We start from the raw sequence: 72,089 nt of genomic DNA on the forward strand, positions 1-72,089 counted from the left end.
GGTAGTGAGAGAGGGTGTACTCTACCGTGATGAGGGGATGAATCAGGAACCAAGTCGATCGGACAATCATAGGCACGTTGAGGCGGAAAGGTCTCTGCTTCCTTCTTGTCGAAGACATCAGCGAACTGAGAGAAACACGGAGGCAACCCTGCCAATGACTGATGCGGAGAAGGCTGCGGTGGATGGATATGACCCAGACAGTGGATGAGACCCTTGGGACCCCACTGGAGAACCTCTCCAGAGTTCCAATCCGGGACTGGGGCGTGCAAACGGAGCCAAGGCAAACCCAGCAGCACGGGGTTGACGGCCTTGGGCAGAATAAACAGGGAGATGAGCACAGTGTGAAGAACTCCCACTTGAAGTCTCAATGGCTTGGTAACGGAAAAAACGAGATCGGGCAAAGGCAGTCCATCTACCGAGGCAACGATCAATGGCCTTTCCAGGCGGACAGTGGGCAACTGGAGAAGATCCACAAGGTCTTCATGGATGAAATTAGCTGCAGAGCCAGAGTCCAGGTAGGCAGAAACTGGATGGAGCCGCTCGTCAGCAACGATGCAATAAACAGTTTGGAAGAGAGTTCACGATTAAATGCAGTAGCGCCCAAGGTTGTCTCTCCAACCAAACCTAGGTGTTGGGGTTTTTGGTTTCTGTGGACACAGACGCACGACATGGCCAGCGAGGCCGCAATACAGACGGAGACCAGAGGTGCGCCTGCGCTATTTCTCTTGTATAGACAATTTAAGGCGATCCACCTGCATCGGCAACTCGGGTGTGGCCAGGGGTGAACCTAGCCCCTCTGCTGCTTGAGGCGAACTATAAAAAGACGCCCCCCCCAATCTATCCGAGTTTTCTTATTACTAGCTTTACACAACAAACACGCAATATATAAAAAAAATTAAATAGGAAAACATTTGTTGTTTATTTGTTAAAGTGCTGTTTAATGTATAGAAAAGATTTAAAGAATTCTACTTACTGTATTACTTTAGTATCATAGATCAACAACGCAGCATTAACACTGAAAATGGTTTAGCACATCTTCTATGCCCCCTTTTTATTACCTAATTGACTTATGATTTTTAACTGAGTTCAGTGGCCCGGCGTGGACGGCCAGATACAGTGACATCATCGTGCCGGGCAGTTGACGTCATCAGCGTGCTCCCGATCTCTTGTAGGCCTCAGGCCTAAATCAAGCTGTGGCCTACAAGAGCAAATGGAGGAGCAGGGGTTTCTATTGTGGCAAATTTAAGTTTTTTAACATTTTATACTGCTAACTTTTTTTTGGTAGGTTCCGCTGGACCGTTTGGACTATATCGTAGATTTATTGGACTACTTCAATGATCTACTTTAAAAAAAAAAAAAAAAAAATTGTGAAAGAGGATTGCATGGGGGAGTTTTGATTTCAATAAAAAAAAATTCTTATGTCTGTTTTTTTTAAATACTTTATTATGGCCTTAATAATGGCTGCTGTCTGATTGACAGCGTTCAATTACTAAGGCTGGGGCTTAGCATTAGCCAGTAACAAGGCTATCACTAACCCCTATTATTACCCCGATTCCCACTGCCGCCAGGGATACCGGGAAGAGTCGAGTACGATTCAGTACCTGGCCATCTAAAATGACGGTTAGGCCACAGGCTGGTATTATCAGGCTGGGAAGGGCCAAAAAACGTGGCCCTTCCCACCCTGGTGATGCTAGGCTGCAGCTGCTTTATTGTATCTAGCTAGTTAGGAAAAATAGGGGGAACCCCACGTCATTTTTTTAAAATAAATTGAAAAAAAAATTATGTGAGATCCCCTCCATTTTTCATAACCAGCCAGATGCAATAAAGCAGCAGCAGCCTAGCATCACCAGGGTCTGAAGGGCCATGGTTTTTGGCCCTTCCTAGCCTGATAGTACCAGCCTGTGGCCACCCCAGTACCCTTCACTTCAGGTGGTCGGGTACTGGATCGTACCCAGCTCTTCCCGATACTCCTGGTGGTGGTCAGTAGCGGGGTAATAATAGGGGGTTAGTGCTAGCCTTTTTACTGGCTAACACTAAGCCCCTTCTTAGTAATGGACGCTCTTAATCAGACAGCTGCCATACTAAGGCGGTAATGAAGTATTCAAAAACAGAGACATAAACAATACGTTCTATTGTAATAACTCTTCCACACAATCCACTTTAACCATTTTATTGAAAAAAAGCTTAAAGTGTAGCTAGATGTTCGACAAACTTCTGACATGTCATAGTGACATGTCAGAAGTTTGGATTGGTGGGGGTCCGAGCACGGAGATCGCTAGAACGAAGCAGCTGAAGCACTCGTGTGAACGCTCAGCCGCTTCGTGTGTGTACGGGCTCATAGACTTTGTATTGAGTCCATACACCGATACATTTATTTCCGGAAATAGCCGAACAGACACAAAGCAGCTGAGCGCTCATACGAGCTGCTTCGTTTTAGCGATCGGTTGGGGTCTCAGTGCTCGGTCCCCCACCAATGAAAACTTCTGACATGTCAGTATGACATGATAAAGTTCAGTTACAGTTTTAAGGCTATGTACACCTTTAAAAACGTGTTTTATATATATATATATATATATATATATATATATATATGAAGATATCAATCAATGTGATTGGTGCAAGTTTTAATTACTTTTTATTTAAAATTATTTGTACTTTTTGAGATACAGCTGCTTTGTATCCTGTATGCAGAGCAGCTGTATCTAGTGCTGAGACCTGAATTCATTAGGTCACCTATTATCGATCACATCTAAGTTATGAACTTAGATGTGATCGGTAACAGATCGATCCTGCCCCTACTAATTTAACTTTTACTGACAGCAGAGTGTTCTATAGGGGGGAATAATCCCCCCCATAGAGCCCTCACTAGTTAATATACTGAAAGGTTAGGGGGGTCTGAGCATCCGACTGACTGCTCTAAAGGGGGGGCAGAATACTCAGACCGTCCCTCCCCTGCATCCCCCTATCCTTCCATTATAGTAATGTGAGGGCTCTATGGGGTGGATTATTCACCCACCCTCATAGAGCCCTTGGCTGTCAGTAAAATGCCCAGACCTCCCTTGCTGTATACTCCCGGGTCCCGATCCCCCAGCTACGGCCGACCAACACCTTTTAAATAAGTGAAGGCAGGAGCGTGAGCGCTGTAAGTGACACTCAGTTTTTAATACAGGCCACCGCTCACCGCTCACCTCGTGCATCGTGCATCTCGTCACTCCTCTTCTTGAGGAGAGAGCACTCGACTGCTCCTTCTGCAGACCTGCTCCTCTCTGGCGGTGCGTGCTGTGTACAGCGTCAGAGAGGAGGAGTGTTCTTACAGATGGGCACCATCATGCGGCACGTCAGGTAAGTAAAATAAGGCATGTTCCCTCCCCCCGGTCCAGTCCTTCCCTGGTTCAAAATGCCGCCCAGGGGCATAACTAGGAAAGACTGGGCCCCATAGCAGGCAGACAAAACTCTTGACTGGGGCCCCGCCCAGGTGCCACAAGCAGCCCCCCTTATAGATAGTGCCCCCTGTAGAATGTGCCACACAGCCCCCCTGTAGACAGTGCTATACAGCCCCGCCTATAAACAGTGTCACACCCCACTTGTAGATAGTGCCATACAGCCCCCCTATAGATATCGCCATAAAACCCCACTGGTATATAGCGATATACAACTCCCACTATATATATAGTGCCACACAGCCCCCTCCCTTGTATATAGTGCTGCACAGCCCCCCCTTAGTTGATAGTGCCACACACAAACCCCTGTAGTTTGCGCCACACACAGCCCCCTGTAGATAGAGCCACAGCCCTCCACCTTGTAAATAGTGCCACACAGCTCCCCCATGTGTACAGTGCCAAACAGCTCCCCTTTTATATAGTGCCACGCAGCCCCCCTTTGTATATAGTGCCACAAGGCAATGGCACATTCGAGAAAGTTGTATCAGCCAGGGGATGTCAATCAAACATGGAAAGGTGGGTTTGGAGGCAGGACTATGTAACTCGTCAGGATAGCGGTACTGCCCCATGACCCTTTAATGAGTAAAGCTCTGACATATATACAGCACCAGAACTAAGTTCATATGTATATATACAGCACTAGATCCAAGCTCATACATAAATACAACACCAGAACCAAGCTCAGTACATATATATACAGCACTAGAACAAACCTAAGTACATATATAAAACACCAGAACCAAGCTTAGTACATATATAAAACACCAGAACAAAGCTCAGTACATATATAAAACACCAGAACCAAGCTCAGTACATAAATGCAGCACTAGAACAAAACTCATACATATACAGAGCACCAGAACAAAGCTCAGTACATATATGCAGCACCAGAATAAATACAGCTCAATTTAGTGCAGCCCCTGCCGTATAGGTTTGTACGGCGTAAAACTACAGATGCTGTTTCACAAAAAAATACCACCCATCATCTCGCTGTAGATCATACAGTGACTACAGTGCTGATTAGAGGCAAAAAAAACATTTACATTAAATGACTGACTGGTGACGTCTCAGATTCTAGTTCTTTTCTTCTCCCTCCGGTCCATGATGACTTCTCCCGGCCATGACCCATTTCTGCAGTTTTCTGCTCAGATGTCTTCAGCTTCTCACTTTTAAAACATTTCTGCACCTATAAACGAAGTTAAAATTCTCAAAACCTCTAAATATAATAGCGTCGTACACTGTGTCTCTAATTATAATAGTACCATACACTGTGTCTGTAGATAGTACCTCACATATAGCTCCCCCTGTATATAGTGTCCCACATATAGCTCCCCCTGTATATAGTGCCCCACATCCTTACGTATAGTTCCCCCTGTAGATAGTGCCCCACATCCGCATATATAGACCCCCCTGTAGATAGTGCCCCACTTCCCCACATATAGACACCCCCTGTATATAGTGCCCCACATCCACACATATAGACCCCTCTGTAGATAGTGCCCCACATATAGACCCCCCTGTATATAGTGGCCCACATCCACACATATATACCCCCTGTGCATAGTCCACCACATCCCCATATAGACCCCCCCTGTATATAGTGGGCCAGATCCCCATATAGATCCCCCTGTATATAGTGTCCCACATATAGACCCTAACTCCCCCTGTATACAGTGGCCCACATCCCCACATATAGATGACACCCCCCCTGTAGATAGAGCCCCCACTGTAAATAATGCCACTCACGGTTTTAGTAGAGAAAAAAAATAAAACTTTACATACTCACATGATCCCTTCTGGTGGCAATGCAGATCTGCTCTCTTCTGAGCAGGTCTGCTGGAGCTGAACGACGCATCGTTCAAAGGCGCTGGTTGGCGGTGCAGTATGACTTGCCCCGTCAACCAGAGCCTTTTAAGCACGTAAGCGGTGCGATGAGGTCATCGCGACGCTAGCGCTGTTGAAAGGCGCTGATTGGCGGGGCAAGTCATTTTACCCCGCCAATCAGCATCATTGTAAGGAACATGCCCGGCCATTCAGCACTAATGCATGTATTTGTACCTGCGTGCTTTAGACGCAAGTACAATTACTGCAAGACGGGGTGGCTGTCGCTAGCACCGGGGCCCCCTCCGGTGCTAGCAACATCCCCGGGCATCAGGGGGCCCGTGTCGCCCGGCCCAACAATGTTAGAGGCTCGGAGGTGCTGGCCCCGTAGTAGCGTCGCTACAGCAGTAGCAGCCATAACGGCTGCTGGCGGCAACATATGGGGGGATGTGTCGGATAGCGGCACGGGCCCCCTCAAGCCACGGGCCCCGTGCAGGAAAAAATTGATATAGCATTGGTTCAGAAATCCCCTGCACGTACTTGCGTCTCCATGGAACCGAGAATGTAATGGCAGCGAGAACCGGGAATCCGAACCGGAACCGCTAGGAGAAGTAGCAGGAGGGTCGTTCGGAGGAGCTTGTATAGAGGAAATGGAAGCAGTTAGCGCCCCTAGCTCCTGCGCCATGGAATCCACTGCTACAAGAAGTTGATCCTGTCTTGTTCGGAGATCCTGCAGGTCCGCCTGCATGGCCTGGGAGGGTGACATGCCCTTAAATTGGCCAGCGGGGTCCATGGCCTGAGCGTACTGTCACGATGCGGGGTGTGGACCCACTGGGCCATACCGCATAGCGGGATGGCAGATGGCCAAACAGGTATAGTACAGAGTCTATAGTCCAGAAAAGGGTACCTGAGGCAGTGTAGACAGTAGCAAGGCAGGCTCGGCTGGGACCAGGCAGCAGGTAGATGTCAGGCGTGGAGTAGTAGAACAGGCGTGGAGATGCAGCACAACACGACAACAGCTCAGCACGGCAGTAGACCAGGGTGGTACAGATAGCACGGGAAACAGGATACAGGATACAGGAACGGGAAACACTGGGAAGCTGGAAGACACTTAGGAGACCATTTGCAAGACAGACTAAGGGAAACAACAACAAAGCTCAGGCGAGGATAAGAAGGGCGGTGACCCTCTTATAGTCCAGGAGTTCATGAGTTGATGATGATGATTTTCCTTTAAGAGCGGGCACAAGCGCGCACGCACCCTACGGGAGACAGGCTCGATACCTGGAAGTGAGTGCCGGCGCCTCACAGGGGGACGACGCAGCACAGCAGCAGGACGTCCATGGTCGCGGTCATCAAGGGGTAAGTTAGAACGACAGACCGTGGCCATAGACGTTACAATAGATCTTTCTATTCCCTAGATAGATAGATAGATAGATAGATAGATAGATAGATAGATAGATAGATAGATAGATAGATAGATAGATAGATAGATAGATAGATAGATAGATAGATAGAAATGTTTAATGTTTTTTTATTACCACTATTACTATTACTATTCTCCCTTTCCTGCCAGAGAGAGAGAAGTCACAGCAGTCCCGGGTGGGGGGGGGGGGGGGGGGCGAGAGGATGGGCCACGAGGGGTTACCATGCACTATATTGTTTACACTGTGCACTCACCACTGTCCTGTATATATATACACACTCACAGACGCACGCACGCACACACACATATATATATATATACACACACACGCATTCACACACACACACACACACACACACATATATATATACACGCACACACGCATGCACGCACACAGTCTATATACGATATGTGCACAGATATATAATATATACACAGACGTACAGATGTGTCTACCCTTACCTGTACTTTCATTTGGTTGAGGATTCTAATTGATCATAAAGCAAATTCAACACAATATCGAGGCATGCTAGCAAAACCCTTAACAGGCTGCAACGCACATCACAACCACTGGGTGGCCACAGATCAGCATACAATTTTGGACCTTCTCAGAAAAAAATGGTTTTCAAGAGAATGGGGCTGTAGGACCCTGCACAGCCGGTGGCCAGGAGGTTCGCTGTGCAAAGAATAGCTTTAAACTGGGACCCAGCGCTGTGGTCCCTTTAATCCCAGGATCGATGGGGATCCCGTCGTTCCTCACTATATGTCATCACTTTAGCAATGGGAATAACCATTTAAAGGGGTTGTCTCATAAAAGGAAACCATGTCTATACGCCCTATTAGAGCACATGGAGATCAAAGAAGGGGTCCCACTGCTCTGAGCCAGTACAGAGTTGTCCTTGTATTAAAAAGGATGACCTTTCATCTAAATGGCTGTCACGTAGTAATACATTTCCTCTGAAGCAGGAAATACATTACAGTGATTCCCCAAAAATAAGCAAATAACAACCTGTTAGAAGGGGTCCGAAGCGGGAATTGGGGTGATCAGCCGATGAGACAGCCCCTTTAATAATATAATGTGTATATGGGTTAACATCTAATCAGCATTAACCTACAGACTAAATTATACACATCATGACATATAAGTTTATATATTGAGCTACTGTATTATTTTCCCTTAATTTTAATTCTGCACTATTTTCACTTTCCAAAAAATAAGTTTGTTTTGTCCAAATGAATCAGCATTGTTCTGTTTAACCACTGCAGAAGACTGCCAGCCTCAGGGCTTTTAAGAAGTATGCGGATTGGAACAAGTGCAGAAATTGTAAAAGTATTAACGTCATCTCATTGCAACTTAAAGAAATCTGCTCCAATGCAAAGTTTAATCAATTCTATATTTTCCTGGATGTCATTTTTTCTATTAGTGGATATACCGGGACATTTCCTCTATACACTGTAAGATACATGGACTCACTAAGAATACTTAAAGTGTGCCTCAAGTATGAACATCATTTACAACTTTTCATGAACTAAAGGGATAAGCCATAAATACCTGATAGATGCGGGCCCCACCTTGGGGACCCTCCCCTATCTGGAGACAGGAATCTGCTGACCTTCGTTCACTGTTTCCCAGCCGCCATATTCTCTGCACACTTTAATAGAGAGGTGAGCGCTGCTTGCTCGGCTCTTTCCGTAACTCCCATAGACTTCAGTGGAGAGGATGGCACTTAGGGTATGTTCACACGCAAATCTAAAATACGTCTGAAATTACGGAGCTGTTTTCAGGCGAAAACAGCTCCTGAATTTCAGAAGTTTTTGCAAGCGCAGGCGTTTTTCGCGGCGTCCATTATGGACGTAATTGGAGCTGTTTTTCAATGGAGGCGAGGAAAAACGGCTCCAATTACGTCCCAAGAAGTGACATGCACTTCTTTGAGGCAGCTGTCTTTCGACAGCGGCGCGTAAAAAAAAAGCCTGTCTGCACAGAACACCGTAAGACCCATTGAATTCAATGGGCAGATGTTTGCCGACGGTTTGAAGCCGTTTTTTCGGCCGTAATTCCAGGCGAAAAACGCCTGAATTATGTCCATAAATAGGGCGTGTGAACATACCCTTAAAGTGAATGTATCACCTATATATATATTTTTTCCTAACTAAGAGCAGATAGTCAGACATAATCTTTTTTTTTTTTAATCTGCTTTTATTTTTTATTGTAGATTTTTTATTTTCTGTACATGATTATGGATGCAACCATCTTGGCAGAGTTGCTGTCATAAGCATTAAGAGATATGCTTTATAACAGCCACATGTACCGTTGGAACCTGTGAACAGGAGGGGACTTCTATGGGAGAGTTTTCTAGTCATGCTCTGTGACCTGTGCAGAGGTTACTGTCCAGGGAGGGGAGGGGGGCAGATGGGCTGTGTCCATCACCTATTGTCAATGGTGGATCCTAGGTTATATATATATATATATATATATATATATATAGTTTACCTGTCATTCTAATCCTGCCTGTGATGATAATGAGATGATTGCTGAGGAGTGATCTCTACAGAACAGGAAGGATCAGTCTATAATGAATGGTGGATCCTGTGTTATCTATATAGAGCGGTTACCTGTCAGTGTAACCCTGCCTGAGATGATAATAAAATGTCTGCTGAGAAGTGATCTCTACAGAACAGGAAGGGTCAGTCTATTATGAATGGTGGATCCTGTGTTATCTATATATAGGTGTTACCTGTCAGTGTAATCCTGCATGTAATATTAATAAGATGACCGGTGAGAAGTGATCTCTACAGAAGTTTAAGGCTACATTCACACGAGTGTAAAAAAATGTGTGTAAATCTGGTCCTTGTGTGTTGCGTTATTGCATCTGTGCTTTGCGAGTGGCATGTTTTTTTCACGCACTCACAAATTTTTTTAAAATGGAATTGATGCGCAAATCACGCACAGCACATGGATGTGCATCCATGTTCTGTGCGTCGTTTTGACAATATAGGACATGCAGTGAGTTTCACGCAGCAGACTCTCGCTGCGTGAAAACTCCGGCATATGTGAACAACAACAATGAAATCAATGGGTCCGTGTGCTGTGCATGATTTCCATGCACAGCACATGGATGAGATTCATGTTCGTGTGAATGGGCCCTAGGGGGTCAGTCTATTGTGAGACTCAGTGACCGGAGTGAAAACTGCAAGATTTTAGGATTCATTTTTAATATAGATAATGACATAGAAAATAAAACAATAAATATCCAACAATTCTTTAAAAAAAACAGGTTTAACATAAAAACGTAATTTTAACCCCTTCACGCAAAATCACGGGCTGAGCTCGCTCCATACACAGCGGGTGACGGCTGTTACACGCAGCCGACACCTCCCTGCAATGAGCGGAATCAAAGTTCACTTTGATCCCGCCCGTATAACACCTTAAATGCTGCAATCAATCGCGACTGCGACATTTAAAGTGCTAGAATCTGGGGGGTGCCCCCTCAAACTCGCGATTGCGCCCCCCCCGCGGCACGATCGGCCATTTACAACGGTTGATATGGCAGCCTGGGGGCCGAACAAAAGCCCCCAGGTCCGCTTTCTTTGTACTCCGGCAGGGCTTCAATGAAGACTGTTGGAATCACGATATACTACAATACATTAGCAGAGGCATAGCTAGGTTCTCCAGCACCCGGGGCAAAGATTCAGTTTGGCGCCCCCCCCCCCCAACCTCTTTCCCGACATCTCCTTCCCCCTCGCCGTGTTTGTTTTCTCTACCAATCGACGTGTCATTTCTTTTTATGTAGCGCGAGCATAAAATTATTTGTACATTTTACAAGCAATATGGTTCTATACACAACACCAGAACCAAGCTCGGTACATATATACAGCCCCAGAACAAATACAGCTCAATTTAGTGCAACCCCTGCCGTATAGGTGTGTACGGCGTAAAACTACAGCTCCCAGCATGGCCCGAACAATGGTAAGGATATGCTGGGAGATGCCGTTTCACAAAAAATAAATCCTATCATAATCATCTCACTGCAGATCACACAGTGACTACAGTACTGATTAGAGGCAGAGTGAACATTTACATTAAGTGACTCACTGGTGACGTCTCAGATTCTAGTTCTTTTTCTCCATCCGTTCCAGACCTCTATGATGACTTCTCCCGGTCCATTTCTGCAGTTGGCCGCTCACATGTCTTCAGCTTCTCACTTTTCCAACATTTCTGCACCTATAAATAAATATAAAGTTATCATTATACCGCACACTACGCCCCTAAATATAATAGCGCCATACACTGCACCTCTAATTATAATAGCACCATACACCATGTCCCACACACACACTGTGCCCCCTGTAGATAGTGCCCCCTGTAGATAGTGCCCCCATATAGCCCACCCCTGTATATAGTGTACCACAAATAACTCCCCCTATAGTGCTCTACAGATAGCCCACCCCTGTATATAGCCCCCTGTAGATATAGTCCCCCTGTAGATATAGTCCCCCTGTATATATAGTCCCCCTGTAGATATAGTCCCCCTGTATATAGCCCCCCTGTAGATATAGTCCCCCTGTATATAGCCCAGCAGATATAGTCCCCCTGTATATAGCCCCCCTGTAGATATAGTCCCCCTGTAGATAGCCCAGCAGATATAGTACCCCTGCATATTGCCCAGCCCTGTAGATATAGACCCCCTGTATATAGCCCAGCCCTGTAGATATAGTCCCCCTGTATATAGCCCCCTGTAGATATAGTCCCCCTGTATATAGCACACCCCCTGTAGATATAGCCCCCCTGTAGATAGCCCAGCCCTGTAGATATAGTCCCCCTGTATATAGCCCAGCCCTGTAGATATAGTCCCCCTGTATATAGCACAGCCCTGTAGATATAGTCCCCCTGTATATCGCCCAGCCCTGTAGATATAGTCCCCCTGTATATAGCCCCCTGTAGATATAGTCCCCCTGTATATAGCCCACCCCCTGTAGATATAGTCCCCCTGTATATAGCCCCTGTAGATATAGTCCCCCTGTATATATAGTCCCCCTGTAGATATAGTCCCCCTGTATATAGCCCCCCTGTATATAGCCCAGCAGATATAGTCCCCCTGTATATAGCCCCCCTGTAGATATAGTCCCCCTGTAGATAGCCCAGCAGATATAGTACCCCTGTATATTGCCCAGCCCTGTAGATATAGTCCCCCTGTATATAGCCCAGCCCTGTAGATATAGTCCCCCTGTATATAGCCCCCTGTAGATATAGTACCCCTGTATATAGCACACCCCCTGTAGATATAGCCCCCCTGTAGATAGCCCAGCCCTGTAGATATAGTCCCCCTGTATATATAGTCCCCCTGTAGATATAGTCCCCCTGTATATAGCCCCCTGTATATAGCCCAGCAGATATAGTCCCCCTGTATATAGCCCCCCTGTAGATATAGTCCCCCTGTATATAGCCCAGCCCTGTAGATATAGTCCCCCTGTATATCGCCCAGCCCTGTAGATATAGTCCCCCTGTATATAGCCCCCTGTAGATATAGTCCCCCTGTATATAGCCCAGCAGATATAGTCCCCCTGTATATAGCCCCTCTGTAGATATAGTCCCCCTGTAGATAGCCCAGCAGATATAGTACCCCTGTATATTGCCCAGCCCTGTAGATATAGTCCCCCTGTATATAGCCCAGCCCTGTAGATATAGTCCCCCTGTATATAGCCCCCTGTAGATATAGTACCCCTGTATATAGCACACCCCCTGTAGATATAGCCCCCCTGTAGATAGCCCAGCCCTGTAGATATAGTCCCCCTGTATATATAGTCCCCCTGTAGATATAGTCCCCCTGTATATAGCCCCCCTGTATATAGCCCAGCAGATATAGTCCCCCTGTATATAGCCCCCCTGTAGATATAGTCCCCCTGTATATAGCCCAGCCCTGTAGATATAGTCCCCCTGTATATCGCCCAGCCCTGTAGATATAGTCCCCCTGTATATAGCCCCCTGTAGATATAGTCCCCCTGTATATAGCCCACCCCCTGTAGATATAGTCCCCCTGTATATAGCCCCTGTAGATATAGTCCCCCTGTATATAGCCCCCCTGTAGATATAGTCCCCCTGTATATAGACCAGCCCTGTAGATATAGTCCCCCTGTATATAGCCCAGCAGATATAGTCCCTCTGTATATAGCCCAGCACATATAGTCCCCCTGTATATAGCCCAGCCCTGTAGATATAGTCCCCCTGTATATAGCCTAGCAGATATAGTCCCCCTGTATATAGCCCAGCCCTGTAGATATAGTCCCCCTGTATATAGCCCCCCTGTAGATATAGTCCCCCTGTATATAGCCCCCCTGTAGATATAGTCCCCCTGTATATAGCCCCCCTCTAGATATAGTCCCCCTGTAGATATAGTCCCCCTGTAGATATAGTCCCCCTGTATATAGCCCAGCCCTGTAGATATAGTCCCCCTGTAGATATAGTCCCCCTGTATATAGCCCAGCAGATATAGTCCCCCTGTATATAGCCCAGCCCTGTAGATATAGTCCCCCTGTATATAGCCCCCCTGTAGATATAGTCCCCCTGTATATAGCCCCCCTGTAGATATAGTCCCCCTGTATATAGCCCCCTGTAGATATAGTCCCCCTGTAGATATAGTCCCCCTGTATATAGCCCAGCTCTGTAGATATAGTCCCCCTGTAGATATAGTCCCCCTGTATATAGCCCAGCAGATATAGTCCCCCTGTATATAGCCCAGCCCTGTAGATATAGTCCCCCTGTAGATATAGTCCCCCTGTATATAGCCCCCCTGTAGATATAGTCCCCCTGTATATAGCCCAGCCCTGTAGATATAGTCCCCCAGTAGATATAGTCCCCCTGTAGATAGACACCCCCCGTAGACAAAGTCCCCCCCCCCCCCCGCAGATATAGCCACACTTCTATTACAATTAAAAAAATAAATAAATTCAAACTCACCTTATTCCCGCTCCGACGCCGTCCGGCAGCCATGGAGACCTGCTCTCTTCTGCGCAAGTCTCCAGGGGGTTGAACACAGCGTCTATGAAAGGCGCTGATTGGCTGGGCAGGATGACTTTCCCTGTCAGTCAGTCAGCGCCTTTCATCGACGGAAGCGTCACTTGTACAAAAGGTACCAGTCGCTTCATTGGTGGAAAGGCGCTGAATGGCCGGGCACGGAACGTACCCGGTCATTCATTGCTTCTAATTGTACCTGTGTCCTTGCGACACAGGTACAATTATAGTGCAGGAGGAGGGGGCGCCGGCGCCCCCCTCTGAACTGCGCCCGGGGCACGTGCCCCGCTTGCCCCCCCCCCCTAGCTACGCCCCTGACATTAGTATTGCTGTATATCATGCAAGCGATCCAACAATCGCTGCTTCAAGTCTCCTAGGGGGACTAATAAAAAAAGTAAAAAACAGTTAAATAAAGATTTTTGTTATGTTCCAAAAACAATAAAGTATTAAAAGTTCAAAAAATCCCCCTTTTCACATTTTTCCCCTAAATCAATATTAAAAAAAATAAAAGTTAACATAACTGGTATCGCCTCGTCCGTAAAAGTCCGAAATATCACAATATAGTGTTGTTTAACCTGCTCGGTGAATGCTGTAAAATATATATATATATAAAACACGCAAATTGCTGTTTTTCGGTCACCTTAGCGCTCCAAAAAAATGAAATAGAAAATGATCAAAAAGTCGCATATACCCCAAATAGTATAGATGCAAACTAAAACTCGCCCCGCAAACCGTAAGCCCTCACATCGCTAAATTGATGGAAAAAAAAAATGTATGGCTCTCAGAATACGGCGACACAAAAGTTTTTTTTAATTTAGCAAATGGTTTTATTTTTTTAAAAGTGGTAAAACATAAAACAAATCATATACATTTGGTATCGCCGCAATCATATCAACCTGTAGAATAAGGTGAATATGTCGTTTTTACCGCCTGATGGACGCCGTAAAAACAAAACCCCCCAAAATATGACGTAATCGCAGTTTTTTGCCCATTTCACCCCACAAATATTTTTTTTTCAGCTTCCCAGTTCATTATGTGGTACAATAATTGGTGCCATGAAAAACTACAACTTGTCCCGCAAAAAACAAGCCCTCATATGGCGATATAGACGGAAAAATAAAAAAAATATAGCTTTTGAAAGGTGGGGAGAAAGAAACAAAAGTGAAAATTCTAAAAAGGGCTGCGTCCTGAAGGTGTTAAGAAGAGGTCATTTTCTGATGACACATTCCCACCTCGCTATTGAAGGTTGTTTATGTCTTTGAAAACCTCTATAATTTTCATGTCATGCAGTAAGATTTAAGGAGTCAGAGACCATGTTACCGAACGGCGCCCTGTACAAAATAGCTAGCTTTAAAATAGAGTGCCAGGTAAGAGGATTGCTATCAATACCTTTCATCTAATCATGTTAAGAAACAGGGGGAGGCATTTTTATACCGGAGTGCTTCTTTCAAATATAAAATTATGGATGCCTGCAGATACCACTAGGAGGAGTTTATGACATACCGATTTATACAGCTACCATGAAAGTCTTTATTACGTTCCTATGCTCCCCCTAGAGGTGGATTTTGTATACAAAATTTGGATGTTTTAACAGATAGGATAGGCCAGTTATATCTTGTTCTAAAGCTTTTCTTAAGGATTTTGATTTTCTATTCAAAGCTCTGCCTCGCTGTTAAAGAGGTTCTGTCACCACATTATAAGTGCCCTATCTCCTACATAATGTGATCGGCCCTGTAATGTAGGTAACAGCAGTGTTTTTTTATTTAGAAAACAATTTATTTTCACCAAGTTATGAGCGATTTTAGCTTTATACTAATTACTTTCTTAATGCCCAACTGGGCATGTTTTTACTTTTGACCAAGTGGGCGTTGTGGAGAGAAGTGTATGACGCTGACCAATCAGTGACCAATCAGCGTCATACATTTCTATCCATTCATGTAATCAGCACATAGTGATCCTGCGTTGTTCACTATGTGCTGTCACATACTCACACATTAGTGTTACTGAAGTGTCTTGAGAGTGAATAGACATTCCCTCCAGCCAGGATGCGATGTCTATTCACAATCCCGACACTTCGGTAACGTTTGTGTGGGATTTACAGCACAGCAAGCATAATCTCACAAGATCACGCTGTAAATGACAGTTTACAGCGAGATTACACTTGCTGTGCTGTGAGTCCAACACAAACGTTACCGAAGTGTCGGGATTGTGAATAGACATCCCGTCCTGGTTGGACGAGATGTCTATTAAGTCTCAAGACACTTCAGTAACGTTAATGTGGGTGTATGTGACAGCACATAGTGAACAACGCAGGATCACTATGTGCAGAATAAATGAATGGAGAGAAGTGTATGGCGCTGATTGGTCACTGATTGGACAGCGTCATACACTCCTCTCCACAAAGCCGACTTGGTCAAAAGTAAAATCATGCCCAGTTGGGCATTAAGAAAGTAATTAGCATAAAGCTAAAATCGCTCATAACTTGGTGAAAATAGATTGTTTTTCTAAATAAAAAGCACTGCTGTTACCTACATTACAGCGCCGATCTCATTATGTAAGAGATAGGGCACGTGTAATGTGGTGACAGAGCCTCTGAACTTATCTCCAGTGATGTTTGCAAGTCGATCTGATCTCTGTCGTGGTGCTGACCGTGATGCCAGGCAGAGTGTGCACTGTCGCCAAACCAGTCAGGAAAGATAGATTTTTATTTAAAACTGGCACTGGTCTTTTGATTTTGCCTGTTATATCAGTTTATACTTTGTACTTTGCTACTTATCCTGCTATAATTTGCTTACTATTCACTTCACTTTGAGTGGAGTTATTGGCATTGCTTGTTTTTGTCCCCTCTGTATTGTGTTTGCTGCTCTTCATCTTTATTCCTGACCTCAGCTAAGTTTAACTATGTCTGTTTGTGCCATCGCTGTACTTGGCACTTATTCTTTTCTGCTTTTGACCCAGGATTAGTTTTTACTTTGCTTTGCTGTTCTTTGACTGATGTATCCTGTTGACGGCTCGCACCACTGTTTTTTTGTGCCTCAGTTCTACAGACATTTCTCAGAGAATTAATTACCGGATAACCTTTTTGCACTTAAGTCCTTGTGCCAACAGAGAACCAGGGCCCAAACGGAAGTTGTGAGAAAAGTAGAGGCTTCAGAAGAAATGTATTTGGTTGAAATCTTTGTTTGAATATCATAAAGCCAGGTATTGTACAATTGCCAACATTATAAAATTATACGGACATACGTAATTCAAATGATGGTACCACACTGTGCATAAGAAAACCACCATACCCATGCATAGATAATACCACCATGCAGTGTATAGATAATATTACCATAAAGTGCATAGATATTACTACTATATAGTGCATAAATAATACCACCATACCGTGCATAAATAATGCTACCATACAGTGGATAGATAATACTATCATACAGTGTATAAATAGCACCACCATACAGTAAATAAATAATGCCACCATACAGTGCTCAAATATTACCACCAAACAGTGCATAAATAATACCATACAGTGCATAAATAATACCATACAGCGCATAAATAATATCAACATACAGAGCATAAATAATACCATATATTGCATAAATAATACCACCATACAGTGCATAAATAATACTACCACACAGTGCATAAATAATACCACCATACAGTGCATATATAATAACACTATGCAGTGCATAAATAATACTAACATTGAGTACATAGAAAGTTACAACACAATAGAGCGCATAAATAATACTTACATAAAGTTAATTAATAACACTAAACAGTGCATAAATAATACTACCAGACAGTGCATAGATAATAACAACACTATATATTGCAGAGAGTCTGAACACTCTAAATAATTAAATCTAATTGCTTTATTAATGTCTTCTCAGATTCTAGTTGTTTGCTTTCTCTTTCTGCTCAAGACAGCCCAAAGATCGTGGAAGTCAAGTTATTGTCACACACTCACTCCCTAGCGGAACCCAAATCCACCTGCCCACACCACATTACACCCATCTTACTCTGTCAGCCCAGCCCCCTTTCCTGGCAGCACATGCTCCTTCCTCCACCACTTTCTTTACTTACCAACATTGGAATCCCAAATTGTGGGACATTTAAGTCCCACCTCCATTATGCGTGGGACTACACTAAGAGCTTCCCCTTTTAAACATAACTTTATATAAATCCTGCCCATTTTGACGTTTGGTTCGCAGGTCAATACCAGAAAGATCAGGGCAGTGGACAAGTATGTCGCTCTGGCTGTACATTTCTCCCTCACCCACCACTTTAGTAGCACATCTATCCATTGCTCTCTATGCCGGCACATTTCTTATGTGCTTACATGGCATCACTGCTCTTGCCACCAGTATTAATGGGAGAGAGGATGTGGAGGAAAAATAAATATCTAGCCTTAGGAAAAGGGCGAGAAATGTCTGGACCTTTCGAGAACATGTCAACGTATTAAAGGAGTTTTCCTGGACTATAATATTGATGGGTTATCCTTAGGATAGGCCATCAATGTCAAATCAGTGGGGGTCCCACTCGCTGTACCTCCCGACTAATCAACAGGCACAGCGCCACACATTTAATAGTGGTTGTGCCTGATATTGCATATCAGTCAATTTCACTTGAATAATACTAAGATACAGTGAGCAGCAAATGTATGGCTCTGTGCCTGTAAAACATGCGACCGCAGTGAGCTGATCAGCGGGGTGCCAGCATTTAGACCCCCACATTGATGGCCTGTCCTAAGGCTAGACCATCAATACTATATTATTTAATTTATAGATCCATGAAATCTGGTTCCTGCCTTGAATCAGGATTTTTGGATTTTGTTGGATTATTCTGATTCTGAGCCACTCATCAGCGGTATAAGTATAACTAAAATGCATTTTTATGACAAGTATCCCGTGATTGCCGAGCAGCAGAACCATCATCACGGATATTTTAGGATATTTTGTTTCTCCTGATGTTCCTGTCGGGTTGAAAGTGACAGGGGATGAAGGAGAAAACAGATGCAGAATCATTCTATCCCATGATGTACTATTAGTAAATCATAATCCCATTACCAGTGCGTTCCTGTGTGACTCACTAATGAAGTTTGACGCCTCTGAGCTACAATTTAACAGACTGCAAATTAATTTCCTATACAAGAGAAAACATACACTGTCACTTGCACGGAACACTTTTGGGTTGGCTTAATATTTCTTACAGAATTTATCGCAAACCTATGCCAAGACATGAATAAACCCAGGTGGTCCAGTTTATAATGTAAAAAGCAACAAACTCCATTAACACTGTCATATGCCACCATTTAATAATATTGAATAATGATGGAACCCATATAGATGTAGCAGAGTGGAATTTGTCATCTAAATCCTTATCTGCAGACCTTATTAAAATCTTTTTTTTTTTTTAGTGACCTTATCAAAATCTTAATGACGAAGTCAGATTTGCCATGTCTCAAATTTTAAAGGGGTTGTGTCTAGATTAAATATTACATTTCTTTATAAGATTAGGCAAAAAAAATAATAATATTCTATTGGAATCATTAATCAAAAATTGCTCCTATGTGTAGATATTGCGTTTACATACTTATTATGGCGCCCTCTGGTGTTCTTTTTTTTTTAACCTCCAAGAACATCCCTCTAATGTGTCCAGTAAATTTTAATTGTACTTAATCAAAATAAATCCAGATTTCTTTAAAAAGGGTAAAGTTTATTGTATTTTCTGATATGGAGCTCCAAATCCCCTGATTCTCTACATACAGCCATACAGTTCTATGACAAAATTCTGTCTGTCAACAGCTGCCACTAGGGGGAGCTCACTGCACAGGGATTTATACAGCTTGTGTAGAACATAATAATAAATTATCATGTAGTGAGTTCCCCCTAGTGGTGGTAGAAGTAATTTTAGCATTTAATGTGTTCTGAACTGTATTGTCATGATGTACCACTGATATACTATTGCCTTATATAATAATGTGTCTACAAAAGAAAATTTTGGTTATGATATCTTCAGTTCCAATTCCAAGTATTTCCAATAGGAAACTTGTACAGGAACAAGAAATATTTATGCCTTTGAAACGTGGTGCTACTAAGGAAAATGCGTGAAGATGAACCTTCCACTTGAAACACAAATAAAAACAAAGTAACAACAAATCCTAACCTTCCCAAAAAGTGCAAATTTATATTTTATAGTAAATCTGACCCTGCGTGTTAACCCCCAACACTCACAATAAAATTGGAAAAAATGCAAAGCTTCACATTTTTATTGGAGATAATGGGGCAAATTTACCAAGACTGGTGTTTCATGTGCCAGTCTTAGGCCTTATTCAGACAAGCGTATTATAAGTTCTTGGGCTGTCCGTTAAAAAAACGGACAGAACACTGACCAATGTAATTCAATGGGGCTATTTGTGTGTCCTTTGCGTGAAACTCACTGCATGTTTTATTTTGGGTAGTTTTTGCAGACCATGTCGCCCATTGAAGTCAATAAGTGCGTGAAAAACACGGACAGCAAACAGACGACATCTGTGTGCTGTCCATGTTTTTCACGCACCAGTTGCTAAAGAAATGAGGTGGAAAAAAAGGAAAACTGATGCCACGTGGAAAGCACACTGATACCACACAGAGCAAAAATGCATGAAATAGCGTCCGTCTTTTGCGGACGCAAAACGTGCACGTTCGTCTGAATCAGGCCTTAGTCTTAAGCTAGAGGCAGGGGTAAAGGCAGGAGTAGAGGAGCAAACACTCGTTCATCGGCTGATCGTATCATTTATGCAGCAACAAATTATTATCGTTGTCGGCAGCACATTTTCCTGTGTAAACATAGACACGTGCTGCAGACATGATGGAAATGCATGGGGACGAGTGATCGTAGTCCCCATACATTACTGATCATAGCTACTCGTGAAAGGGAAACGAGCGCCAATTAACGAGCTGTTTTGTTGATCATTATTATGGCCAATATTGGCCAGTGTGAAAGGGCCCTAAGATACAACACGTTTTTTAAGAAACGCAAGCCTCTTATCTCTTATCTTTCACTGTCTTTGAACCACAAAGTGAACCACCTACGAGCTGGCGTACATTTCCGCTATATCTTACACCAGCTTCCGGCATAACTGATAGTAAATTTGTCGGGCTTTGACTGCCCCGCCCCTTGTGTTTAGCCCCACTTATTTAAAAAAAAAAAAAAGGATTTAGCTAATTAACTTAGATGTGATCATTATTAGCTGGATCCTGTGTGTCAGAGAAAAGCAGGGCCAGCCTTCAACTGATCTGTCAGTTCAGCTGACCTGATGGAATCGGCGTCAAGGAATGATACAGGATACATAGAAGCTATATCTTAATTTTTTATTTTTTTTTAAATAATAAAAGTCAAATTAAAAGTTTTGGGAAATCACTTAAAACAGATTTTTTTTTGCTCATTGCTTCAAATGGTGTATATAATCTTCAAAGACCAGTAAAATTGATAATTTCCTACTTTTGTTGGACATCTTTTTTTTTACTTTTTTTATAAATTTGGCCAGGCGAGGTCTTGTTTTTGCAAGACAAGTTGTAGATATTTTTAGGAACAATTTTCAGGGAAGATATATGTACTGTAGCATTCCAAGTTATGAGGAAAATGCATACAAATGCAAGTAAAAGGGGCCGGCTGTGTCACGATCTGTGGGTATGTGGACCCACTAAGCCGTACCGCCGAAGCAGAATAGCAGCCATACAGTGTACCAAGTAAAGTCTATAGTCCGAGTAAGGGTACCTGTGGTAGTTCAGACAGTAGCGATGGTGAGGGTATGTTTTACGCCTCGAATTACGCCTGACAAAATGTCTCCATTACGCCTACAAACATCTGACCATTGCTTGCAATGGGTTTTACGATGTTCTGTTCAGACGAGGTGTCATTTTACGCATCGCTGTCAAAAGATGGCGCGTAAAAAGACGCCCGCGTCAAAGAAGTGCATGTCACTTCTTGGGACATTTTTGGAGCCGGTTTTCATTGACTCCATTGAAAAACAGCTCCAATTACGTCCGTAATGGACACCGCGAAAAACGCGAGTACTTGCAAAAACGTCTGAAATTTACGAGCTGTTTTCGCCTGAAAACAGCTCTGTAATTTCAGACCTAATATGTTAAGACGTGTGAACATACACTTAGGCTCGGATGGGACCTTGGCAGCAGACACCAGGCGTGGTGTAACACAGCAGACGTGATCGGTGGAACAACATGTCTCCAACTCTCTAAGGTACAGAAACAAGCCAGCACGGGATACAGGACACAGGTAGCAGGAATGGGAACACTGGGAACTGGAAAACACGAAGGGACCATTTGCAAGATTAACATGGGTAAACACAACGCTCAGGCACTGAAGGAAGGGGCAGGGCCCTTCTTATAGTCCACGGTGAGTATGAGCTAATTACTGATTTTCTACATATGCAGGATACAGCAGAAGGAAGGGGAAGTGTGCGCTGGCGTCTCCTGAGGAGGAGATGCGGGCCAGCGCTCACAGATCCATGGCTGCGGCCGTCGGGGGGGTGAGTAATTATTGAGCCCCCGACGGTCTGTGGCCATGGGCGTTACAGTATCCCCCTCTAACGCCCCCTCTTCATGAGGGTAGGAGCATTGAGGTTCTCATCTGGCTCCCAGGACCTCTCTTCTGGACCAAACCCCTTCCAATCCACCAAATAAAAAGTTCTTCCTCCCACTTTTTTGGTGTCCAAGATCTTCTTAACCGCAAATGAATCTGATGAACAGCTTGGGGCAGCTGCAGGACTAGGAGATACAGTCACAAGATCTCACAAATAGATTTAAAGAGAGACACTTCCCCAAGGGGGTAATCAAAAAAGCCTATGAGGGAGCGAGGGATTCAGACAGGCAGAGTCTTTTAGTCCCTAGACAACGGAAGGTAGAAATCGTTACGTGACTCATTGGTACCTTTGACTCCAAACAATCTGAGATTATGAAAATATTAAAAAGATACTGGCGTATCCTTAGTGCAGATGTGGACTTGGCGGATCAGATTACACAATGGCCTTCAGTTACGTTCCGTAGAGGCAAAAACATCAGAGATAGGGTGATGCATAGTTGTTTTGACCCTATAACACAAAAAGGAACTTGGTTGAACAGGCAGATGCCAGGCACACATAGATGTGGCAGTTGTAAAGCTTGTGACTTTATCCAGAATGGGAGAAAATTTAAAAGTGTTACCACCAAGGTCGAGTATGACATTCGAGACTTTGTTAACTGCAAAACAGCAGGGGTGGTTTATTTGATAACATGTCCATGCCCACTGAATTATGTGGGCAAAACGGTGCGGCAGTTTCGGCGCCGGATTAGAGAACATGTTGGAGATGTTATTAATGAAAGAGATACTCCCATTTCCAAACATGTACATGCAAAACATCAGGGCAGAGCAGAATGTTTAAAATTTCAGGCGATTGAACTGGTGCGCCCTCCAAAACGGGGAGGGGACTGGGACAATCTTATTCTGCGTAAAGAGGCCCAGTGGATCTATAGGCTGGCTTGTGTACAGCCTGAAGGTCTTAATGAGCAAACAAACTATACCTGCTTTATTTAAATAGATATTCCAATTCTACAACTTACGGTTGTCAAGGTGTGTGTGTGTGTGTGTGTAGTTGTTATTCCTGGATATCATACAGTTACTTGCAGTACACCATTTATTGTCTAACAGGTATAGTTGTTCCTTTCCAAATAAATGATTCAGATCCTAAAGTGTGGCAAATATGAATATCGCTTATTTATCCATGCAAAGTGTATTTACAGAGAAGGTGCTTTATCTACGGCAGCTGAGTTGCGGTTTTGAGCTGATCCGCAAATTTTACCCTAATGTTATTATCATACTCTATCCCTGATGAGTATGGGTTTATGTGCAGTAAGGAGATGCGCTTTCAGCCTCCCACTACGCCTGCGCGTTCGGCTGATGTTGTCAATGTTGCTTCCGGGTACGTCAGCTGACGGCCGGGAGTCACATGGTCAGACGTCACGAATGAGGTGGGCCAGTGTGATTGGCTGTTTCGTAGTGCACTGCCGAAGCCCGGGGGGAGGCGTATTAGCTATATTAACTCTGGGTCCCGAGTGAAGCGTGCCGCTGACATCCATGCGCGCACGCTTCCGTGTTGTAGAGCAGAATATCTGCTAATGTTTGAATATCGCTGGCACCCTAGCCAGAATGACCAAGTTACAGACCCCTGATGAAATATATGTATAGAAACGCGTAGGGTCAGGTTAGTGAGGGATCATAGCGTAGGTTACAGTGGCACTGTTGTTCACCCTAGCACCAGGTGATTTAGGAGCGGTAACTGCAGGCTCCGGTGTGTTTTAGGGTCTAATCAACTGCTACACCAATGTTAAAACGCTGATCTCATATTTGTATCTTTCAAGTATACCCAGTTAGAGAGGGTTCACAAATGAACCAGTAATTGGAGTATGTGTTTAATACATTTTTAATGCACATGGTGGGGCTTTTTCACAGTGGTGATTGTACCCCTGTTTTTAGAGAGTTATGAAATAAAATTGATACGTTTTACTCATTCATCACTTCAGTGAATAATAATAGCCACATACCACTGCCTTGCCTTTGGGACCTCTCTGGAACAGAAGTGTGCCTGCAACAACCAAGGAGGCATCCACCTCCAACGAAAACTATTGCGACACATCAGGATGATGGAGGGTTGAGGCTGACGTGAAGGCAATCTTCAGGCTATTAAACGAAGATTCTGCCTCTGGAGTACACACCTTGGCGTTCATGCCCTTTTTGGTGAGGGTAGAGATGGGTGCTGTCAGTGAAGAGAAGTTTGGGATTAACTGCAGGTAGAAGTTGGCGAATCCCAGAAAGCGCTGTATGGGCTTTAAGCCTTGAGGGCGTGGCCATTCCAGGACGGACTTTACCTTCTCAGGATCCATCTTGAGACCTTGATCCGAGATGATGTAGCCCAGGAAGGGTAGAGAATTTCTCTCAAACACGCACTTCTCCAACTTGGCATATAAGCAATTCTCCCTTAATTGCAGCAAAACTTGATGGACGTCTCTCTGATAAGTCAGGAGAAATCAAGATATCATAGAGGTAGACCATGACACAGACAGAGAGGAGATCTCGGAAGATGTCATTGACGAACTCTTGGAAGACCACGGGAGCGTTACACAGGCCGAGGGGAATTACCAGGTATTCATAGTGCCCATCTCGGGTGTTGAATGCCGTCTTCCATTCGTCACCCTTGCGGATCCAGATTAAGTTGTAAGCCCCCCGTAGGTCTAGTTTGGATAGAATCTTGGCTCCTCGTATGCGGTCAAACAGTTCAGACAGAGATTAGTGGCAACGGATATCTATTCTTGACCGTGATCTGATTGAGACCCCAGTAGTCGATGCATGGTCGAAGAGATTCGTCTTTCTTTTTGACAAAGAAGAACCCGGCCCCGGACGGGAAGGAGGACTTTTGTATAAAACCCCTCTCCAAATTCTCCTGGATATAAGCAGACATAGATTGGGTCTCTGGCAAAAAGGGAGGGTATACCCGGCCACGAGGAGGGGACGCATCAGGAACCAGTTCAATAGGGCAGTCATTCGCCCAATGTGGGGGCAGCGTCTCAGCCTCCTTCTTGCTGAAGCCATCTGCAAACTGTGAGTAGTGAGGGTGTAATTCTGTCAACGAATGAGGCAGAGGAGGTTGGGCCGGATGGATCTGTCCCAGACAGTGGTTGAGACACTTGGGGCCCCACTGGAGAACCTCACCAGAATTCCAGTCCAGGACTGGGGCATGTGGTCGAAGCCAATGCAGACCCAGCAGCACAGCATTAATGGCCCTGGGCAGGATGAGGAAAGAAATTAGCTCAGAGTGAAGAGCTCCAACTTGGAACCTTAGCGGTTTGGTCTTAGATACGACTTTATCGACCAGAGGCAGACCGTTCACTGAGGCAACAGCCAAAGACGTCTCCAGGGGAACTTTGGGCAAAGGGAGGAGATCCACTAGGTCCCTCTGGATAAAATTGGCTGCGGATCCAGAGTCCAGATAGGCAGAGACCCGGTGGGTCTTCCCGCAGTACACTATGGTCACGGGATGGACAGTTTTGAGGAAAGCATCTTATCCAGCGCTATATCGCCTAGGGTTGTCTCCCCAACCAATCCTAGTCATTGGAGTTTCATTGACTTTTGAGGGCACAGACGCACAACATGGCCACCGAGGCCGCAATACAGACAAGCTCCCGAAGTGCGTCTGCGTTTCTCCTGGATGGATAACTTAAGGCGGTCCACCTGCATAGGCTCCTTAGGTGGGCCAACTGGCGAGGGCAACAGGGATTGCTAGAAAGTCGAGGCCAACCTAGGGAGTCCTCTCTCCCGACGAACCTCTTGAAATCGTTCCCGGAGCCTCATGTCAACCCAGATGGCAAGCAAGATGAGGTCATCCAGGGTAGATGGCAGATCACGAGCAGCAAGTTCGTCCTTGATCTCGGACGACAGTTCCTGCCAGAATGTAGCCACCAAAGCCTCGTTGTTCCATAACAGCTCTCCCGCCAGGGTGCGGAAGTGAATGGCATACTTGCCCACAGAAGTGTCTCCCTGGCGAAGGTTCAGCAGGGAGGCAGCTGCGGATGAGACCCGTCCAGACTCTTCAAATACAGTGCAAAATGTCCGTAGGAACCCCTGGAAGTCACGGGTCTCTGGTCCCTGACGCTCCCAGATGGGATTTGCCCATGCTAGGGCTTTGCCAGTAAGGAGAGAGACGATTAAAGTGACCCTTGCACCGTCAGTAGAAAATGCTCTGGCGTACAGGCTGAAGTGGATTTGGCACTGGTTCAGAAATCCCCTGCAGGTTCCCGCGTCTCCATCATAGCGATGAGGTAGTGGCAGAGAAAATCGGGGGTCAGCACTGCCAGGAGGTTTAGCCGGGGGGGTCAGTAATGCCAGGAGGTGTAGTAGGAGGAACAGCAGAGGCAATAGGAGCAGGTGCCGGAGGAACTGCAGCTTGCGTATTCAGCCGATGTGCAATAATGTTCAACGCCTGGAGGAGTTGGTCCTGTCGAGACCGGAGGTCTAGCATATCCACCCGCATCACTTGTGATGTCGTCATGGCCTTGGGTTGACCAGCGGGGTCCATGGCCTAAGTCTACTGTTACGATCTGCGGGATAGCAGCTGGCCACACAATGTACCAAGTAAAGTCTAATGACCGAGTAAGAGCACCTGTGGAAGTTCAGACAGTAGCGATGGTTAAGCTCGGATGGGAACTTGGCAGCAGATACCAGGCGTGGTGTAACACAGCAGACGTGATCGGTGGCACAACACGACTCCAACTCTCCAAGGTACAGGAACAAGGTAGCACGGGATACAGGATACAGGTAGCAGGAACGGGAACACTGGGAACTGGAAAACACTAAGGGAACATTTGCAAGACTAACACGGGTAAACACAACAACACTCAGGTACTGAAGTAAGGAGCAGGGCCCTTCTTATAGTCCAGGGTGAGTATAGGCTAATTACTGATTTTCTACATCTGCGGGAGACAGCAGAAGGAAGCGGAAGTGAGCACTGGCGTCTCCTGAGGAGGAGATGTGGGCCAGCGCTCACAGATTAATGGCTGCGGCTCTCGGGGGGTGAGTAATCCCAACGATTCACGGCCATTGGCGTTACAGACTGTAGTTTTCTGCACAACCGGGTGACCGGTCTCTCCAATGTACAGGGAAATCTTAGTAGGGGACGCATCACTAAACCAGCACTGTGGCCCCTTGATTCTCAGGATTGGTGGGGTCCCATACTTCGGATCCCCACTAATCCTAGCAACATGCGATCACTTTATAGGATGGGTGTACCCCTTTAATTGGTTTTCTTTACAACTTACTAGCTGGATGGTGGACTTTAGTAAAGAAATCTATTTGTATCATAATTTATCACTATACATTTTTCAGCTATTAATAATATAGTACAACCTTGGCATTGATACAGCAAAGTTTCAATAACTACAACATTTTGCAAGATGCACTTTAAATGTAAAGAAGAATGGATCAACATATTTCACAAAATAAACCACTTTGCTAACTTTTGACAGGAGCCGGGGAGAATGAATGGATAACAGGAAAAGTGCTATTTTATAACTGTCTCTCAAACAGCTTCACTTTATGCTGCATGGACAATATGAAAATGCAGTTATAGGGCGAAAAATATCTCTTTACTAAATGCTGCACTTTGTAGCAGTCTGATCTCTGCCAAAATCATTGTAATTAGATTATGTATTTCACGGCCACATGATTGACGGGAATGCTGGAGCGGTACGCAGGTAAGGGCTTTTCTGCATGACTGTGTCATAATCTTTTCAATGACTGTTTGCTTAGCTTTTTTGCTTGGCAGAATAATGATATTTGTTACAAGGTGACCAGCATTACTGTCCTGCCAAATCCTCGTCTCCTGTGAGAGTTATCTGTATGCCTAGAAATGTTTTAGTGAGAATAGGTCATTTTTAGATCTCTTTCAAGTTCTCTGATTCTTTTAAGGCCAAGTATCGGCAATCACTACAAGATTAGCCACAATCATGACAGATAACAGTTTTTTTTACTAGTACGGCAGTAACAGGTTGGCCACAAGGGGGTGCTAAAATTTTCCCCATAAACAACAGAGGCATAGTCACTTTAAGATTACAGCAGATAATGATGGCTTTGCGGGCAATGATGGGTCACCAACTTCTCTTGCAGGATATAGGGCCAATGCCTCCATGATGCATGGGAACATCCTATTTTTCTGTAGGACTTTCTTTCTCTTTCTGGCCCTCTTAGTAAATCACTATCGTCGGAAGGCTCCTGAAACTTCCACCAAATAGCAACCTTTCTCATGGAGAGGTTCCCTGGCAGATCAATACGTCTATCTTAACAGTTTCTGTGTTGTCCCTGGCCACCTCACCTGCCGTATTAATGGAACCATCCAGCTTCAGGGTCTCTTCTCATACAGTGCTCACGTACACTAGCAGCACTCTGCTACTTCCAGAGCCGTGGCTCGCTCACTGGACCCCACAAGGCAGGAACAGCCTATTTTATTAACTTAGTATGGCCCCCAGCTTGAGGTGTGCAGCATCCCTGTGCTGTATGCGTTCTCACCCTGTTGTGGCGCAGCAAAATCTTCCCAAACATGATGTTTAGGCCGCCGCCGCCCTCAATGCATAGAGTGAGCCTGTAACAGAACACCATTGCTTGTAACTATATTATGTAGCAGCGAGTTTTGCCTTGAGGACCTGCAAAATTCAAAACATGTGACCACAGGTCCTGTGCACATAACAGCACAACAGTACCACACCAAATAATAATGCAGTCTGGCCACTAGGTGGTGGTATAGCAATGGAAATAAATTTAGCAACACATTTGCAGGAGCCATGCAAATGAATGAATTAAGACAGAAACTATGCAGGTTATAGAACAAAAATTCTGACTTATCTAATATTTTTTAAACATCCACAGTCTTCATTATAAGACACAGCTCTGATAACTGTACTGTAAAGAGATGTGCACCTGTGTGTCCATGATCCATCACATAACTAGGGCAGATTTTTATTTTTATCTTTATGGATGAAAACAATGAAGGTTCCTATTGAACGACAGCAAGCAGAATTTTTAAAAACGACGAGGAATTGACGCAGAAAGTTTAGTGTAAAATTGCATCACTTTTCATCATACAAATAATAACCTTTATTTGCTCAAACTATAATACAACTTTAAGTCTTCTTACCGTCCCCCTTTTCAGTCTCTTCTCTTCTTTTTCTCATTTCTACCTTTTGCTTTCATCTCTTCTCATACATATCTCTAGAGAACATGTTTTTGAGAGTTTTTGTATGAATTATGTTGTAAATACTTGTTGTTGCTATGGATACCTTTCTGTACATTCTTCTTATGTATACGAAACTTTTTATTCCGTATAGACCTGCTGTATTTTTGTAATTTTTTTGAAACCTAAATATTTGATACCGAATATTGAACACTAACATAGTGTTTCCCGATATACTGCTTGTTTCTGTCGTAGTTGTCTCTTTACTTATTTTTTTTTTCAGAACGGTGAACCGGAGGTGCACAAATAATAGATGGAGATTAAAAAAGTCCTGTGAGAATAATCAGACGTGATTGGCATCACCCAAAACAGTAGTTTGCAAAGTACTGAACCAGCATTTTTTGCAAAGCATTTCCCATTTCACCGGTAGAGGATGAAAAATGGGCACAGATAAAAAGTTTGTCAGAAGAGAGCTGGAAATATATATATTTTTATTAGTATTTTTTACCCTGCTTGCTGGATGCATCTTGAGGAAAGTTTGGAAAGCACTTTAACATAAATGTGAAAAATGTTCTGTGCCTATTGTGCCTTACAATTCGAAAGATATAAATTCAGAACGATTCTTTTAGAGACGCACATAATGCATGAGTGATTGATCATCGTCCCTGTATCCTAACAGCGCCTCCTGACGCCAACAGTTAACTTTGACTCGAGATGGATGATATTCTAGGTAGATAATTAAGGAACTAAATCTAAAGTTAGCATCTTATACCAGTGCAGCATTACAAGCCACACAGCTAATATTATCCTCCTATATCCGATGACAACTACCTACCTAATCAGGGAAATGTATTAGAGGTTGTCAGAGCTCCACCCCCTTCTATGATGTTAAAGACTTGTCTCACCCCGGTCCATGTGCCCTGTATGGATGTCATAGAGGGAATTGCCCCTTTTAGCATCAGAATGGAGAGCCGCTGTGTAAGAGCGGCTTCTAATGTGGCAAATCCGTTGCGTCCATGCATTACATGAATGGCTATTTATTTGAATGGTTAGCAAGAAATGCTACCTTATCACTACAGCCGAAATGTTCAGCTAAGTGCACAAGACAACTCTTTTAATGCAAAGTAGTAGCCATCATTTAAATGAGCACTATAGCGTTAAGGGATTGTGCACCATTGAACACCATTTTATATTTTTTATCTAAACAGGTCTAAAATGTAATCTCCCTCTATGTAGCATTTTGATTTATCTACGTCCTGCTGGGAAGTGGTGTGTGTACCTGCCCTTATGTGTAAGTATCGCCGGTTCATTGATGATTTTAAACAGGTCTAAAATGTTGTACTAATTTGTTTCTAAAGGCATTTTGATAGCAGTCAAAGCTCATATTTTCTTATACAAAGCTTTCATTCCCCTGCATACACATAGAGCTAAATTATAAAATTCTATCTGTCTGCAGCCACCACTAGGGGGAGCGTACTGCATACTGCTTAAACATTGAGCTAACTAATAATACAGTCTGCAGTATACTCCTAAGCTCCCCTTAGTGGTGGTTGTAGGCAGCTACAATGTTATAATTTAACTCTATACAGAGGATTTGGAGCTCTGTATCAGAGAAACAAAATATTCACTATAAATTTGCAGTTCCAACAAATGTCTTCGGTTTTTTTTTAAGGGTATTTTTGAGCTAAAGTAGTCAGTCAAGCCATTAAAGATTATATATTTTCCTAGCCTTAAATGGCTGAAAACAGAGAACAATACATTGTATTAAACTGCACAGCACATAACATTGTAGATGCAGCAAATAATTGAATTGCTTTGAAGATTACCTTCACTTTAAAAATGATTTTGCATAAATCAATAGTATAAGCGGAAAAAAATAAACTTTGTAATATTTTTTATTACAGAAAAATGCTTATTTCTCTTCTTATCAGGCCCCTCCCACCCTTCTGCACTGATCACTCACTCTGAAGCTACTGGTAAAATCTGCACACAGGAATCTGTACACTGATGGATCAGATTACAGCTGCGGCCTATAAAACTCAAAGGAGAGGGTAGGGGAGGAGAAAGAGGAGGTAGTTGCTGGAGAAAGACAGAATGAAGAGACAGAGATGCTGCTGCAGTTTCTAGTAAGTGTTTTATCTTATCCCAGTTCTGGATTCACAGGTACACTGCTTGTTACTGCTGTATAATCAACCCCATGTTACTGCAGTTCCTAGTATGTGTTATATCTCACCCCAGTACTTGATCCTCAGCTGCACCTAGACTCTATATCATCATTTAATGTCTCTAGAGGGTACTCACACTGTTATGCTGTACTTTTAATAGGTGCAGGACAATGGCTAATCTTAGGTTTAGGGATACATTGATATAATTTTTTTTTATTGAAGGCTATGTTCACCTTTGAAAGGCATTTTTTTTAATTAAACAGGTCAATTAGTGTTATTGGTGTAACTTTTTAATTCGTAATTTGTTTTACTTTTTGAGATACAGCTGCTCTGTATTCTCTATACAGAGCATCTGAATAGTTCACTAAGACCTGAATCCATCAGGCCCGCGAACCTGACGGGTTCAGTGTCAGCGGGTCCTGCGTGTCTCTGACACACAGGATCCACCTGTAATCTATCACATCTAAGCTATGAGTCCTCAATAAATTAGAATATCATCGAAAAGTTAATTTATTTCAGTAATTCAATTCAAAAGTGAAACTCATATATTATATAGATTCATTACACACAGAGTGATCCATTTTTTCCAGCATTTTTTTTCTTTTAATGTTGATGATTATGGTAACAGTTAATGAAAACCCAAAATTTAGTTTCTCCGAAAATTAGAATATTGAGTAAAAGTTCTAGATTGTAGACTCGTGGTGTGACACTCTAATCACCTAATCAACACAAAGCACCTGCGAAGGTTTTCTAAGCCTTTAAATGGACTGGTCTGTTGCTCAGTCTCCAAAGTCCTGTTTACAGAGGAAAGTAAATTTTGCATTTCATTTTTTTAAATCTCAGTCCCAGAGTCTGGAGGAAGAGTGGAAAGATACTCAATCCAAGTTGCTTGCGGTCCAGTGTGAAGTTTCCGCAGTCAGTGATGGTTTGGGGGCCATGTCATCTGCTGGTTTTGGTGCATTGTGTTATATCAAGTCCAGAGTCAACTCAGCCGTCTACCAGGAAATTTTCCAGCACTTCATGCTTCCCTCTGCTGACAAGCTTTATGGAGATGCTGATTTCATTTTCCAGCAGGACTTGGCACCTGCCCACACTGCCAAAAGTACCAACACCTGGTGTAATAACCACAGTTTCACTGTGCTTGATTGGCCAGCAAACTCACCTGACCTAAACCCCATAGAGAATCTATGGGGTACAGTCAATAGGAAGATGAGAGACACCCAGTGGCGGATTATCATATGGGCGTTTCGGGCGGCCGCCCGGGGCCCGAGGCTCCCAGGGGGCCCATGGCAGCCCGAAACGCACATCATCTCCTAAATCTATTCAGCGCGCTAGCGCTGCTAACGGCCGAAGATGAGGAGGAGCAGGGAATTGGCCGGGAAATAGGTAGGACACGCCTCCCTGACAAGTGCGGGCCGCCGCCATTGAGTAACAGAACAGCGACGGACGGCTGTTCTGTTACTCCAAAGCAGCAAGACAAGAGCCGGGCGGGCGGTCACCGGCGCTGAGGTCAGTACAGGCGCATCCTCCTGCCCAACTGGTTCCCGACCGCTGGCTGTATTTTTACGGCCAGCGGTCAGGGACGGGTCCTTAAAACCCGAGCCATAGACTTTCTACGGCTCGGGTTTAAACTTGCTGCCCGTGCGATCGGGCAGCTGAATGTCGGGTCTCCGGCTGTCAGTGACTGCCGGGGACCCTGAGGAGAAGATAGGAGCAGCTTTCGCTGCTTCTGTCTTCTCTGATCTCTTTTACACAGCGCTCAATGAACGCTGTGTAAAGGAATAGAGACAGCAGCAGCGGCGCTGTCTCTATTCCTCCCGGTGATCATGTGACTGGTCACATGATCGCCGGGTGCCGTTAGTGGCAGACTGTTGCTGGGTCTTACTAGACCCAGCACAGCCCTATTAGTGACAATCGTCACTATGAGAGGGCTGATTTCCCCTGTAACTGGGGCTGCTGTGCAGCTCCAGTTACAGTGGAAAAGATGGTGTAAAACAAAGAAAAATAATATATACAGTTCCCCAAAAGTCTTTTTTGACCTTTGAGGATCAGACCATAGTAATAAAAAAATAGTAAAGTGCAAAAAAAAATTAAATAATAAATACACATAAAATACCCACCCCAAAAAAAACGTCCCCCCCCCCGCCAATCATTGTTGTAACGCTAGCGCTGACCCAATTACCCTAATATAGACATGTAATATATTAAAATTTACGGTAGACAATGACGATTACAAATAAAAGGTCTATTTTAGGGTAAAACAATGTTATTACCAAAAAAAAATAGCTGAAACGTAAAAAAGCTTATTTTTTTACTATTATTTTCAAACTTTATGAATAAAAATTCTAAAATAGCAAAAAAGGTGTGTATAAAAACGCTAAAAAAACGAAACCTGCATTGTCTACGGAAAAAACTTCGCAAAAATCACGTCGGTTTTATATTTTTTTTAATAAAAATGTGTGTTTGGGGCAACTTTGTAATTACGTTTTATTAAAAAATATTTTCACTTTTTGAGATATAGCTGCTTTGTATCCTGTATCCGTCAGGTCAGCAGGACTGACGGGATCAGTGAAACGGGCCCTGCGCTAAATTATAATCTTAGATGTGATAGATTTGAGGTGGATCCTGCGTGTCACTGATCCTGTCAGTCCTGCTGACCTGACGGATACAGGATACAAAGCAGCTGTATCTCAAAAAGTAAAAATATTTTTTAATAAAATCAATCAATCACACTGATACACAGACATACCATATATATATATATATATATATATATATATATATATATATAATTATAATATAAAGTTTTTAAATGTGTACATAACATTGTGGCACTATATACAAGGGGGAGCGCTGTGTGGCACTATATACAAGGGGGGGCTGTGTAGTGCTATCCACAGTGGTATGTGTGTGGCGCTCTTTATAGGGGGGGCTTTTTGGTGCTATTTACAAGAGGGGGAGGGCTGTGTGGCGCTCTCTACAGGGGGGCTGTATGGCACTATCTATAGGGGGCTGTGTGTAACGCTCTCTACGAGGGGGATGTGTGATATATAGAGGGGGCTGTGTATGGCGATATCTATGGGGGTGTGTAATATCTACAGGGGCTGTGTGTGGCACTATGTACAGGGGGCTGTGTGTATGTGGTGTTTTACAGTGTGTGGTATTATTATATTCAGGCGCGCAGTGTTTGGTGCTATTATATTTAGGGGTACACTATGTGGCACCATGATAACTTTATTTTCGTTTATAGGTGTGGAAATGTTGGAAAAGTGAGGAGACATCTAAGTGGCAAATTCTGCAGAAATGAGTCATGGCCGGGAGAAGTCGTCATGAGTGCTGGACCGGATGGAGAAGAAAAGAGGAAAAAAACTACTAGAATCTGAGACGTCGTCACCTGTGAGTCACTAGATTTATAGAGAATCTGTCACCTCTCCTGACATGTTTATTATAGGAAATCCTTGTATTTCACAAAAAGTCTTTCTGCAGTCCAGGACTGATAGACAATTCCCCTTGTCAGGAGGTTGTGTCCCTGCACAGTGTGATCCTGTCAGTATGTAGGGACACCGCGCTGTGACAAGGGAAATCGTAACACTGTTAATGCTTGCCCAAAAAGGTAGTGTTAAAAATAGTTACGGCGCGGTGAGGAAGGGGGGCCCAAGTTTGGGTAACAGCCCAGGGCCCATGGTCTACTTAATCCGCCACTGGAGACACCAGACCCAACAATGCAGACGAGCTGAAGGCCACTATCAAAGCAACCTGGGCTTCCATAACACCTCAGCAGTGCCACAGTCTGATCGCCTCCATGCCACGCCGCATTGATGCAGTAACTCATGCAAAAGGAACCCCGACCAAGTGCTTTTTCCAGTGCTATCATCTTTTATCTTGTATTTTTTTATTCCTATATACTATATATTCTCAGTCAGTCTTTTCTTTTGGTCAATCAATCCCACAGAGAACAGCCCGTAACTACAAAGTATATAACATTGCTTGCATTTTTCTTATACATATTGCAAATACACTTATATCTCACAAACAGTTACGATCCTCATAAATTTATGGTGCTATACCTTACAAGTTATTAGAGATTTGAAACTTTTTTGATACAATTTACTCACGTATTACCAGCGTATTTCTATCCAACAGGAAGCGATTTGCGTTCCAGGCTGTAGTAGGGAGTTCCTTATCTCTTGACCCGCAATTAACTTTTACTAAAAACAGACTGGCTATAAAACCCTAGACTGAATAAGTGACTCAGCAGAAGCCATGACTAAGGACGCTGCATGCGTCAGAAACGCGTAGGCACCGCTCACACTGCCATGAATCCCACTATTCATTGAGAATATCTATTTGTAATGTTACCTGTTTTTATCCCAATTTTTCATTAAAACTTGGAAATAGTTTCCGTTTTTAAACAAACTTCAAGGACACAGCGCTGGATCCATTTGTTTTTTCCTGCAAGTATTGATTGCATATACTGTACATGTCACGATCTGTGGGTATGTGGGACCCACTGGGCCGTACCGCCGTAGCGGGATAGCAGCTGGCCAAACAGTGTACCAAGTAAAGTCTATAGTCCGTGCAAGGGTACCTGTGGAAGTACAGACAGTAGCGGTGGTTAGGCTCAGATGAGACCTTGGCAGCAGACACCAGGCGTGGTGTAACGCAACACGACTCCAACTCCTAAAGCACAGGAACAAGGTAACAAGGTAGCATGGGATACAGGTAGCAGGAACGGGAACACTGGGAACAGGGAAACACTAAGGAACCATTTGCTAGACTGACACAGGAAAACACAACAACGCTCAGGCATGAGTGAAGGGGCAGGGCACTTCTTATAGTCCAGGGTGATTAGACAATTCTAAACATGTGTGCGTGCTGGCCCTTTAAGGCCGGACTGAGCTTGCGCGCACACCCTAGTAGTCACCGCAGGCCAGGACGGCCGCATGTGCTGGCATCTCCGGCAAGGAAGGGAGGAGTATGATAGGAGTCTGCGGCCGCGGACGTTACAGTACATACTTTTCGCAGGCCAACATTTCGGTATTAAAAAACATTTTTGAAATTGCTTATATAATCATCAACATTAAAAGAAAAAGATGCTGGAAATAGATCACTCTGTGTAATGAATCTATATAATATAAGTTTCACGTTTTGAATTGAATTACTGAAATAAATTTACTTTTTGGTGATATTCTAATTCATTGAGAAGGACTAGTATATACGAAACAAAAAAAATCCAATATTTTTTAGTTTTTAATTTACCAAGGAAAATAAATCTACTTTATCTTCTCAGCGATTTTATTTGGAATATGTCCATGTTTTTAAAGCTTCCAAACTTTATTGAGATCCACAAAGTGACAAATAAATGCAATGGTTCATGGGCTGATTTATTATAGGTTTTTGTTGTTAAGTAGAAATGCTGATTTGTGTTTGGGAAAGCAGAACTTGTAGACTGATCTGCTATTATTGTGCTTAGATCAACATTTGTTACTGTGCTGATATACTGATTATTATATACATCATTCAGCGATGACTCGACACCTGGAAAATAGCCATGTTTGTCAAAAAAGCTTCTTTTAATCTGAACATGGAGCGTTTGGAGACATATACTCAACATATTGTTAAAATATTATTACCCTACCCCTGCTGCTTTTCATTAAGGGTATGTTCACACGGCCTATTTTTAGACGTAATACGGGCGTTTAATGCTTCGAATTACGCCTGAAAAGATGGCTCCATTACGCCTGCAAAGATCTGCCCATTGCTTGCAATGGGTTTTACTATGTTCTGTTCAGACGAGGTGTAATTTTACGCGTCGCTGTCAAAAGACGGCGCGTAAAAAGACGCCCGCATCAAAGAAGTGCATGTCACTTCTTTGGACGTTTTTGGAGCCATTTTTCATTGACTCCATTGAAAAACAGCTCCAATTACGTCCGTAATGGACGCCGCGAAAAACGTGAGTACTTGCAAAAACTTCTGAAATTCAGGAGCTGTTTTCGCCAGAAAACAGCTCCGTAATTTCAAACATAATTTGTTAAGACGTGTGAACATACCCTTACCCTTCATTTACCCCCTTCTCCATGTTCTGATGCCTCCTCCCCAGCTCTTAAAAACAGCTCCAAATGTCTTGCTTCCCTTACACAGCCATAGAGTAACATAATGAAATTCTGACCTCCAGCAGCTGCCACTAGAGGCGCTTCAGGTGGATGTCCTGGTGCACTGAGCAGTTAACCCTTTAAAGGCTATGTAAGCCTTTGAAGACTTTTTTATTTTACTTTTTGAGATACAGCTTCTATGTATCCTGGATGTGATCGAGGCAAGCAGGACCCGCTAACACCGAAGCCATCGGTCCCGCTGACCTGACAGATTCAGGTTTGAGACCAAGATATATATATCCAGGACACAAAGAAGCTGTTTCTCAAAAAGTTAATTTTTAAAAAAATAAAAATCAATTACAAAGTTGCAGTAAACACTATAATACATTGTTTTAGTAGAAAAAAAAAAAAACGTTTTCAAAGGCTTACAAAGCCTTTAAGGACACAGCCAATTATGCATTTTTAGTTTTTGTTTTTTTCTCCCCGAATTTCAAGAGCCAAAAGTTTTTTCATTTTTCCATAGCCATATACAGTGAAGGAAATAAGTATTTGATCCCTTGCTGATTTTGTAAGTTTGCCCACTGTCAAAGTCATGAACAGTCTAGAATTTTTAGGCTAGGTTAATTTTACCAGTGAGAGATAGATTATATAAAAAAAAAAAAAAAGAAAATCACATTGTCAAAATTATATATATTTATTTGCATTGTGCACAGAGAAATAAGTATTTGATCCCTTTGGCAAACAAGACTTAATACTTGGTGGCAAAACCCTTGTTGGGAACCACAGCAGTCAGACGTTTTTAGTAGTTGATGATGAAGTTTGCACACATGTTAGATGGAATTTTGGCCCACTCCTCTTTGCAGATCATCTGTAAATCATTAAGATTTCGAGGCTGTCGGTTGGCAACTCGGATCTTCAGCTCCCTCCATAAGTTTTCGATGGGATTAAGGTCTGGAGACTGGCTAGGCCACTCTATGACCTTAATGTGCTTCTTTTTGAGCCACTCCTTTGTTGCCTTGGCTGTATGTTTCGGGTCATTGTCGTGCTGGAAGACCCAGCCACGAGCCATTTTTAATGTCCTGGTGGAGGGAAGGAGGTTGTCACTCAAAATTTGACGGTATATGGCTCCATCCATTCTCCCATTGATGCGGTGAAGTAGTCCTGTGCCCTTAGCAGAGAAACACCCCCAAAACATAATGTTTCCACCTCCATGCTTGACAGTGGGGACGGTGTTCTTTGGGCCTTTGGCAGCATTGCTCTTCCTCCAAACACGGCGAGTTGAGTTAATGCCAAAGAGCTGAATTTTAGTCTCATCTGACCAAGTCACCTTCTCCCAATCACTCTCAGAATCATCCAGATGTTCATTTGCAAACTTCAGACGGGCCTGTACATGTGCCTTCTTGAGCAGGGGGACCTTGCGGGCACTGCAGGATTTTAATCCATTACGGCGTAATGTGTTACCAATGGTTTTCTTGGTGACTGTGGTCCCGGCTGCCTTGAGATCATTAACAAGTTCCCCCCGTGTAGTTTTCGGCTGAGCTCTCACCTTTCTCAGGATCAAGGATACCCCACGAGGTGAGATTTTGCATGGAGCCCCAGATCGATGTTGATTGACAGTCATTTTGTATGTCTTCCATTTTCTTACTATTGCACCAACAGTTGTCCCCTTCTCACCCAGCGTCTTACTTATGGTTTTGTAGCCCATTCCAGCCTTGTGCAGGTCTATGATCTTGTCCCTGACATCCTTAAGCTATGTTCACACGGGGTATTTTGCCGAGTTTTTTGACGCGGAAACCGCGTCGCAAAACTCGGCAGAAACGGCCCGAGAACGCCTCCCATTGATTTCAATGGGAGGCGTCGGCGTCTTTTTCCCGCGAGCAGTAAAACTGCCTCGCGGGAAAAAGAAGCGACATGCCCTATCTTCGGGCGCTTCCGCCTCGGACCTCCCATTGACTTCAATGGGAGGCAGGAGAAAGCGTATATCTCGCTGTTTTATGCCCGCGGCGCTCAATGGCCGCGGGCGAAAAACGGCACGATAATTGCCGCGAAAATCGGCGTGCAGGGAGAGGAATATCTGCCTCAAAGTTCCTTAGAAAGCTCTTTGGTCTTGCCCATGTTGTAGAGGTTAGAGTCAGACTGATTAATTGAGTCTGTGGACAGGAGTCTTTTATACTGGTGACCATGTAAGACAGCTGTCTTTAATGCAGGCACCAAGTTGATTTGGAGCGTGTAACTGGTCTGGAGGAGGCTGAACTCTTAATGGTTGGTAGGGGATCAAATACTTATTTCTCTGTGCACAATGGAAATAAATATATATAATTTTGACTATGTGATTTTCTTTTTTTTTTTTTTAATATAATCTATCTCTCACTGGTAAAATTAACCTAGCCTAAAAATTCTAGACTGTTCATGACTTTGACAGTGGGCAAACTTACAAAATCAGCAAGGGATTAAATACTTATTTCCTTCATTGTAAGTGCTTGTAATGTGTGCAACGAATTTAAATTTTTAATGGTGCCATTTAATGTCCTCAAAAACGTTAAAACCTATTTAGTGGGTGAAATTAAAAAAAGTGCAACACCGCCATAGTATTTTTTGGTTTTGGTTATACGCATTCAATGTTAGGTAAAAAGGACGTGTTCACTTTGTTCTTTGAGTCACTTCAATAATTGCGAACTACCAAATTTATATGTTTTTTTGTTCATGTTTTACAAAATAAAAACAATTTATAAAAAAAAAAAATATTTTGTATTCTAAAACCCATAACTTTTCTATTTTTTCGTTAACGGAGTGGTGTGAGTGCCTGTTTTTTTGCAGGGCAAGCTGTAGTTTTTATAACTACCATTTTGGGGTACATGCAACTTTTTTTATCACCTTTTATTCAACTTTTCTGGGGCAGCGAGGTGACCAAAAAGCTAATTTGGCATTGTGAGATTTTTTCCTACGGGGTCCACACTGAAGGTTAAATAACATGATATTTCAATATTTTGGACATTTACGGGTGCGGTGCTACCAATTATGTGTATTTTTTATGTGGCAAATGGGAAAATAGTTTTTACTTTTAGGGCTTATTCAGATGAACGTGATATACGTCCGTGCAACGCACGTGAATTTCACGCGCCTCGCACGGACCTATGTTAGTCTATGGGGCCGTGCAGACTGTCCGTGAGTTTCACGCAGCGTGTGTCCGCTGCGTAAAACTCACGACATGTCCGATATTTGTGTGTTGTTCATGCATCATGCACCCATTGAAGTCAATGGGTGCGTGAAAATCACGTGCAGCACACGGAAGCACTTCCGTGTGACGCGCGTGATTCGCGCAACAGCAGTAAAAACTATGAATGAAACCGCGTGCTTTTCTTTTTACAAACATACAAACAGAGTGTCATAATGATGGCGGCTGCGTGAAAATCACGCAGCCGCGCATCATACGGGGCTGACACACGGAGCTGTTAAGTACCTTTTGCGCGCGCAAACTGCCGCGTTTTTTGCGCACGCAAAACGCTCACGCTCGTGTAAATCCGGCCTTACTTTTTTTTATTAAAAATAGTTTATTTTTTTTTAGTCTCTTGAGGGAACTTTACCATGCGAGCATTAGATCACTCATGCAATACACTGCAATACCTATGTATTACCCTTTTCTGCGCTCTACTATAAATAGTAAAATACAAAAGGCAGACCTGGAGACCCCCACTAGGGCTCCGGCTGCCATATCAAATGAACAGCACCCCAGAGTTTAGTCGGGTGAGGGGGGGGGGGCTTGGACGGGGGGCCACTGCATCTGAAGGGTTAAATTGCATCTGGGTTTAAATAGCGGCTATTGACCGCGGCATCTGAGGGGTTAGACAACCTGGATCAGAGATATCTTCGATCTCAGCTATTGTGGGCGCGTGTCAGATGTATCAACCAGCCGACACCCGCTGCGCATGGTGCGGGCTCAACTCCTGATAGCACACATCTGCCGTATATGTATGGCGGATATCACTAAGGGGTCAAAGGGGTTTTACAGGACTTTGTTATTGATGACCTATTCTTAGCAGCAGAAAGGCAAAAGCTCGCTTGATCTTGATTTTCAGTATGAACACAGACCATAAAAGCGGGCACTTACTTTATATAATTTTTTTAAATAACAACCTTTAACAGGATAACCCGAGGTCCGCTGTATTATCAAAGTTTTAACCTTCAATGAATGATGGCTGAGTAAAATATTAATAGCCCCCCAGCCCCCTGCATGCTGGCCTCGTCTCCGGCAAAATGTATCCTAGTCTTAATCTCCTCATTGACTGCAGCAAGACACTGTTGTTATCCTCTCAGAATACTCTGAATATGGAAAAATAAAGCTTTGGCAGAAAAGGAATTATATAAGTGGGATACAAAAGTATAATTAAGTACAATTCTAGTGCTCTAATGAGACAAAATTACACTTTCCCATTTCATGGAAATCAGATGTTAAAGAATATATCCCCAGCATGGAAGGAAATTAATAAAGAGAGGTTTTCATTGAAGGCTACTCTGTGATTGAGAGAACTTGTTACCAGCGAATGTGTAATGCCGGGGTGGGGGGTTCATGAATATGTTAACAGAAAGTCACTTTATACTGAAGTGCTTTTCCCTGTAGACCTTATGCCACTAAGAAGAATGCTCCGACCCTGGACAAAGATTTCTCCATGCTGTGAGACAAAATTACTCATAAAAAGTTTACACTAAAATGTCAGCCAGAAAACTAGCTACTGTATTTATCTCTAAAGCTTTATTTCCTTTTAATCTTTTCTTGCAATTTGCAGCTTTTGTTCCGTGCAGCTTTTTATCTTTATACATTTTTTTGAAATGACAAAAATGCTTCATTTTGTGATTTAGGACAGATGGGAATTTTGGCCGTCATGCAAACTTCAAATTGTTACTTTTATTGCAGTGGATTTAGGGAAAATTATGTCAAATTGACACATATGGTAGGGCTTGCTACCATGGTGGGGGGGGGGGGGGGTATTCCTCGAAAGTAAATGAATTTATCTTATTATCCACATGTTTCTTAAAAAAACACAAAAAATATTTTGCTTATATTTTTTGGGATATAAGTCAGTCATGTAATCAGTGATGCTTAAATGTGCGGTGCCCTACAAGAATAAAAAAGATAAGTGATAAAACTCGGAAGGGTTTTGTTCTATATTTTAAATAGGGTTCTGATTTGTCCTAAAATCTATAGGTAAAAACTTGCTCGAAAGCAGTGTTTGTCAATGTTTTCTAAGCCAAGTACCACATAGTCACATAAATTACATCAAAGTACCACCATGACTATGATCATACACCCTAAAGCACAGAATTAGATTTTCGCGCAGCCGCCATCATTATGACACTGTTTATATGTTTGTAAACAGAAAAGCACGTGGTGTTCTGTTTTCATTCATAGTTTTGACTACAGTAGTGCGCATCACGCGCGGCACACGGAAGGTTTTTACGCACCCATTGAAAAACGGGCAAATATAGGAGATGTCGTGAGTTTTACGCAGCGGACATACGCTGCGTGAAAATCACTGGCAGTCTGAACGGCCACATTGACTAACATAGGTCCGTGCGACGCGCGTGGAAATCACACGCATTGCACGGACGTATTATATGTTCGTCTGAATAAGCCCTAAGGGTAACAACTTGGAGCAGAAGTATAGGTATTCTAGAAGGCACTGGCCAATGCCAGGGCATAAAATTATAAGCCTATTGGAAATATAGAACAAACCCTACTGTAATGATGGGGGTAGGGAAACAGACAAGTGAGCCCTAATCTACACGCCGCTTAGTCCCTGCCTACTTGCAACGACCCGCCCTAGGCGGCGGGGTACAACTGGGCGACGGTCCCTACGCTCAATAAGTGCACGACAGACAAACAGACAAGGGTACACAGAAGCAAGGGAAAAGGGGCAGTTGCCCACGGCAACACCTTGAGCAACAAGAGTGGTGAATGAGCCGAGTCAAACCAGGAGTGTACGAGGTACCAAACACAGAGCAGGAGAGTAGTGAACAAGCCGAGTAAAACCAGGAGTGTACGAGGTACCAAACGCAGAGCAGGAGAGTAGTCAGTAAGCCAGGGTCAATATGAAGCAGGGTCAAATAGTTCAAGAAGCTGCAGCAGGGCCAGGAAACCAAACGAGAAGAATCACAAGCAAGGAGGAACAGGAAAGGCAGGTATAAATAGACAGAGGGCGGGAGCTAGCTCCGTCTGGCCAGGCTGTGATAGGCTCTCCCACTCCTAAGCCTGCCATCCTGAGTGGTGGAAGATGGAGTCAGTCTCACAGACATAGAAGCAGGTGCAGACTGATTACCTATGGGCGTTGACACAGAAGCTGTGCCTGGCAGATCCTTTACAGTACCCCCCCTTTTATGAGGGGCCACCGGACCCTTTCTAGGTGGACCTGGTTTATTGGGGAAACGAAGGTGGTACCTCCTGACCAATACCCCAGCGTGAACATCCCGGGCGGGTACCCAAGTCCTCTCCTCAGGCCGGTAACCTCTCCAATGGACCAGGTACTGGAGGGAGCCTTGGACCATCTTGCTGTCCACAATCTTGGCCACCTCGAATTCTACCCCGTCAGGGGTGAGAACGGGGACAGGAGGTTTCCTCGAGGGAGCCAAGGACGGGGAGCAGCGTTTAAGGAGGGAGGCATGAAACACATCGTGTACTCGAAAAGATGGGGGCAACTCCAGTCGGAAGGAGACAGGATTGAGAACTTCAATGACCTTGTACGGCCCTATAAACCGGGGAGCAAACTTCTTGGACGGGACTTTAAGGCGCAAGTTCTTAGACGATAGCCACACCAGATCCCCGACCATAAACAAGGGGTTAGCAGAACGTCTTCTATCTGCCTGAGTTTTTTGTATGCTCTGGGACACCTCTATGTTCTTCTGAACCTGGGCCCAGACTGTGCACAGTTCCTGATGAACGACCTCTACCTCGGGATTGTTGGAACTACCAGGTGAAACGGAAGAGAACCGTGGATTAAACCCAAAATTACAGAAAAAGGGGGAGACCCCTGACGAGTTACTGACCCGGTTATTAAGGGAAAATTCGGCGAGGGGAATGAATGAGACCCAATCATATTGACAGTCAGAGATAAAACACCTTAAATATTGTTCTAGAGACTGATTAGTCCTCTCAGTTTGGCCATTAGTTTCAGGATGGAAGGCAGAGGAGAAGGACAGATCAATCTCCAACTTTTTACAGAAGGCTCTCCAAAACAAAGAAACAAATTGTACCCCTCTGTCAGAAACAATATTGACAGGGACCCCATGGAGACACAGGATGTGTTTGACAAACAAGGTAGCTAACGTCTTAGCATTGGGTAGTTTCTTGAGGGGCACAAAGTGGCACATCTTACTGAAGCGGTCTACTACAACCCACACCACCGACTTGCCTTGAGATGGAGGCAAATCGGTGATAAAATCCATGGAGATGTGGGTCCAAGGTCTCTGGGGAATGGGCAAAGAACGTAGTAAGCCCGCTGGTCGGGACCTGGGAGTTTTGGACCTAGCACAAACCTCACAAGCGGTGACGTAGGCGGTGACGTAGGCCTTAACGTCCCAGGCCACCAATAGTTTCTGGCAATGAGGTGCTTGGTACCCAGGATGCCTGGATGACCAGATAGTAGTCATGATTTTCCCTAAGTACCCTTAGCCGGAATTGCAGGGGAACAAACAGCTTGTTCTCAGGAAGGTTCCCGGGAGCTGAACCTTGATCAGCCGCAATTTCAGAGACTAAATCAGAATCAATAGAGGAAATGATTATACCTGGAGGCAAAATACAAGCAGGATCTTCTTCCGAAGGAGGGCTGGCCATGAAGCTACGCGACAGTGCATCAGCCTTAATATTTTTAGACCCAGCCCTATAGGTAACCAAAAAGTTGAATCTGGTAAAAAATAACGCCCATCGAGCTTGTCTCGGGTTTAGCCTCCGGGCAGATTCTAGGAAAACCAGATTCTTGTGGTCGGTAAGGACCGTTACCTGGTGCCTAGCCCCCTACAGGAAGTGGCCCAACTCTTCCAATGCCCATTTAATGGCTAAGAGTTCACGGTTGCCAATATCATAGTTACTCTCAGTGGGCGAAAACTTCCTGGAGAAGTAGGCACAGGGACGGAGATGGGTGAGGGACCTGGTACCCTGGGACAAGACAGCCCCCACTCCCACCTCGGACGCGTCAACCTTCACGATAAATGGCTCCATTTGGTTGGGCTGAACCAGCACCGGGGCTGAGATAAAGCACTTCTTAAGGACCTCAAAAGCCTGGACAGCCTCAGGAGGCCAGCGGAGGAGATCAGCACCTTTGCGAGTGAGATCCGTAAGAGGCTTAGCGATGACCGAGAAGGTAGCAATAAATCTCCTGTAATAATTAGCGAACCACAAGAAGCACTATAACGCCTTCAGGGAGGCAGGTTGGACCCATTCCGCCACAGCCTGGACCTTGGCGGGGTCCATGCGGAATTCATTAGGAGTGAGGATTGGACCCAAAAATGGTATCTCCTGCACCCCAAACATACATTTTTCGGTCTTCGCAAACAGCTTGTTTTCCTGAAGGACCTGGAGCACCTTCCTGAAATGCTCAATGTGGGAGGACCAGTCCTTGGAAAACACAAGTATGTCATCAAGGTACACTACAAGAAATACCCCCAGGTAATCTCTTGAAATCTCATTTATGAAATTCTGGAAGACCGCGGGAGCATTACACAACCCAAAGGGCATGACGAGGTATTCGAAATGACCTTCGGGCGTGTTAAACGCAGTCTTCCACTCATCCCCCTCTTTGATGCGGATAAAGTTATACGCCCCCCGTTGATCAAACTTAGAGAACCATTGGGCCCCCTGAACCTGATTAAAGAGATCAGGAATCAAAGGAAGGGGATACTGGTTCCTTACAGTGACCTTATTCAAGTTACGGTAGTCAATGCATGGCCTAAGACCACCATCCTTCTTCCCTACGAAGAAGAAGCCAGCACCTACCGGAGAAGTAGAGGGGCGAATGTAACCCTTGGCCAGGCATTCCTGGATATACTCTCTCATGGCTTCACGTTCGGGACAAGAGAGATTAAATATCCTACCCTTAGGGAGCTTAGCTCCAGGTACCAAATCGATAGCGCAATCGTATTTTCTATGAGGAGGTAACACTTCGGAGGCCTCCTTAGAGAAAACATCAGCAAAGTCCTGAACAAACTCGGGTAGAGTGTTCACCTCCTCACGGGGAGAAATAGAATTAACAGAAAAACATGATGTCAAGCATTCATTACCCCATTTGGTAAGATCCCCAGTATTCCAGTCAAACGTGGGATTATGCAACTGCAACCAGGGAAGGCCTAAAACCAAATCAGACGATAATCCTTGCATCAACAGTACAGAGCACTGCTTCAAATGCATGGAGCCAACAAGGAGTTCAAAAACAGGGGTATGCTGTGTAAAATAACCATTAGCAAGAGGAGTGGAGTCGATACCCACTACCGGGACAGGTTTAGGCTAATCAATCAAAGGCATAGCTAGAGACATAGCAAATTCCACAGACATGATATTAGCAGAAGACCCTGAATCCACGAAGGCACTGCCGGTAGCAGACCTACCACCAAAAGAGACCTGAAAGGGAAGCAAGATTTTATTACGTTTCATATTTACGGGAAATACCTGTGCGCCCAAGTGACCTCCCCGATGATCACTTAGGCGCGGAAGTTTTCCGGCTGCTTATTCTTACGCCTAGGACAGGTGTTCACTTGATGCTTGGCATCCCCACAATAGAAGCAGAGACCATTCTTCCTGCGGAACTCTCTACGTTGTTGGGGGGACACGGAGGCCCCGAGTTGCATAGGTACCTCCGAGTCTTCCGTGGAAGAACGAAGCAACGGAACCTCGGGAGGCATCATGGGGGAGTCAGAGGAGAAAGCACAAAAACGTTCAAGTTGTCGTTCCCTGAGACGTCGGTCAAGTCGTACCGCTAAAGCCATAACCTGGTCTAGGGAGTCAGAAGAGGGATAGCTAACTAGCAGGTCTTTCAGGACGTTTGACAGACCCAACCTAAACTGGCACCTTAAGGCAGGGTCATTCCACCGAGAAGCTACGCACCACTTCCTAAAGTCAGAGCAATACTCCTCAACAGGTCTCTTACCCTGATGTAAGGTCACCAGCTGGCTCTCGGCAAAGGCAGTCCTGTCAGTCTCGTCATAAATGAGTCCGAGAGCAGAAAAGAAAAGATCAACGGAGGAAAGTTCAGGGGCGTCAGGAGCCAAGGAGAAGGCCCATTCTTGGGGCCCTTCCTGGAGCCGGGACATAATTATACCCAGAATCTGAGGAGTGGGGCTTTAAGCGAAAATAGAGCCTACAACTCTCCCGAAAGGAGAGAAAAGTCTTCCGGTCCCCTGAGAACCGGTCAGGCAACTTGAGGTGGGGTTCAAGAGGTGAGGTGAGGGGCACTACCATGGTAGCATCAGGCTGGTTGACCCTCTGAGCCAGGGCCTGGACCTGTAGGGAGAGACCCTGCATTTGCTGAGCCAGGGTCTCAAGGGGGTCCATAGTAGTGTGAGGAACCAGGGTAGACTAGGTATATGGGCTTGTGATTATGTAATGATGGGGGTAGGGAAACAGACAAGTGAGCCCTAATCTACCCGCCACTCAGTCCCTGCCTACTTGCAACGACCCGCCCTAGGCGACGGGGTACAACTGGGCGACGGTCCCTACGCTCAATAAGTGCACGACAGACAAACAGACAAGGGTACACAGAAGCAAGGAAAAAGGGGCAGTTGCCCACGGCAACACCGTGATTAACAAGAGTGGTGAACGAGCCGAGGAGTGTACGAGGTACCAAACGCAGAGCAGGAGAGTAGTGAACAAGCCAAGTCAAACCAGGTGTGTACGAGGTACCAAACGCAGAGCAGGAGAGTAGTCAGTAAGCCAGGGTCAATATGAAGCAGGGTCAAATAGTTCAAGAAGCTGCAGCAGGGCCAGGAAACCAAACGAGAAGAATCACAAGCAAGGAGGAACAGGAAAGGCAGGTATAAATAGACAGAGGGCGGGAGCTAGCTCCGTCTGGCCAGGCTGTGATAGGCTCTCCCACTCCTAAGCCTGCCATCCTGAGTGGTGGAAGATGGAGTCAGTCTCACAGACATAGAAGCAGGTGCAGACTGATTACCTATGGGCGTTGACAGAGAAGCTGTGCCTGGCAGATCCTTTACACCTACTCAGTAATGTCACTTGTCTTTTTGATTCTTTTTGGGCACTAGATTTTAGTGAAACTCTCATTAACAGTTGTGTCTGTAAGTGTATGATTTTTTTCAGTGATCTTTCTTGATGTTAAACACTACATTTTGAGCCTACAGGGGCACATATTATTCTATTTGTAATGATTACGGCAGAAAATATTTCATTGACTTCTAGTGGAGATTGTTATGGGCATGCTTCTATAGGAGTGTGTTGTGGGCATGCTCTGTAACATGTAAAAAGCTCACTATGCAGGAAAGAGGAGGTGTTGAGATATCAATATCACCTATGGTCAACCGTGTGATCCTGTATTATTTGCGCTCACCATAAGGTCCCTCAGGATGTTGTGTATTGCGGTGCATACAATGTCCTAGTGCTGACTGCTGTCAGAACCTGTGTGCTGGACCCAGAAGACAATAGAAGCCAAGAGTGAGGAGAGTTTTTTTTGTTTTTTCAGTCTGATTTGGGGGTCTGATTAATTTTGGGGTCTGATTTAGGGGTTTTCGTCTAGAGTCTCAGGTCTGACTTAAGGGTCTGATCTTGGTTCTGATTAATTTAGGTGTCTGGTCTGGGGTTTGATTAATGTAAGGCTGGGTTCACACAACCTATTTTCAGACGTAAACGATGCGTATTATGCCTTGTTTTACGTCTGAAAATAGGGCTCCAATACGTCGGCACACATCTGCCCATTTATTTGAATGGGTTTGCCGACGTACTGTGCCGACGACCTGTAATTTACGCGTCGTCGTTTGACAGCTGTCAAAAGACGACACGTAAAATTACAGCCTCGTCAAAAGAAGTGCAGGACACTTCTTTGGACGTTTTTGGAGCCATTTTCTCATAGACTCCAATGAAAACAGCTCCAAAAACGGACGTAAAAAACGGCGCGAAAACGGCGCGAAAAACGAGATTTGCTCAAAAAACGTCTGAAAATCAGCGGCTGTTTTCCCTTGAAAACATCTCCGCATTTTTAGATGTTTTTGGTCACTACGTGTGCACATACTCTAAGGGGTCTGAATAATTTAGGTGGGTTCTGAAATAATTTTGGTGCCTGTTCTGGATTCTGATTTAGGGGTCTGGGGTCTGACTTAGGATTCTATTTTAAATTAGAAGTCTGGGGGTCTGAATTAATTTAGGGCTCTTGTCTTGGTTTTGATGTTTCCCATGCGCTCATTTTGCATTTTCTACTTATATGCGGAAAATCAGTGTTAAATGACCCAAACATTTTCAAAATAAAATAGTTTTTATTGAGACATGGTAAAAAAACAATATACAGATAATAGCATCAAAAATGGATTAATATATAAGTCCTCACAGTAAAGAAAGTACTGAGTGGGCTACTGGCCATAACATCTATACCATACAGAAGTACATTGTAAATAAACAACCATGGTAAGTCACATAACAAAATAAAAAACTGTGAAATAGACCATCAGAATCGATAGACAGAACTGCCAAGGTAGCCAAAAAATTTATAAAAGAGCCCAGGGTGTAAGTGGGCTCCTGGCACATCGCTATTCTTACCCCATTGTATCTCTGCATCATTTTTTTATGCCCACACATTTGGCCGTACTGTTCCACAGTGTTTTCTAAGGTGCGTGCGCGCGCTCGTCTCCGGCCATAAAGGGCCAGCACGCGCACCTGTAAAATGTTGCCTAACCAATCCCCAGATCACCCTGGACTATAAAAAGGGCTCTGCCCTTCCACTCCTTGCCTGAGCGTTGTTGTTGTAGTCTTCCCATGTTAGTTAACCCCTTAACGACCGCCCACCGTCTTTTGACGTCAGGCGGTGCAGGTACTCAGTCTACAGCGACGCCTTTTGGCGTCGCTGTAGTAGAGTGGGTTTAACGGCACCCTGGTGACATCTGCACTAAAAACCGGCTGTAAGTAACAGCTCCGGTTCTTAGTGAAGCCATCAGGACCTGCCGATTTCGTCGTAACAGCATGTGACCGCTGTGACAGCCAATCACAGCGGTCACATGCTGTTACTGCGTACAGAGCCGCCAGGAGTGTCTAAATGACAGCTCCTGCTCTAAGAACGAGCTGTTGCTAGCAGCTCTTGTTATGGCAGGAAGGAGGGGAAGGGGACAAGTGAGCCCTAATCTACCCACCGCCCTGTCCCTGCCTACTTGCAACGACCCGCCCTAGGCGACGGGGTACAACTGGGCAGCGGTCCCTACGCTGACTAAGTGCAAGGGAATACAAACAGGGAACAAGCAAGGGAAGGGGCAGTAGCCCACGGAACACCGTGAGGAAACCAGAGTGGTGAACGAGCCAGTCAGGATCAGGATGTCACGAAGTATACGAACGCAGAGCAAGGAGCAGGAAGCAAGCCGGGGGCAGAGCGAAGCAGGATAAGCGGAAGCTGTAGCAAGGCTGAAGCAAGGCAGAAGCAGGCTGGAGCAAGGCTGTAGCAGGGCCAGGAAACCAGGAAGAATCACAAGCAATGAGGAAGAGAAAACGGCAGGTATAAATGGACAGGGGGCGGAGCTAACTCCGACTGACCAGGCCGCGATAGGCTCTCCCACTCCTGAGCCTGCCACCCTGATTGGTGGGAGCCGGAGTCAGTCTAAGAGATCCGGCCTCAGGTGTCGATTGATTAATCCTGGGAGTATCCACAGACGTAGTGCCTGGCAGATCCTTTACAGCTCTGTTCTTAGAGCAGTGATCAGGAGCCAATAGTATTGTTTCCTGATCTTTTGTGATCACTATGAGATCCAATCATAGTGATCACTACTGTAAAATAAAAGTAAAAACATGTATCTGTTTCTCCTCACTGTTCTAGCTGTGGAGAGAAACAGATACAAGTGTGTCAGTGTCCCCACACAAAATCACTTGTTCCTCAGTATTTTATAGTATATAGTATATACATATATATATATATATATATATATATATATATATATATATATATACAAATATAAATATATTTACTGTATATACTAAGAATCGTACTATAAACGACTTTCTTTTTAGGGTACGCTGTTAGACGGCGTGTACGCTATTAGGCCTCATGCACACGACCGTAGCCGTGTGCATGGCCGTGATTTTCAGGTCGGCCGGCTGCGGACTGTCAGCCGCAGGCCGCCCGCACATCGCGGGACATGCACATGGCCGCCACCATTGTTTTCAATGAGCCCGGACCGCAGAACAGGGCCGTAATACGACATGCCCGTTCTTTCTGCGGTACGGGCTCCCGGGCCGTGCAAGGACCGCAAAAACTACAGTCGTGTGCATGGCCCCATAGAAAACAATGGGGCCTCAATTCTCCCGTGGATTTTCGGTGGAATTGCGGCCGCAAAAACACGTTTGTGTGCATGGGGCCTTAGACGGCGTAGGGTGCTGTTCTGCGCTTGGGTTTACGGTTTGTGTTAGGCGTAGAGTTTAGGTTTAGGTTTGAAAAAAAAAAAAAACTTAAAAAATCAAGAAAAAAAAAAAAAAAAGTTTAATTCTTTTAGTGTTCTTAGTTGATTAGGCTTCATGCACACGACTGTGCTCGTAATTACGAGCACGGCCGGGCACGGCCGGCCGCGGGCAGCCGGCCGCTTTTGCGAGCCGTGCTGTCATTATAAAGTATAGCAGCACGGCCCGTAAAATAGAAAAATAGAACATGCTCTATTTTTTTAACGGCACGGGCACCTTTCCGTGAGAAAACGGGAAGGTACCCGTGGGTAACAGAAGTCTATGAGCCCGTAATTGCGGGTCGTAATTACGACCCACAATAACGGGTGTTTTTACGGTCGTGTGCATGAGGCCTTAGTTGATAAAAAAAAAATTTTAACCGCTAGTTCCATTTATTATTTGCGGTTTAGACTGTATTATCATTATGGCTGCCAGAAGATACAGCCTATCAGATGCTATGTTTTATTATAGTAACTCGCTAAAAACAGGGGTAACACACCACTGTGAAAAAAGCCCCACCGTGTATATTAAAAATGTATTAAACAGTAAACACTGAATCATTTAGATAAGTATATCTCAGTGTTTATAACGATATTCACCGGAATCAGCATTTAACCTGGGCACAACAATAGTACGAGCCCCAAGAACACACCAGGGTCCGTGATCAACACCGGAATCTCCTAGCGCTGGGTCCACCACAATGCTACTGTCCCCTATGCAACAATCCCATATACAAAAACGACCCTACGCGTTTCAAATACTCATCCTCAGGGGTCTGTATCTTGGTCACTCTGGCCTGATTACCAGCGATAAAAATATTCGACAGCAGATATTCTGCTGCGCATCACGGAAGGATGCTCGCGTCGATGTCAGCGGCATACTTCATTTTGGGCACTGAGTTGCTATAAGCACCAAACTCCACCCCTCGTTCTTGGCGGCGCTGTACGAACTAACCAATCACAGCGCCCCCTGAATTCGTGACACCTGTCCATGTGACTCCCGGCCGTCAGCTGATAGCCAAGAATCATCATCGACCGCATCTGAACGAACACGCAGGCGCAGTGGAAGCCACGGACGTATCGCCCATGCTGCCAAGAAAAAGCAAGGTAAGAGCAGAACGATATAGAATATGGGGTATATCTTGCGGGACAGTTACCCACCGCAAGTGGACTACCTCAAAACAACTCTTTTGTTGTAAACACATATTAGATAGATGAATGCGGTGTCCCTCACATTACGAAATTTGGATTAAAAACCTGTTGTACACGACCTAGCCAGATGGGCCATATCAATCAGAGTGCACTATGCAGAACACCCACCCACCCACCCGTTAAAGCAACCAAATATTAGCCCGGCTGCTTAAAGATGGATGATATTGCATGTTAAATAAAGCACGTGTAATTTGCCTAGTCGTTTAGACCCGCTGGTTGTATACATGCCAGTCTGTGGATCCATTGGGCTTCCTTGCGTAGAATTAGGTTGTCCCAATCGCCTCCTCTTTTTGGAGGTCTAATAAGTTCAATTGCTTGAAACTTTAAACATTCTGCACGACCCTGGTGTTTAGCATGTACGTGTTTCGATATTGGGGTATCCCTAGCATGGACAATATCTCCAACATGTTCCCTTATCCGGCGCCGAAATTGTCGCACCGTTTTGCCCACATAATTAAGGGGGCATGGACATGTGATAAGGTAAACCACCCCCGCTGTTTTGCAGTTAACAAAATCACGAATGTCGTACTCCTCTTGTGTTGTGACACTCGTAAATCTGTTCCCTTTGAGGATGAAGTCGCAGGCCTTGCAGCTACCACATCTATATGTACCTGGTGTTTGTCTATCCAGCCATGTGCCCCTCGGTATAATAGGGTCAAAACAACTATGCATGACTCTATCCCTAATGTTCTTCCCTCTCCGATACGTAACTGAGGGCCATTGTGTGATCTGGTCTGCCAAATCTGTATCTGCACTGAGAATACGCCAGTACCTTTTAAGGATTTGCATGATGTCATTTTGTTTCGAATCATAAGTACCTATGAGTCTTGTAACTCGTTCTTCTTTACGTTTTTTAGGAACAAGGAGACTTTGCCTGTCTGCGTCCCTCGCTCCCTCATAGGCCTTTCTGATTACACCCATGGGGAAACCTCTGTCCTTCAATCTGATTTTGAGCTCCTGTGCCTGACTCTCAAAATCACCCATGGAGCTACAATTCCGGCGTACTCTCATAAATTGGCCTTTTGGAATGCCACGTTTGAGGGAATAGGGATGACAACTGTTCCATTGTAAGAAACTGTTGGTTGCTGTTTCCTTCCGGTGTACCTTGGTGCGGATTGTGCCTTCCATTGTTTTTATAATTTTTAAATCTAGAAAGGACAGTTCTTGATCACTAATCTCGCACGTGAACCTAAGCCCTATATTATTGGTGTTGAGGGCTGCTACAAAACTCTTGAACTCCTCAGCTGTTGAGTTCCAGAACAGCAGCACGTCATCAATATATCTAATCCATATTCCAATTGACGAGGTCCATTTGGCAAATTTGTCCCCAAAAACAATTGTCTCCTCCCACCAGCCAAGAAATAAATTTGCATAGGTGGGAGCAGTAGGACTCCCCATTGCTGTGCCACATTGCTGGTGAAAGATCTTATCTTCAAAGATAAATATATTTTTTTCAAGAACAAAATGTAGTAGCTGCAAAACAAACTGGTTGTGGGCTACAAACTGAGTGCCCCTAGATCTAAGGAAGTATTCAACCGCCTCACACCCTAGTTTGTGTGGAATGGACGAGTACAACGCCTCAACATCCAGGCTAGCCAACAATGTGTTATGTTCCAAAGTAATACCTTCAATTTGTTTCAGAACATCCATGGTGTCACGTACATATGATGTAAGACCCAAAACAAACGGACGCAACACCTGATCTACATATGTACTCACGTTCTGGGTTAAGTTGTTAATGCCTGAAACAATAGGTCTGCCACGTAAGGGGGGATACCCTTTGTGGATTTTTGGCAGGCTATAAAAACATGCCATGATGGGAAACTGTGGGAACAGGAAACCAAACTCACTAGCACTGATCAAGGATCTGCTCTTTGCATCGCTCAAAATGCCCAGAAGCTCCTTCTTGAACAGTGCTGTGGGATTGTCCTTTAAAATGGTGTAACAGTCAGGATTGAGTAAAATGTCCTCACACATTTTCTTATAGTCATCTCTTCTCATGACCACGATGTTCCCACCCTTATCGGATGCTTTCAGAACAATGTTTTGTTTTTTCTCCAAAGTGGTCAGAGCTGATCGTTCGGACCAAGACAAATTGTTGTCTATACCCCTCATATCCTGACTAAGACTTTTAATCTCGTCTCCCACCATGTCTACAAATAAATCCACATTGGTAAAGTCTCCTATAGGTGGCAGCTTCCTACTCTTCATCTTAAGATTGGTAAATGGGCCTAGACCTGGGGTTCTACCAGATTCCTCTAGTAACCCCTCTAGGGCCTCAAGACCTTCCATATCCGATTCTTCCAAACCCATTTCCATGCATTTTTTTCGGTTGTGGTGTTTGAAGAATTTAATCCATTTAAGCTTACGAGCAAACAAATTTAGGTCTTTTATCCAGGTAAATGAATCGAACTTCACTGTGGGGACAAAAGAAAGCCCCTTTTCTAGTAACATAATCTCAGATGCGCTCAGATTGTATTCAGATAGGTTTATAATTTGTAGCCTATCCGTACCTTTTCCCTTCACTAATCCTTTTGTCCCCTCAGCATATAGCGGGAAATGGGGGGATTGTTGGCTAACTAATTATTGCCACTATTGGAAGAAGCTCTAGCACGGCCTCTATTTCTACCCCTAGCTCCTCCCCTGAATTTTTGTCTCCCACCGCTAGCACCAAAGAAAGGGCCCACTCTTTCAGAGTCTGTTGTTTCACTCTCTGATGTAGATGGGTCAGATTCCCTAGGCCCTCTGTTTGATTGTTGATATTGCTGTTGTTGAGTGTTAACAAAATCGTAAGCTTTTTTCTCCCTGAATTCCTGTAGGTCTCTCTGAAACTGGAAGTGCTTACGCTCTTTAAGATGACTAGTGAACCGTTCTAGAGTTTGTTGTAGGATTTTATCTTTTTTATCGAAGCCAGGGGTATCAACCAGAGACTTAACTGTCTCAATCTCTTTTTTAAGCTCAACACTTATGTAGTCAAACTGGACTTTTTCTTCCTCCACTAAAATTTGCATAAGCCTCAGTGAACTCCCTGTAATCTCCTGTTCCCACCTCTCTTTGATGTTAGTGGTTTTTAATCTTGAGGCTGGAACAATAGGGACTCTCAGGCCTCTGGGAACTATATTATTTTTTAAATAGTTTTCCAGACTCTGAATCTCCCACCAGCTCCTAGTATAATCCTTATGTAATCTAGTCAGGTTCTTGAAAGTGGATTTAAGGGACGCACCCTGTGCTGTATGCACCAGTTCACATTCAGAAAAGACACTTTTTGCTTCACTCATCCACCCTTCTGTGTTTAACTCAGAGAGTGCAAAGGCTGCCATACCCGGATATAATGAAAAATATATAATGAACTGTATGGATTAATATAAATTCACTGTATTAATTAATATATATAATTGTGCTCCCACAATATAGAAAAATTGGAAATTCACTGAAGTGACATTTGAGTAAAATATACCTTTTATTATAGTAACTCGCTAAAAACAGGGGTAACACACCACTGTGAAAAAAGCCCCACCGTGTATATTAAAAATGTATTAAACAGTAAACACTGAATCATTTAGATAAGTATATCTCAGTGTTTATAACGATATTCACCGGAATCAGCATTTAACCTGGGCACAACAATAGTACGAGCCCCAAGAACACACCAGGGTCCGTGATCAACACCGGAATCTCCTAGCGCTGGGTCCACCACAATGCTACTGTCCCCTATGCAACAATCCCATATGCAAAAACGACCATACGCGTTTCAAATACTCATCCTCAGGGGTCTGTATCTTGGTCACTCTGGCCTGATTACCAGCGATAAAAATATTCGACAGCAGATATTCTGCTGCGCATCACGGAAGGATGCTCGCGTCGATGTCAGCGGCATACTTCATTTTGGGCACTGAGTTGCTATAAGCACCAAACTCCACCCCTCGTTCTTGGCGGCGCTGTACGAACTAACCAATCACAGCGCCCCCTGAATTCGTGACACCTGTCCATGTGACTCCCGGCCGTCAGCTGATAGCCAAGAATCATCATCGACCGCATCTGAACGAACACGCAGGCGCAGTGGAAGCCACGGACGTATCGCCCATGCTGCCAAGAAAAAGCAAGGTAAGAGCAGAACGATATAGAATATGGGGTATATCTTGCGGGACAGTTACCCACCGCAAGTGGACTACCTCAAAACAACTCTTTTGTTGTAAACACATATTAGATAGATGAATGCGGTGTCCCTCACATTACGAAATTTGGATTAAAAACCTGTTGTACACGACCTAGCCAGATGGGCCATATCAATCAGAGTGCACTATGCAGAACACCCACCCACCCGTTAAAGCAACCAAATATTAGCCCGGCTGCTTAAAGATGGATGATATTGCATGTTAAATAAAGCACGTGTAATTTGCCTGCTCGTTTAGACCCGCTGGTTGTATACATGCCAGTCTGTGGATCCATTGGGCTTCCTTGCGTAGAATTAGGTTGTCCCAATCGCCTCCTCTTTTTGGAGGTCTAATAAGTTCAATTGCTTGAAACTTTAAACATTCTGCACGACCCTGGTGTTTAGCATGTACGTGTTTCGATATTGGGGTATCCCTAGCATGGACAATATCTCCAACATGTTCCCTTATCCGGCGCCGAAATTGTCACACCGTTTTGCCCACATAATTAAGGGGGCATGGACATGTGATAAGGTAAACCACCCCCGCTGTTTTGCAGTTAACAAAATCACGAATGTCGTACTCCTCTTGTGTTGTGACACTCGTAAATCTGTTCCCTTTGAGGATGAAGTCGCAGGCCTTGCAGCTACCACATCTATATGTACCTGGTGTTTGTCTATCCAGCCATGTGCCCCTCGGTATAATAGGGTCAAAACAACTATGCATGACTCTATCCCTAATGTTCTTCCCTCTCCGATACGTAACTGAGGGCCATTGTGTGATCTGGTCTGCCAAATCTGTATCTGCACTGAGAATACGCCAGTACCTTTTAAGGATTTGCATGATGTCATTTTGTTTCGAATCATAAGTACCTATGAGTCTTGTAACTCGTTCTTCTTTACGTTTTTTAGGAACAAGGAGACTTTGCCTGTCTGCGTCCCTCGCTCCCTCATAGGCCTTCCTGATTACACCCATGGGGAAACCTCTGTCCTTCAATCTGATTTTGAGCTCCTGTGCCTGACTCTCAAAATCACCCATGGAGCTACAATTCCGGCGTACTCTCATAAATTGGCCTTTTGGAATGCCACGTTTGAGGGAATAGGGATGACAACTGTTCCATTGTAAGAAACTGTTGGTTGCTGTTTCCTTCCGGTGTACCTTGGTGCGGATTGTGCCTTCCATTGTTTTTATAATTTTTAAATCTAGAAAGGACAGTTCTTGATCACTAATCTCGCACGTGAACCTAAGCCCTATATTATTGGTGTTGAGGGCTGCTACAAAACTCTTGAACTCCTCAGCTGTTGAGTTCCAGAACAGCAGCACGTCATCAATATATCTAATCCATATTCCAATTGACGAGGTCCATTTGGCAAATTTGTCCCCAAAAACAATTGTCTCCTCCCACCAGCCAAGAAATAAATTTGCATAGGTGGGAGCAGTAGGACTCCCCATTGCTGTGCCACATTGCTGGTGAAAGATCTTATCTTCAAAGATAAATATATTTTTTTCAAGAACAAAATGTAGTAGCTGCAAAACAAACTGGTTGTGGGCTACAAACTGAGTGCCCCTAGATCTAAGGAAGTATTCAACCGCCTCACACCCTAGTTTGTGTGGAATGGACGAGTACAACGCCTCAACATCCAGGCTAGCCAACAATGTGTTATGTTCCAAAGTAATACCTTCAATTTGTTTCAGAACATCCATGGTGTCACGTACATATGATGTAGACCCAAAACAAACGGACGCAACACCTGATCTACATATGTACTCACGTTCTGGGTTAAGTTGTTAATGCCTGAAACAATAGGTCTGCCACGTAAGGGGGGATACCCTTTGTGGATTTTGGGCAGGCTATAAAAACATGCCATGATGGGAAACTGTGGGAACAGGAAACCAAACTCACTAGCACTGATCAAGGATCTGCTCTTTGCATCGCTCAAAATGCCCAGAAGCTCCTTCTTGAACAGTGCTGTGGGATTGTCCTTTAAAATGGTGTAACAGTCAGGATTGAGTAAAATGTCCTCACACATTTTCTTATAGTCATCTCTGCTCATGACCACGATGTTCCCACCCTTATCGGATGCTTTCAGAACAATGTTTTGTTTTTTCTCCAAAGTGGTCAGAGCTGATCGTTCGGACCAAGACAAATTGTTGTCTATACCCCTCATATCCTGACTAAGACTTTTAATCTCGTCTCCCACCATGTCTACAAATAAATCCACATTGGTAAAGTCTCCTATAGGTGGCAGCTTCCTACTCTTCATCTTAAGATTGGTAAATGGGCCTAGACCTGGGGTTCTACCAGATTCCTCTAGTAACCCCTCTAGGGCCTCAAGACCTTCCATATCCGATTCTTCCAAACCCATTTCCATGCATTTTTTTCGGTTGTGGTGTTTGAAGAATTTAATCCATTTAAGCTTACGAGCAAACAAATTTAGGTCTTTTATCCAGGTAAATGAATCGAACTTCACTGTGGGGACAAAAGAAAGCCCCTTTTCTAGTAACATAATCTCAGATGCGCTCAGATTGTATTCAGATAGGTTTATAATTTGTAGCCTATCCGTACCTTTTCCCTTCACTAATCCTTTTGTCCCCTCAGCATATAGCGGGAAATGGGGGGATTGTTGGCTAAAAAATTATTGCCACTATTGGAAGAAGCTCTAGCACGGCCTCTATTTCTACCCCTAGCTCCTCCCCTGAATTTTTGTCTCCCACCGCTAGCACCAAAGAAAGGGCCCACTCTTTCAGAGTCTGTTGTTTCACTCTCTGATGTAGATGGGTCAGATTCCCTAGGCCCTCTGTTTGATTGTTGATATTGCTGTTGTTGAGTGTTAACAAAATCGTAAGCTTTTTTCACCCTGAATTCCTGTAGGTCTCTCTGAAACTGGAAGTGCTTACGCTCTTTAAGATGACTAGTGAACCGTTCTAGAGTTTGTTGTAGGATTTTATCTTTTTTATCGAAGCCAGGGGTATCAACCAGAGACTTAACTGTCTCAATCTCTTTTTTAAGCTCAACACTTATGTAGTCAAACTGGACTTTTTCTTCCTCCACTAAAATTTGCATAAGCCTCAGTGAACTCCCTGTAATCTCCTGTTCCCACCTCTCTTTGATGTTAGTGGTTTTTAATCTTGAGGCTGGAACAATAGGGACTCTCAGGCCTCTGGGAACTATATTATTTTTTAAATAGTTTTCCAGACTCTGAATCTCCCACCAGCTCCTAGTATAATCCTTATGTAATCTAGTCAGGTTCTTGAAAGTGGATTTAAGGGACGCACCCTGTGCTGTATGCACCAGTTCACATTCAGAAAATACACTTTTGGCTTCACTCATCCACCCTTCTGTGTTTAACTCAGAGAGTGCAAAGGCTGCCATACCCGGATATAATGAAAAATATATAATGAACTGTATGGATTAATATAAATTCACTGTATTAATTAATATATATAATTGTGCTCCCACAATATAGAAAAATTGGAAATTCACTGAAGTGACATTTGAGTAAAATATACCTTTTATTATAGTAACTCGCTAAAAACAGGGGTAACACACCACTGTGAAAAAAGCCCCACCGTGTATATTAAAAATGTATTAAACAGTAAACACTGAATCATTTAGATAAGTATATCTCAGTGTTTATAACGATATTCACCGGAATCAGCATTTAACCTGGGCACAACAATAGTACGAGCCCCAAGAACACACCAGGGTCCGTGATCTACACCGGAATCTCCTAGCGCTGGGTCCACCACAATGCTACTGTCCCCTATGCAACAATCCCATATACAAAAACGACCCTACGCGTTTCAAATACTCATCCTCAGGGGTCTGTATCTTGGTCACTCTGGCCTGATTACCAGCGATAAAAATATTCAACAGCAGATATTCAGCTGCGCATCACGGAAGGATGCTCGCGTCGATGTCAGCGGCATACTTCATTTTGGGCACTGAGTTGCTATAAGCACCAAACTCCACCCCTCGTTCTTGGCGGCGCTGTACGAACTAACCAATCACAGCGCCCCCTGAATTCGTGACACCTGTCCATGTGACTCCCGGCCGTCAGCTGATAGCCAAGAATCATCATCGACCGCATCTGAACGAACACGCAGGCGCAGTGGAAGCCACGGACGTATCGCCCATGCTGCCAAGAAAAAGCTAGGTAAGAGCAGAATGATATAGAATATGGGGTATATCTTGCGGGACAGTTACCCACCGCAAGTGGACTACCTCAAAACAACTCTTTTGTTGTAAACACATATTAGATAGATGAATGCGGTGTCCCTCACATTACGAAATTTGGATTAAAAACCTGTTGTACACGACCTAGCCAGATGGGCCATATCAATCAGAGTGCACTATGCAGAACACCCACCCACCCGTTAAAGCAACCAAATATTAGCCCGGCTGCTTAAAGATGGATGATATTGCATGTTAAATAAAGCACGTGTAATTTGCCTGCTTGTTTAGACCCGCTGGTTGTATACATGCCAGTCTGTGGATCCATTGGGCTTCCTTGCGTAGAATTAGGTTGTCCCAATCACCTCCTCTTTTTGGAGGTCTAATAAGTTCAATAGCTTGAAACTTTAAACATTCTGCACGACCCTGGTGTTTAGCATGTACGTGTTTCGATATCGGGGTATCCCTAGCATGGACAATATCTCCAACATGTTCCCTTATCCGGCGCCGAAATTGTCGCACCGTTTTGCTCACATAATTAAGGGGGCATGGACATGTGATAAGGTAAACCACCCCCGCTGTTTTGCAGTTAACAAAATCACGAATGTCGTACTCCTCTTGTGTTGTGACACTCGTAAATCTGTTCCCTTTGAGGATGAAGTCGCAGGCCTTGCAGCTACCACATCTATATGTACCTGGTGTTTGTCTATCCAGCCATGTGCCCCTCGGTATAATAGGGTCAAAACAACTATGCATGACTCTATCCCTAATGTTCTTCCCTCTCCGATACGTAACTGAGGGCCATTGTGTGATCTGGTCTGCCAAATCTGTATCTGCACTGAGAATACGCCAGTACCTTTTAAGGATTTGCATGATGTCATTTTGTTTCGAATCATAAGTACCTATGAGTCTTGTAACTCGTTCTTCTTTACGTTTTTTAGGAACAAGGAGACTTTGCCTGTCTGCGTCCCTCGCTCCCTCATAGGCCTTCCTGATTACACCCATGGGGAAACCTCTGTCCTTCAATCTGATTTTGAGCTCCTGTGCCTGACTCTCAAAATCACCCATGGAGCTACAATTCCGGCGTACTCTCATAAATTGGCCTTTTGGAATGCCACGTTTGAGGGAATAGGGATGACAACTGTTCCATTGTAAGAAACTGTTGGTTGCTGTTTCCTTCCGGTGTACCTTGGTGCGGATTGTGCCTTCCATTGTTTTTATAATTTTTAAATCTAGAAAGGACAGTTCTTGATCACTAATCTCGCACGTGAACCTAAGCCCTATATTATTGGTGTTGAGGGCTGCTACAAAACTCTTGAACTCCTCAGCTGTTGAGTTCCAGAACAGCAGCACGTCATCAATATATCTAATCCATATTCCAATTGACGAGGTCCATTTGGCAAATTTGTCCCCAAAAACAATTGTCTCCTCCCACCAGCCAAGAAATAAATTTGCATAGGTGGGAGCAGTAGGACTCCCTATTGCTGTGCCACATTGCTGGTGAAAGATCTTATCTTCAAAGATAAATATATTTTTTTCAAGAACAAAATGTAGTAGCTGCAAAACAAACTGGTTGTGGGCTACAAACTGAGTGCCCCTAGATCTAAGGAAGTATTCAACCGCCTCACACCCTAGTTTGTGTGGAATGGACGAGTACAACGCCTCAACATCCAGGCTAGCCAACAATGTGTTATGTTCCAAAGTAATACCTTCAATTTGTTTCAGAACATCCATGGTGTCACGTACATATGATGTAAGACCCAAAACAAACGGACGCAACACCTGATCTACATATGTACTCACGTTCTGGGTTAAGTTGTTAATGCCTGAAACAATAGGTCTGCCACGTAAGGGGGGATACCCTTTGTGGATTTTGGGCAGGCTATAAAAACATGCCATGATGGGAAACTGTGGGAACAGGAAACCAAACTCACTAGCACTGATCAAGGATCTGCTCTTTGCATCGCTCAAAATGCCCAGAAGCTCCTTCTTGAACAGTGCTGTGGGATTGTCCTTTAAAATGGTGTAACAGTCAGGATTGAGTAAAATGTCCTCACACATTTTCTTATAGTCATCTCTGCTCATGACCACGATGTCCCCACCCTTATCGGATGCTTTCAGAACAATGTTTTGTTTTTTCTCCAAAGTGGTCAGAGCTGATCGTTCGGACCAAGACAAATTGTTGTCTATACCCCTCATATCCTGACTAAGACTTTTAATCTCGTCTCCCACCATGTCTACAAATAAATCCACATTGGTAAAGTCTCCTATAGGTGGCAGCTTCCTACTCTTCATCTTAAGATTGGTAAATGGGCCTAGACCTGGGGTTCTACCAGATTCCTCTAGTAACCCCTCTAGGGCCTCAAGACCTTCCATATCCGATTCTTCCAAACCCATTTCCATGCATTTTTTTCGGTTGTGGTGTTTGAAGAATTTAATCCATTTAAGCTTACGAGCAAACAAATTTAGGTCTTTTATCCAGGTAAATGAATCGAACTTCACTGTGGGGACAAAAGAAAGCCCCTTTTCTAGTAACATAATCTCAGATGCGCTCAGATTGTATTCAGATAGGTTTATAATTTGTAGCCTATCCGTACCTTTTCCCTTCACTAATCCTTTTGTCCCCTCAGCATATAGCGGGAAATGGGGGGATTGTTGGCTAAAAAATTATTGCCACTATTGGAAGAAGCTCTAGCACGGCCTCTATTTCTACCCCTAGCTCCTCCCCTGAATTTTTGTCTCCCACCGCTAGCACCAAAGAAAGGGCCCACTCTTTCAGAGTCTGTTGTTTCACTCTCTGATGTAGATGGGTCAGATTCCCTAGGCCCCCTGTTTGATGTTGATATTGCTGTTGTTGAGTGTTAACAAAATCGTAAGCTTTTTTCTCCCTGAATTCCTGTAGGTCTCTCTGAAACTGGAAGTGCTTACGCTCTTTAAGATGACTAGTGAACCTTTCTAGAGTTTGTTGTAGGATTTTATCTTTTTTATCGAAGCCAGGGGTATCAACCAGAGACTTAACTGTCTCAATCTCTTTTTTAAGCTCAACACTTATGTAGTCAAACTGGACTTTTTCTTCCTCCACTAAAATTTGCATAAGCCTCAGTGAACTCCCTGTAATCTCCTGTTCCCACCTCTCTTTGATGTTAGTGGTTTTTAATCTTGAGGCTGGAACAATAGGGACTCTCAGGCCTCTGGGAACTATGTTATTTTTTAAATAGTTTTCCAGACTCTGAATCTCCCACCAGCTCCTAGTATAATCCTTATGTAATCTAGTCAGGTTCTTGAAAGTGGATTTAAGGGACGCACCCTGTGCTGTATGCACCAGTTCACATTCAGAAAAGACACTTTTGGCTTCACTCATCCACCCTTCTGTGTTTAACTCAGAGAGTGCAAAGGCTGCCATACCCGGATATAATGAAAAATATATAATGAACTGTATGGATTAATATAAATTCACTGTATTAATTAATATATATAATTGTGCTCCCACAATATAGAAAAATTGGAAATTCACTGAAGTGACATTTGAATAAAATATACCTTTTATTATAGTAACTCGCTAAAAACAGGGGTAACACACCACTGTGAAAAAAGCCCCACCGTGTATATTAAAAATGTATTAAACAGTAAACACTGAATCATTTAGATAAGTATATCTCAGTGTTTATAACGATATTCACCGGAATCAGCATTTAACCTGGGCACAACAATAGTATGAGCCCCAAGAACACACCAGGGTCCGTGATCAACACCGGAATCTCCTAGCGCTGGATCCACCACAATGCTACTGTCCCCTATGCAACAATCCCATATACAAAAACGACCCTACACGTTTCAAATACTCATCCTCAGGGGTCTGTATCTTGGTCACTCTGGCCTGATTACCAGCGATAAAAATATTCGACAGCAGATATTCTGCTGCGCATCACGGAAGGATGCTCGCGTCGATGTCAGCGGCATACTTCATTTTGGGCACTGAGTTGCTATAAGCACCAAACTCCACCCCTCGTTCTTGGCGGCGCTGTACGAACTAACCAATCACAGCGCCCCCTGAATTCGTGACACCTGTCCATGTGACTCCCGGCCGTCAGCTGATAGCCAAGAATCATCATCGACCGCATCTGAACGAACACGCAGGCGCAGTGGAAGCCACGGACGTATCGCCCATGCTGCCAAGAAAAAGCAAGGTAAGAGCAGAACGATATAGAATATGGGGTATATCTTGCGGGACAGTTACCCACCGCAAGTGGACTACCTCAAAACAACTCTTTTGTTGTAAACACATATTAGATAGATGAATGCGGTGTCCCTCACATTACGAAATTTGGATTAAAAACCTGTTGTACACGACCTAGCCAGATGGGCCATATCAATCAGAGTGCACTATGCAGAACACCCACCCACCCGTTAAAGCAACCAAATATTAACCCGGCTGCTTAAAGATGGATGATATTGCATGTTAAATAAAGCACGTGTAATTTGCCTGCTCGTTTAGACCCGCTGGTTGTATACATGCCAGTCTGTGGATCCATTGGGCTTCCTTGCGTAGAATTAGGTTGTCCCAATCGCCTCCTCTTTTTGGAGGTCTAATAAGTTCAATTGCTTGAAACTTTAAACATTCTGCACGACCCTGGTGTTTAGCATGTACGTGTTTCGATATCGGGGTATCCCTAGCATGGACAATATCTCCAACACGTTCCCTTATCCGGCGCCGAAATTGTCGCACCGTTTTGCCCACATAATTAAGGGGGCATGGACATGTGATAAGGTAAACCACCCCCGCTGTTTTGCAGTTAACAAAATCACGAATGTCGTACTCCTCTTGTGTTGTGACACTCGTAAATCTGTTCCCTTTGAGGATGAAGTCGCAGGCCTTGCAGCTACCACATCTATATGTACCTGGTGTTTGTCTATCCAGCCATGTGCCCCTCGGTATAATAGGGTCAAAACAACTATGCATGACTCTATCCCTAATGTTCTTCCCTCTCCGATACGTAACTGAGGGCCATTGTGTGATCTGGTCTGCCAAATCTGTATCTGCACTGAGAATACGCCAGTACCTTTTAAGGATTTGCATGATGTCATTTTGTTTCGAATCATAAGTACCTATGAGTCTTGTAACTCGTTCTTCTTTACGTTTTTTAGGAACAAGGAGACTTTGCCTGTCTGCGTCCCTCGCTCCCTCATAGGCCTTCCTGATTACACCCATGGGGAAACCTCTGTCCTTCAATCTGATTTTGAGCTCCTGTGCCTGACTCTCAAAATCACCCATGGAGCTACAATTCCGGCGTACTCTCATAAATTGGCCTTTTGGAATGCCACGTTTGAGGGAATAGGGATGACAACTGTTCCATTGTAAGAAACTGTTGGTTGCTGTTTCCTTCCGGTGTACCTTGGTGCGGATTGTGCCTTCCATTGTTTTTATAATTTTTAAATCTAGAAAGGACAGTTCTTGATCACTAATCTCGCACGTGAACCTAAGCCCTATATTATTGGTGTTGAGGGCTGCTACAAAACTCTTGAACTCCTCAGCTGTTGAGTTCCAGAACAGCAGCACGTCATCAATATATCTAATCCATATTCCAATTGACGAGGTCCATTTGGCAAATTTGTCCCCAAAAACAATTGTCTCCTCCCACCAGCCAAGAAATAAATTTGCATAGGTGGGAGCAGTAGGACTCCCCATTGCTGTGCCACATTGCTGGTGAAAGATCTTATCTTCAAAGATAAATATATATTTTTCAAGAACAAAATGTAGTAGCTGCAAAACAAACTGGTTGTGGGCTACAAACTGAGTGCCCCTAGATCTAAGGAAGTATTCAACCGCCTCACACCCTAGTTTGTGTGGAATGGACGAGTACAACGCCTCAACATCCAGGCTAGCCAACAATGTGTTATGTTCCAAAGTAATACCTTCAATTTGTTTCAGAACATCCATGGTGTCACGTACATATGATGTAAGACCCAAAACAAATGGACGCAACACCTGATCTACATATGTACTCACGTTCTGGGTTAAGTTGTTAATGCCTGAAACAATAGGTCTGCCACGTAAGGGGGGATACCCTTTGTGGATTTTGGGCAGGCTATAAAAACATGCCATGATGGGAAACTGTGGGAACAGGAAACCAAACTCACTAGCACTGATCAGGGATCTGCTCTTTGCATCGCTCAAAATGCCCAGAAGCTCCTTCTTGAACAGTGCTGTGGGATTGTCCTTTAAAATGGTGTAACAGTCAGGATTGAGTAAAATGTCCTCACACATTTTCTTATAGTCATCTCTGCTCATGACCACGATGTTCCCACCCTTATTGGATGCTTTCAGAACAATGTTTTGTTTTTTCTCCAAAGTGGTCAGAGCTGATCGTTCGGACCAAGACAAATTGTTGTCTATACCCCTCATATCCTGACTAAGACTTTTAATCTCGTCTCCCACCATGTCTACAAATAAATCCACATTGGTAAAGTCTCCTATAGGTGGCAGCTTCCTACTCTTCATCTTAAGATTGGTAAATGGGCCTAGACCTGGGGTTCTACCAGATTCCTCTAGTAACCCCTCTAGGGCCTCAAGACCTTCCATATCCGATTCTTCCAAACCCATTTCCATGCATTTTTTTCGGTTGTGGTGTTTGAAGAATTTAATCCATTTAAGCTTACGAGCAAACAAATTTAGGTCTTTTATCCAGGTAAATGAATCGAACTTCACTGTGGGGACAAAAGAAAGCCCCTTTTCTAGTAACATAATCTCAGATGCGCTCAGATTGTATTCAGATAGGTTTATAATTTGTAGCCTATCCGTACCTTTTCCCTTCACTAATCCTTTTGTCCCCTCAGCATATAGCGGGAAATGGGGGGATTGTTGGCTAAAAAATTATTGCCACTATTGGAAGAAGCTCTAGCACGGCCTCTATTTCTACCCCTAGCTCCTCCCCTGAATTTTTGTCTCCCACCGCTAGCACCAAAGAAAGGGCCCACTCTTTCAGAGTCTGTTGTTTCACTCTCTGATGTAGATGGGTCAGATTCCCTAGGCCCCCTGTTTGATTGTTGATATTGCTGTTGTTGAGTGTTAACAAAATCGTAAGCTTTTTTCTCCCTGAATTCCTGTAGGTCTCTCTGAAACTGGAAGTGCTTACGCTCTTTAAGATGACTAGTGAACCTTTCTAGAGTTTGTTGTAGGATTTTATCTTTTTTATCGAAGCCAGGGGTATCAACCAGAGACTTAACTGTCTCAATCTCTTTTTTAAGCTCAACACTTATGTAGTCAAACTGGACTTTTTCTTCCTCCACTAAAATTTGCATAAGCCTCAGTGAACTCCCTGTAATCTCCTGTTCCCACCTCTCTTTGATGTTAGTGGTTTTTAATCTTGAGGCTGGAACAATAGGGACTCTCAGGCCTCTGGGAACTATGTTATTTTTTAAATAGTTTTCCAGACTCTGAATCTCCCACCAGCTCCTAGTATAATCCTTATGTAATCTAGTCAGGTTCTTGAAAGTGGATTTAAGGGACGCACCCTGTGCTGTATGCACCAGTTCACATTCAGAAAAGACACTTTTGGCTTCACTCATCCACCCTTCTGTGTTTAACTCAGAGAGTGCAAAGGCTGCCATACCCGGATATAATGAAAAATATATAATGAACTGTATGGATTAATATAAATTCACTGTATTAATTAATATATATAATTGTGCTCCCACAATATAGAAAAATTGGAAATTCACTGAAGTGACATTTGAGTAAAATATACCTTTTATTATAGTAACTCGCTAAAAACAGGGGTAACACACCACTGTGAAAAAAGCCCCACCGTGTATATTAAAAATGTATTAAACAGTAAACACTGAATAATTTAGATAAGTATATCTCAGTGTTTATAACGATATTCACCGGAATCAGCATTTAACCTGGGCACAACAATAGTACGAGCCCCAAGAACACACCAGGGTCCGTGATCAACACCGGAATCTCCTAGCGCTGGGTCCACCACAATGCTACTGTCCCCTATGCAACAATCCCATATACAAAAACGACCCTACGCGTTTCAAATACTCATCCTCAGGGGTCTGTATCTTGGTCACTCTGGCCTGATTACCAGCGATAAAAATATTCGACAGCAGATATTCTGCTGCGCATCATGGAAGGATGCTCGCGTCGATGTCAGCGGCATACTTCATTTTGGGCACTGAGTTGCTATAAGCACCAAACTCCACCCCTCGTTCTTGGCGGCGCTGTACGAACTAACCAATCAATGCTGATTCCGGTGAATATCGTTATAAACACTGAGATATACTTATCTAAATGATTCAGTGTTTACTGTTTAAAGAGGCTCTGTCACCAGATTTTGCAACCCCTATCTGCTATTGCAGCAGATAGGCGCTGCAATGTAGATTACAGTAACGTTTTTATTTTTAAAAAACGAGCATTTTTGGCCAAGTTATGACCATTTTTGTAGTTATGCAAATGAGGCTTGCAAAAGTCCAAGTGGGTGTGTTTAAAAGTAAAAGTCCAAGTGGGCGTGTATTATGTGCGTACATCGGGGCGTTTTTAATACTTTTACTAGCTGGGCGCTCTGAAGAGAAGTAACATCCTCTTCTCTTCAGAACGCCCAGCTTCTGACAGTGCAGATCTGTGACGTCACTCACAGGTCCTGCATCGTGACGGCCACATCGGCACCAGAGGCTACAGTTGATTCTGCAGCAGCATCAGCGTTTGCAGGTAAGATCGACTTACCTGCAAACGCTGATGCTGCTGCAGAATCAACTGTAGCCTCTGGTGCCGATGTGGCCGTCACGATGCAGGACCTGTGAGTGACGTCACAGATCTGCACTGTCAGAAGCTGGGCGTTCTGAAGAGAAGAGGATGTTACTTCTCTTCAGAGCGCCCAGCTAGTAAAAGTATTAAAAACGCCCCGATGTACGCACATAATACACGCCCACTTGGACTTTTACTTTTAAACACACCCACTTGGACTTTTGCAAGCCTCATTTGCATAACTACAAAAATGGTCATAACTTGGCCAAAAATGCTCGTTTTTTAAAAATAAAAACGTTACTGTAATCTACATTGCAGCGCCTATCTGCTGCAATAGCAGATAGGGGTTGCAAAATCTGGTGACAGAGCCTCTTTAATACATTTTTAATATACACGGTGGGGCTTTTTTCACAGTGGTGTGTTACCCCTGTTTTTAGCGAGTTACTATAATAAAAGGTATATTTTACTCAAATGTCACTTCAGTGAATTTCCAATTTTTCTATATTGTGGGAGCACAATTATATATATTAATTAATACAGTGAATCTATCAGATGCTATGCTCAGATACGGATTCTGCATCTGAAGTTGAGCTTTTAGGGTATGTGCACACGTAGTGACCAAAAACGTCTGAAAATACGGAGCTGTTTTCAAGGGAAAACAGACCCTGATTTTCAGACGTTTTTTGAGCAACTCACGGTTTTTGCTGCGTTTTCGCTGCGTTTTTTACGTCCGTTTTTGGAGCTGTTTTCATTGGAGTCTATGAGAAAACGGCTCCAAAAACGTCCAAAGAAGTGTCCCACATATAATGTATATAAGTGTCCTGCACTTCTTTTGACGAGGCTGTATTTTTACGCGTAAATGACAGGTTGTCTACACAGTACGTCGGCAAACCCATTCAAATGAATGGGCAGATGTTTACGGACGTATTGTAGCCCTATTTTCAGACGTAAAACGAGGCATAATACGCCTCGTTTACGTCTGAAAATAGGTCGTGTGAACTCAGCCTTACTTGAAAGCGACAGCGAAAGTGTCGCTTCAAGGGATTCTATGGATATGAGACCCAGCACCAGTGATATGGGAGACGGCGCAGTTGCCACAACGTCCGTTCAAAGTGCAGCCCCTGAAATTGCACAACCCCACCAAACCAATTTAGTGTGGGAACCCACGAGTTTATTTTCTCCCACCATAAATGACTTTATTGCTACTGCTGGCATAAGTCCCAATGTCAGTAATTTTTCACCACTAAATTATTTTAATATTTTTATTACGGACCAAGTTTTGGAACATTTTGTGCAGGAAACAAATTTGTATGCCAGGCAGTACATTGCCAATAAGCCTTCGTCACCTAATGCCAGGTTGTGGAATCCCACAAATTTCAAAGGGCGTCTCTCATTCCGTCAATTCATACCCTCAAAAAGTGCAAAATACGGGGTAAAGATCTACAAGTTATGTGAAAGCACTACTGGCTAC

This window comes from Rhinoderma darwinii, chromosome 1, assembly GCF_050947455.1.
Source record: "Rhinoderma darwinii isolate aRhiDar2 chromosome 1, aRhiDar2.hap1, whole genome shotgun sequence".
Lineage (NCBI taxonomy): Eukaryota > Metazoa > Chordata > Amphibia > Anura > Rhinodermatidae > Rhinoderma > Rhinoderma darwinii.